General features: G+C 57.7%; 1 protein-coding gene across 1 annotated transcript; it reads left to right on the plus strand.

Moving 5' to 3' along the window:
• Positions 1 to 7,534: 7,534 nt before the first annotated feature.
• TEKT5 (tektin 5) lies at positions 7,535 to 47,456 on the plus strand (the record flags this gene model as incomplete). Its single annotated transcript, XM_081300046.1, has 7 exons — positions 7,535 to 8,104; positions 10,351 to 10,434; positions 11,290 to 11,360; positions 16,701 to 16,844; positions 20,757 to 20,979; positions 39,874 to 40,028; positions 47,195 to 47,456. 7 exons carry the CDS (start codon positions 7,535 to 7,537, stop codon positions 47,454 to 47,456), a joined length of 1,509 nt encoding a protein of 502 aa, XP_081156172.1.
• Positions 47,457 to 70,724: the final 23,268 nt, after the last annotated feature.

A 70,724-nucleotide genomic window follows, 5' to 3' on the forward strand; every position in this document is an offset into this window, starting at 1 on the left:
TGGCCCTAATATTGAGGCAAAATCCATCTAGGTATTTGACTTGATGCAAAATAAACTGAGATTTTCTACTGTGGTAGATCCAAACTACTGTGGGATCAGGCACTACCTGGAACCTGTGTGAGCTCTGGGGATCGCACCAGGAGTCCTTTCAGATGATTCTCTCCCTTGAGTCCTTTCAGGTGAGTGTTTGCTCACTCCTATGCTCTGCTCAGTGCTCAGCCGAAGCCTGAGGGCACCCTGGGCAGAGCTCCAGGTGCATGCTCCGTCCACACTCTGGCCATGTGGAAGCGCTACCTTCCCAGCTCCGTCTCCTGAGCTCAAGAACATCAGTGGGTGCTGCTGGGTCTTCCCGTGCCTCAGCCTGGACGCCTTCTCCAGGCCGTCCACTGGGGCAGTCACAGGACTCACCTCCCAGGTCACTTTCCCTTGTGGCTCGATGTCCAGAACCTCACAAATCATTGTTTTATGTACATGGAACATTTTTGGAGTTGTGTCATACAGGAGGGTAAAGTTTATCCTTGCTCACTCAATCCTGACCAGCGGTGGAAGGCCCTTAGTCACACACACACACACACACACACACTCACACTCACACTCACACACACACTGATGTCTGTGGGTTATACAGGCAGCATTATAACAAAGATTTATACATATTGGCTTTTATGTTGTTTGAGGAATAAAATTTTAAACTTTAAAAATAAATAATACACGGATATTATATGTTCATATTATAAGAGCGTATATGAAATTGTATGGAAGACTTTGATTGAAAAAGAAATCTTTCTTGGTGCCCCACCCACCCTCTCCACTCCTGCTGGGTCCAAAGTCCTGTCCCCCCAGTAGTGTTTGTGCCTACAACCCCACGGCTCTCCCCGGGCACTCATGCTGCACGGGCTCTGGCTCTGCTCGCTTCACTTCTCACATCCCTCAAAGCTTTGCCTATCATCAGATCCAGGCCTGGCCTCCGTCTTTTTATGCTGCACTGTGTCCTTAGATGCCGGCAGCTTCCTTCTCCCCAGGGACAGCTGGTCAGTTCCATTTGTCTTCACTGTTGCGATCAAAGCATCGAGGGGCACAGGTGTGCATGTATGTGTGTGTGAGCAGGCGAGTGTGCGTGTGTGAGCACGCGTGTGCTCATGGATCTGCAGGTAGATTCCTGAGATGGCTGCATCGCTGGACGCCAGCCAAGGCCAGGGCTCGAAGCACCAAAGACACACCTGAGCCTGACTCAGAACCAGAGCTCTGCCGTAGGTGGGGTGCAATGTGGTTTCTGGGTGACACAAAGTGACACGGATGCCGAATTGAAGGCCAGCAGCTTCCTTCTGGATTTCCCGGCTTTCCTGTTTGAGCGAGGTGAGTGTGAGTGTGTGTGTGAGTGTGAGTGTGTGTGTGTGTGTCCCTAGCTCACCGCTTGGATGCCTGCAGGACAGCGCCTCGGGAGGTCCTCGCCAGCTGCAGGGCGGAGGCGGGTGCCCGGGAGACTCTGCTGGGCCCCTCGCTCCCGCCGACAGATGGCAGTGTCCGCGCTGGCCCTGCAGGGGCAGGAGGGCTGTGGCCGGTGCCTGGAGGGGCTGAGCGCACGTCCAGGGAGGCCCGCGGTCGTCTGTGGGGGGCTCCCCGCGCCCCGGAAAGGGCTCCGTCCTGTACCCAGCCCAGCCTGGCCCGTGGTCAGCGCGGTGTCCAGGGCCTCCCGGGAGGCGCTGTCCCCATGCACTGGGCCTCGCCCCTCTCCAGGGGGCGCCCAGCCCGACACACCCGCACGCCACCCCGGCCCTGCGTTCCCACTGGCCACCTTCTCAGTCCACACTCACACTCATACCCCAGCCACACGCGTGGGCACACCCATCTTGACTCGCTCACCCCTGCCCGCTCACACGCCTGGCAACACACCATCGCACCCGCACACACCCGCACACACTGATCTCACCGCGCACACGCGCACCGCTCGCCCCCACTCGCACCCCCACTCGCACCCACCCATTCTCTCCTCCACACGTTCCTTACACGCTCATGCAGTGCACACTCCCGTCTGTCAAACACACCGCTGCTGTGTCCCCTGGCCCCATTCAGGCCACAGTGAATGTGAGGGTGAGAAGAGTCTGACCCTGGCCTGCCCCTGCCCTCTCCCCTCCCCTCCCCTCCCTCCTCCCCACCCCTCTCCCCCCTCCACCCCTCCCCTCTCTCCCCACCCCTCTCCCCCCACCACCCCTCCCCTCTCTCCCCACCCCTCTCCCCCCCCCACCCTTCTCCCCCCCACTCCTCCCCCTCCACCCTCTCCCCCAACCACCCCTCCCCCTCCACCCTCTCCCTCCCCTCTCCCCTCCCCTTACTCTCCCCTCCCCACCCCTCCCCTCTCCCCTCTCCCCTCCCCTCCCTTTTCCCCACCCCTCTCCCCCCTCCACCCCTCCCCTCTCCACCCCTCCCCCTCCACCCTCTCCCACCACCACCCTCCCCTCTCCCCTCTCCCTCCCCTCTCCCCTCTCCTTACTCTCCCCTCCCCACCCCTCCCCTCTCCCCTCTCCCCTCTCCTCCCTCCCCTCTCCCCTCTCCCCACCCTTCTCCCCTCCCCACCCCTCTCCCCTCTCCCTACCCTTCTCCCCCTCCCCCTCCCCACTGCAGCCTTCTACAACTTCTAAGCTGACCAGCGCTGGGGACTCCTAGAACATCATCAGGATTCAAACACAAGTGTACAAGAGCAGGGGCAGGTCCTCCCCCTGCCCGGGGGGGCCAGCAGTGCCCACCCACCCCAGTCCTCCCAGGGCTCCTCAGACCTGCACCATCCTCCAGCACTTCACCCAAGGGACACATAGGAGGACACTGACTCTCCCTGCACGGGTTTGAGCCTGGCCGCCTCACCTGTCCATTGAACTCAAGGTGATTCCACAAAAGCGCCTGTTTTGCTGGCCCTGCAGCGTCCTGTATGACAGTCACTGGTCCCATATGGCCATAAATTCTGCTTCTCTGAGGTCCAGTCATGGTTCAAGTGCTCAGCAGCCACACCTGGCTTGTGTCCACCATACTGGTACCACAAGCCACCCACTTCCATGTCTGCAGCAAGTTCTCCTGGCTACCACCTCTCCGGCCCTCACCTCAACTGTCCCCAAACACTCCTGGGGACAGATGGTTGTGCATCAAGTACACAGACAGGGAGCAATCCCTGTGTGGCCCAGGGAGCTCCAGACACCTGGGCAGGTCCCAGGCAGGGGCTGAAGTGAAATACGGCCCAGGCCACTCTGGCCTGGAGTCTCCCTGGCCAGGGGTGGGGGCCAAGCAGGAGTGGAGGATTGGGAACCCTGCTCCTGGAGACAGAGAGGCCCCTCTCCAATGCCATCACCTCTCCCATCTCCCACCGAGATTTGGGTTCTGCTGCCACCCGGCATTTCAGAAAGAATGAGTTTTCCAGCAACGAGGTTTAAGAGAGATTGGAAATCATCTTGTGTGGTGGACGCGGGGTCTGCACGCAGCAGTGTGCCTGGGGTATTTGACACCCAGGGGCCATATGTTTTTTTTTTAAACCCCTCCTGCTTTACACAATAGTATTTTCAGTAATTATTGTGTTTTCAGTTAGTTTTGATACAATTAACAAGTAAAAAGAAGAATGCATTTCAATTTTAAAGATATCATTCTCAGTACAAAATTCCAAACAAAAATAGCACACCTCACAGGTTTTTCTCGATTCCCTGTTTGACCCCTGACATAGATTCTTGTCTTTCTTTAGAGCAGGAAAGAAAGTGCACACAGGTCAACACACAGCACACAGGTACGCGTATAATAGCTTGTCAAACATACATATTACACATGCAGAGTCAGACCTCAGCCTCGAGCTTCAGTCTGTCCTTCCAGGAACCCCACCTCGCTCAGGAAGATCAAGCCAGGACTTCCGAGGGCCAAGCAGGCAGAGGGGTCAGTTCTCTGGTGACTTAGCTTCCATTCATGGGGGACAGGTTCAGAGGGGACTATTCCCACACAACTCCCCAACTTGTTCGAGTAAGTGACCCAGAGCCCAGGTGAGCAAGACCCTGGATGCTTCTGGCCTGCAGAAAGTTGTCCCCCCTGGAAGGCACAAAGGGACGTTCTCTGTCCCCTGCTCAGGCTGTGCCGACTCTCCTCCCCTCCCCCGGCAGCCTTGACCTGGCACCTGGTGGGGAGGTCTCAGGACGCCCCTCCTGGCCCTGCTGTTCACTGACCTTCTCTCCATGTGACCATGGGCTCAGGCCAAGTCCCACAGGCCCATCAGCCCCACCTGAGCAGGACCCATTGGTATCTGAACCAGGACCCTCTGCCAGGGCTTAGCTGCTCCCCACAGAGACCCTGGGACCTGGGAAAGCCCTGGGGCAGGTAGGAAGGTCCGCGGAGGGCAGCCCTGTGTGACATCCGACCTCCAAGGACGAACAACTTGTGCCTTCCCAGGGTTGGTCTTCGGGCTGCCGAGGTCACGCCTGCCCACAGAGTGCAGGGAAGGGCCTTGGCGGCATGCAACCCTGCACTCGGGGAAAGGGTCTGGGCTCCAGTACGGCACACCCTCTGACTGTGTATATGGCATTCATGGGGCAGGGGCCCCCTGGTGGCGGGGGAAGGGCACAGGGGACGTCCTTGGGTGACAGGAATGTTCTACTCTTGGTTGTGGTTGTGGCAGGAGGAGGGTGGATTTCACAGTGTGTGCTGAGGAGGGTGGATTTCACAGTGTGCAAATTATACCTCCACGAATCTGGCTTAGAGAGATTGCACTTGGAATTTATTAGTGCAATGTTGGTGAGAACAAAAGTCAGGAAACATCTGGGATGCCTAGCTGTGGGGAATGGTCAAATAAATAACAGTACATCTGTACAATGGAGCACTACACGGCCACTAAAAAGGAAGAGGTGGATGTTTATATCCTGAAATTGCATAGTCCATCCCCAGGAGCTACTGTTATATGGGAAAAGCATGTGTGGTAGTGGTGGTGCTATGTGTACACACACTTATACATGTATAGACTATTTCTAAAAAAATCTGTAGTCACATCTGGGGAGACTGCGAGCAGTCAAGGATGATAAGAAAACCTAAATTTCACTTTAGACTCTTAAAATTTTTTTGTTGTTGTTGTCAATGGATCTTTATTTTGTTTATTTATATGAGGTGCTGAAAATTGAATCCGGTGCCTCACACATGCTAGGCAAGCGCTCTACCACTGAGTCACAACCCCAGCCCAACTTTACACTTGATATTGCACACAGAAATTTTTACCGTACAGTTTCACGCTTACAAAATACCCCAAACCTTTTGGCCCACTTCTTGGCTCCCTCTGTGGGATGTCCTGCCTTAAAATATCCTGCAAATAAGTGCTGTAGGCATTGGGGACTCCGGAGTCTGCTGGCTTTCCTTAACCCACCCTATATGTTAGCAGTGTTGTAGGTTCACTGAGGAAAGAAAACGGATTGGCATAGGTAAAGCATCAGTACCCAGCAGGTGCTTAATAGAGGCTTTTTCTCCTTACCCTCTCACCTTCTGTCATACCCACTGCACGCTGAATGTCCCCCAAGCCCACGGGCCAAGAGCTTGGTCCCTAGCAGGCCACTGTTGGGAGGTGGAGAAACCATTAGGAGTTGGGGCCTAGTGGGAGGTACCTAGGCCACTGGGGGTGTGCCCTCCAAGAGGGGCCCGAGTCCTCTCTCTTCCTCTCTATTCCTGGCTCATGATGTCAGTGGTATTGCGCCACCACGTGTTCCTGCCACGGTGCTCTGCCTCCTCAGTGGCCCTCTGGCTCATCAGAGACCCAAAACAATGGGCAGCCAGTCATGGACTGGAATTCCCCAAACCATGAGCCCAAATAAACCTTCTCTCTTAGAAGTTCATGATCTCAGGTATTTTGTTATAGCAAAGGAAAACTGACTAATTCATCTACTAAGAAGGAGCATTTGAGGGTCAGAGTTCCCTCTGCTGCATTTCCAACGGTGGGAAAAGCCCCACAAGTCAGCAGTCCTCCTGTCCCATACCTGCACATTGTGTTGCTGTACCCAGAGTCAAGAGTGGAGAGAGATTCTTGGTTGGGGGGAAATGCTGTTATAGAGCCAGGAATTGAGTACTTTTTCTGGAACATTAAAGCGTCTCATTTTAGTTTCCCATCCATTCATTCAATAGTGTGCTGGATGCCAGGGATTTAGTGATGGGCATAGTTTCTGCCTCATGGTGCTCAAGCCGATGACCCATCCTATAATTCATGAACAACAAAACTTACTAGTGGGAAGCTCTATGGGTTCTGACTTATAGGGTTGTATCATCTCCTCCGTAATCAGGATATAGAACACTTTATCAGTCCTGCCCCCAATTTTCTCATTCCCCTGGTGACCCACCCTCCTGCCACCTTGCCCCCAGCAATGACTGACTGGTCTCCTGTCCATAGAGATCTGTCTTTTGCAGAATATCACCAACGAAACCACACGGGCTGTCGTGTTTGAACTAGCTACTTAGCAGAACAGGTTAGGGTTGATCTTTGTTGTTGTAAGGGTCCGGCGAAGCGTCGGAGGAAGAGACCACACAAGAGACTGGCTTCATGCAATTGGCAAAGGGGATTTATTGATTCAGCATGCTGAGGTTCCAGGCTCACTCAGGAAGATAGAACAGCCCAGAGCCCAGAGCAGAGGTCAAGCAGAGCTTAAGTACACTTTTTGGGGAGGGAGGGAGGCTTTGCATACATCAGAACAAATCATCGTGAGGCTCGGGAAAATTGAACAACAACTCTGAGACATGATTAGTACATTCGTTGGCGGGAACAGTCTGGACAGGGGTGATTGGTCACTTCTAAGCGGGGTACACATTCAAACTCATTGGTTTTAGGGCCTCAAGGACTACGTGACATACTACACAGAGTCCCAGGTTATTAGACAACCAGTGGAAACAGTGGAAATATTTACTGGGCAGTTCCAGTATTGTCCTAACAGCTACAGGGATTACAGGTTCTGGGGGTAGCAGAGGAATTTTAACAATACCTGGTCTTTCACTTTTTAACCCAGGCCTTGCAGTTTAGAAACTTTACCATGCCCGGTCTTTTACACTTTAACTCAGGCTTTGCAGCTTAGAAATTTTTCCTTTACATTGTGAGTACTGTTGCTAAGTGGTATCTTTGTCTGGGTGGACCATTTTGATGTCATCTTGGGGACAAAGAAAGACAAGAACTTTGACCAAACTGACCTTGAGTGGGTCCCTTACTGGAGCGAACGACATTAAATTCTCTCCCTGGGCGCAGTTAGGTCTGGAGAGACAGATGTAGTGGCGACAGAGAGACAGACGTGCCCTGTCTTGCATCCCCCAATCTGTGGATGGTGAGACTCACAGTCGCTTTGGTGACTGATGGATTCGTTTAGATTTGGACAATACAGACCCGCTGCCCTGAAAGCCAGCACAGGCTTGGCTCACAGCCCCTGTCCCCGGGCTTTATGACACCACTGCTGAGTCATAGAGGTCCTGCCGGCCCAGAGAAGCCCTCTCGCGGTTCCTGCTGATGCTGGAGCCCCTGGGGCAGAGTTTGGCCGCCTGGTGCCCATGGGGGAGGATGGAGTTTCTCGGAACCTCTCAGACCGCCAGCTACTGTGGCCCCAAGAAGCCCTGCGTCTCGATGGCGCCGCCCGAGGCCGTGCAGAGCCCGGCCATCCACGAGTGCTACCAGCCCTACCACCTGCCGGGGTACCGCTACCTCAACTCGTGGAGACCCAGCCTCTTCTGCAAGGTCTCCGACGGCCAGGCCTGCCCGGATGAGTGTCGCCGCAGCCCCCTGCGCCCGCCCACCATCCTGCCCGCGCTGCGCTCCGCGCTCTTCTGTCGCTACAGTGCCCAGGACTGGGACCAGGCCACCCAGCTGCAGCTGCGGGGCGCCGAGGCCTCGCGGCTGTGGGCTGGCCGGCTGACCGGCGACACCATGAGGCTCATGCAGGACAAGGACCAGCTGACGCGCCAGATGCAGGAGGGGACGTCCCGGAACCTGGGCCAGAGACTGACGGACATCGGCTTCTGGAAGTCGGAGCTGTGCTACGAGCTGGACAGGCTTCTGACGGAGAACCGCAGCATGGACACCCTCAAGAGGCGGCTGGAGTGCGGCGCCGAGGAGCTCAACTGTCCGCTGCAGGTGAGTGCAAGCGCCAGGGCCCGCCCCGTCGGGCACCGCACCCTCCTCCCCCTGGACCGCGGGTCCAGGTGACAGGCACCGCCAGGGGGTGTGCGCTGCGTCGATGTTGATGACCGCACCTTCAAGGTGAAATCGTCGGTTCAGGATAAGCTGAAGGGAAGACTCCTCAGGCCGAAAGGGGTTCCATCCGGGTGGCGGGGTTCCGTGGAGACCCGTGCGCGCCAGCGCGCCCCTGCGCAGCTGCGTAGGTGGTCCACCTGGCGAAGGGCTTCCGAGGACACGCCTGAAATCGCGCTTGCGCTTCCTCCCTGCCGACGGCTCGTGCCACGCCCTACACTTCTCGTTGGTGGTTTTCTACCTGCGTGGCGCGTAGGCTCCACCAGGCGGGGTGGGTCCCCCGTGCGCACCTACAGGGTCCCCCTGTCCTGGGCGGGTTGCTCTGGGCTGCAGCAGCAGGTGCTCCGGGGCGTGGCCCAGCCCGGCAGGGACTGCAGAGGGAGACAGATCAGCCTGCAGCCCTCCACCTGGTGCGGTGGGACCCGGCTCCTGTCTGAACACTCTGCCGTCAATGGCAAATGGAGTTCTACCACTTCCTATGGCAGGCTCCCGCCCGAGGGGAGCCCTCCGGTCCTCTCCTGGAGGCCGGAAAAGGGGTAGGGAGAAGGCCACCATGCCGCTGTGTCCCTTGACATCAGGAGGAGGTCCCCAGAAGGCCCTCGTGGGTTGGCCTCTTGAGCCCATTTGCGGGGCTCCCTGGCTGCAGAAGAGTCTGGGGAAATGACTGCTTTTCTCTGCTCCTGGAGAAAGGCATGGAAGGGGTTGAGTGGACATTGGGTAGGGAACTGGTAGCTCTGCCTCATGCCGTGGAAACCATCTTGGCTACACTGGACATTCCAGAGACCCAGGGCCTCCTGCCTGGAAGCCTCCTACAGCCGTTTCTGCCCTGTTCTGTGCGGGAACGTGGTAGGAGACGTCCTGCCTTGAGATGCCCGAAGAGACACGGCAGCATGTCTCTGGGACTCCCAACCCCATGAGAGGAAGGCGTCCAACGTTGCCTTCATCTGCTGGCTGGCCCCTCAGGAGAGGGGTGGGCAGGGCCGCTCCTCAGAGCCCCACAGCAGCGTCCATGGCCTACTGCCCCCCTCTCCTGCTCCCACTCCCCAGCATGTCTGCAAAGCCCAGCTCTGCCTGGTCCCATGTGACCCCTTTGATCAGCCATAGGGAGGCCCAGGGATGGGAGGCGTCTCGGTCTCTCCACTTCTCTCCGTCCTCTGGCTGCCTTCAGCCGGGCAGCTTCTCACTGGACATGGACATAACTACTTCCTTCCTGGTCTTCCACCTCCTGCTCCCGTGCAACCTGTCCTTCCCTCCCCCCAGCAGCAGAGGGTGACTTCAGATATTCCTCCACTGGCTTCCTGGATGGAGTCCCAGGATCTAACACCCAATTCCTGAATTCCTCTTCCCCTCCCCCGTGACCTTGCCCTGCTCCTGCTCCAGCCTCACTTTCTCCACTCCAGTTCCCACGGCTTCCTGTCTGTGCATTCTCTGGCCTCTTGCACCTGCAGCTCCTGTTTCTTGCCCCATGTCTCCACTCATCTCTGCACTCTGCTTCTTATGAGCAGCCTCTCTGTCTCCTCCCTAGAGAAGTCCTCCCTGAGCCCTGCCCGTCCACGTCACCGCCCTTATCCCAGGTGGAGATGATCACGTTCCTTCAGCTGTGTCCTTTGAGCTGGGTTGAAATGCACAACCAGCCTGTGAAAGGTGCACCCGTCTCACACTTATCGGCAGATGAGGAGACCGAGGGTCAGAGAGGCTGAGTGACCTGCCCAAGTGCACGTGACAGGAAGGGACTAAGCCTGGATTTAAACTTATGAGAGAGCACACATGGAGGACAGCAGCTGATACCATCTTATCTGAGATCATAGTGACCTCTGCCATATCTATTATTGTAGCTGGGAAGGCTGGGGACAGCTTGTGGAGATTATATCTCAGTCACCACTGGTTCCTGGGACACTGCCTTATCCTGTTTTCTCTACACGGGCCCTGCATCTCCTCACACGCTGGCCTCGGCATCCCACGGTGCCCACCGAGGGAGGCAGAGCCCTCCAGAGGCCTCTCTGAGGCCCTATGAAATACCAGGTCTCTCAGAGGAATGATGGGACTCCAGCAAAGTCCTGTGTGTCACCCGAGCTCAGGGTCAATGTCCAGCCCCGGGAAGAAGACACTCTGTCCTGATCTCCCTACAGGTGGCCCTGGAGTGTCTCTACCATCGAGAGAAAAGGATCGGGATTGATTTGGTCCATGACAGCGTGGAGAAGAACCTTATCCGGGTGAGGTGTCTCCCAGGCTACCACCACCCCCAGGGAGTGGGCAGGGCAGCCGGTCGGTCCACGTCTAGGAGGAAAGACTTTGGTCTCAGAGGCTGCTGTCCACCTGCCTGCTCCCTAGCTGCTAGGCCTGTGGAGAGCAGACATGGCGGAGGGGCCCAGCAGGGCTTTGCCCCCAGCTATGGTGGCCAGCAGGAGGAGGAGGGGGAAGGGGGCGAGGCAGAAAGGTACTGGGGACAAGATGTGGGGGTCCGCCTTCCAGCAACTCGCCCCCACTGACCTCCTTCCCCCAACGAGGCCCCGTCCCCCAGGTTCCCACCATCTTGTTAAGTTATGAGCCCCTCAGTGATCAGTTCATGGAAGAGGTCGGAGCCCTCATGGTCCCGTCACCTCCCGCCTCTGAACACCGCTGCCCTGGGGACCAAGCCCTCTGCACCAGAGCTGTGGGGTGATATTCCGTATCCAAACCACAGCGTGGAGTTCCTTGGCCCCCAGTCTCCTCATTTCCAAGTTGGGTACAATAATAATTCCACCAAGAGCAAAAACCAAAGCTAGTGTTTCTCGAATGCCTGCTGCATGTGCACAGCAGACTTCATCCTTCTTCATCGGCATTATTGAATGATCATATATACGTGAGCTCCCGTCACACAGTATGTGCTGGATCTTATTTTAATCCAGAAGCAAATAGAGAGAAATGAAAGTAGGGCAGGGCAGGTGGTGTTCTGCAGCTGGCCCCTGGCTGTGGGCGCCTCCCCTGGCTCTCACCTGGGGGCGGGGAGGGTGGGGTGCCGGAGGGGCGCTCTGACCGGGGGAGTTTCTGACCCGGGTCCACTCTTTCTGACCTTTTTTTTATTTCAGGAAGTAGATTTGCTAAAATGTTGCCAAGAACGGATGAGACAATTAGCTCAACGGATCGACATCCAGATGCGGTAGGCCCCACTCTGCCCGCCACAGCGTCCCGGGGGGCTCTGTGACTTCCAGGTCACCAATTCCCGTGGTGCACAGGCTGGTTTTAAGATCTGGGCATGATGGTCGTGAGATGCGCAGGCTCAGGCCATCTCGTGAGTGGCCTGTTTGCAGTGAGGCCCTGGTGGAGGGCAGCAGCCTCCCCGAGGCCCGTCCTGTCACCTCCCAAGCCACGCGGGGAGCCAGCAGTGTGGGTGGCATGGGCAGCTAGGTGAGGGACGGGCCCTCTGGAGGCCTTCAAAAGGAGTCAGCTTTTTGTTCTTGGAAGATGACGTAACCAGTGTCGAGAAAGGCCAGGGCCCCTCTCCTGATTAAAGGGAGACTGAGATTTACGGGGCTTGGGGCCCATGGCCAAGGCCTCGGCTCCCCACCTGGCCCTGGGCGGGCGCTCACCTCTGACTCTCCCGGGACTGCTGGTCAGCTGGCTTTCCCTCTTCACTGACTTTGTTTGGGGGCTGGTGGCGGTACTGGGGCCTGAACTCAGGGGCACTGACCACTGAGCCACGTCCCCAGCCTATTTAACTTAGAGACAGGGTCTCCCTGGGTTGCTCAGTGCCTTGCTTTTGCTGAGGCTGGCTTTGCACTCACAGTCCTCCTGCCTCAGCCTCCCGAGCCACTGGGATGACACACTGGCCGTTCTAGTTTCCACTCCCAGCCGCGGTGTGTGAGGGCTCCTTTTCCCCCAGCCTCCCAGCCCCTCTAACAGGGAGGAGGTGAGACCTCGAGAGGGTTCTAATACGCATTTCTCTGATGACTCGTGATGTTGGATATCTTTTAAGACCCTATTGCTTATTTACATGCCCTCTTTGGAGAAATGCTTCCTCAAATCCTTTGCCAATTTTTAAATCAGTGTGTTTTCTTGCTGTTCTGTGGTTGAGTTCCTTATGTATTTTTGGATATTAACCATTTATCAGGTGTGTGGTTTGCAAACACTTTTCTCTTTGCTCAGTTGATCGGTTTCTTTGCTGTGCAGAGACTTTACAGTTGGATACAATCCCATCTGTCTGTGTTGGGTTTTGTTACCTGAGCTGTTGCAGTTATATCCAAAACATCACCTCTCAGACCCGCGTGGCGGGCTTTGCCGGTTTTCTCCCAATAGTTCTATAGCCTCTGATCTTACATCTTGGACTGTTTTGAGTTGATTTTTGTACACGTGTGGGGTAAGGGTCTGACTTCATTCTTTTAAATGTGGATACCCAGTTGTCCCCTAATCAGTTATTGAAGAGACCGTCCCTCCCTATTGTGTGTCTTGGTAGCTTTGTTGAGAATCAACCGACCGCAGACCATTTTTTCCTTCTGGGCCCTCTTCTGTTCTTTTTCTGCACTTATTTCTGTGATCTCCAACTTATGTTAAGAGTCCGATTTCCCACTCATGGCTGGCATAGGGACGTGGCAAAACAGGGCCCAGGGTGGCAGGAGGCTGAGGTTCAGAACAGGGGACAGTTAGAGCTGGCGGAGTGGATGAAAGCCCAGACAGGAATTTGGGGAGCGGAACTCCAAAGAGCACTGCTGTGGTGGGTGGGGAGGGCCAGGCACCACCCCCGACGGTGAAACCAGGAGCGGGGGGCTGGAGACCAGAGAGGCTGAGACAGACACACAGGCGGAAACAGACAAGGAGAGCCAGGAGCGGCACCACTCCAAGAGACAGGGAAGCTGGTGCGGTCAGGCACACCTGTGATCCCAGCAACTCGGGAGCTGAGGCAGGAGGGTCACAAGTTCAAGGCCAGCCGGGGCAACTTAGCCAGACTCTTTCCAAAAATATCAAGGGCTAGGGGTGTAGCTCATTGATAAAGTGCCGCTGGGTTCCATCCCAGTACTGGAAAATGAGAGCGAGGAGGAGAGGGATATAAAGAGAGAGAGAGAGACAGAGGAAGGGAGTAGGGAGGCAGAGGGACAGAGACAGACAGATGTGCCAGACAGAGACCCCAAGAGGTGGACAAAGACAGAGAAAACCCAAGAGCTGGAGAGGGGGCAGACATGGAGGAGGAGAGGGAGAGGGAGGGGACACTGGGAGAGAGAGATGGAAATGACCAGGGAACTCAACACAGGCAGTTTGCTTTGGGCAGCGGCTTCTCGATTGATGGAGGCCTGTCACCTGGGGGGAAGCAGCTTAGCACCTGGAGGGATTGGAATTGTCCTAATTCACTTGGAACCTCAGAGGCTCAGGGCTGGGGCCATGGGGTACATCCTCACTCCCTGGGGGAGGCCCCGCTGCTGACCTGATCGGGTGGCTTCCTGCACCCGCTGTTGACTGGTGGTTTCTGGGCAAGGAAGGCCTGTGGCCCATGGCTGCCCCGGCACCTCGCCCCACCAGGAGCAGAGAAGTCTCTTCCTGACGGGGCAGGGCCAGACTTGGCCTTCCCTGAGCTCTGGCACCAGCCTGGCCCTGGGCTGTGTGCCAGAAGGCTGGACCTCACTGGCAGGGCCAGGCAGCTGGAGCAGCTGGAGCAGCTGGAGTTGGAGGCCCCAGCCTCCCCGGTCACGCTCTGAGGTGCACTTTCACATAGGTTCCTGTTCACTGGGTGGGGTGGCAGGGCCCAGTTTCTCCTGACTCTGCCAATTCGTAAGGCCCAAAGGTCCCGGGATGGTTCCTCCTGCCTGACAAGACCTCTGTATCCTGATAGGTGGGAACTCACCATCGGGATTTAGCTTCCTTGCTCCTGGGTTGCCTGAAACCAGTGTCTGTGACAGAGAGGCAGACAGAGGAGAGGATGGGGAGACAGGGCCCACGGAGGCCCGAGACATTGTAGAGGTGGACAGAGGCGGAGAGAGACAAGACCTGGGGAGGGGCTCACACCAAAGGTGGGAGAGAGGCCCCAGGGAGACCACCCAGTGGTGTCTGACAGCCTCTCTCAGGGAAGGTAGTTTCTATCCATTGTAGAAGTCCTCTAAGTGCTTCAGGACCAAGGCTCCGCTCCATGTTTTGGTGTCTTTAAAGAAGACTGATTCTTTTTCAGTCAACAGAGACACAAAAAGGGTTGAGCCTAGAAGCTTCTGGAGACAAAAGATTCTAGCTGGGATGTAGTTAGTGTTTACTTAGTATTCAGGGCAGAGGGGGCCTTCTGTTAGCAGATTCCATTATTGTTTTTCCTTTAAAGACAGGAACGTAAACTTCCCTTTTAAAATACATTCATTTATATTTTTTAAACGATTTCAAAAGGAGGAGAATACTAAGTAAATAATAGTACAGGTGCTTGCTGTTTGGTAAGATTCATGAATATGGTAGTCAAGGTCTGGAGTTTGGTAAACAGCGGCCTTGTCCAGGCCTAGCTGAGACACCAGCTCTCCGGAATCCAGTCCTGACCCCTGCTCACCTTGGCCAATCCCAGAGCGCACGTTTTTTAAACCCACCCACCCAGTTCCCGACTCCGCCCAGTTCCTGACTCCACCCAGTTCCCGACTCCGCCCAGTTCCCGACTCCACCCAGTTCCCGACTCCACCCAGTTCCTGGCTCCCCCCAGTTCCCCAAACTCCCCCCAGTTCCTGGCTCCACCCAGTTCCCAACTCCGCCCAGTTCTTAACCCCACCCAGTTCCTGACTCCGCCCAGTTTATAACTCCACCCAGTTCTGACTCCACCCAGTTCCCCAGACTCCGCCCAATTCCGACTCCACCCAGTTCCCAACTCCGCCCAGTTCCTAACGCCACTCAGTTCCCAACTCCACCCAGTTCCTAACTCCACCCAGTTCCCAACTCCGCCCAGTTCCTAACTCCACCCAGTTCCCAACTCCACCCAGTTCCTAACTCCACCCAGTTCCCAACTCCGCCCAGTTCCTAACTCCACCCAGTTCCTAACTCCACCCAGTTCCTAACTCCACCCAGTTCCCAACTCCGCCCAGTTCCTAACTCCGCCCAGTTCCCAACTCCGCCCAGTTCCTAACTCCACTCAGTTCCCAACTCCACCCAGTTCCTAACTCCACCCAGTTCCCAACTCCACCCAGTTCCTAACTCCACCCAGTTCCCAACTCCGCCCAGTTCCTAACGCCACTCAGTTCCCAACTCCACCCAGTTCCTAACTCCACCCAGTTCCCAACTCCGCCCAGTTCCCGACTCCACCCAGTTCCCGACTCCGCCCAGTTCCCGACTCCGCCCAGTTCCTAACTCCGCCCAGTTCCTAACTCCGCCCAGTTCCTGACTCCACCCAGTTCCTGACTCCGCCCAGTTCCCAACTCTGCCCAGTTCCCGACTCCACCCAGTTCCTGACTCCACCCAGTTCCTGACTCCACCCAGTTCCTAACTCCGCCCCATTCCTAACTCCACCCAAGCCATTACCTCACCCATTCCCAGACTGCACCTCTGACTCTGCCCAGCACATTGCCTCACCTAGTCCTGACTGTACCCTGACTCCTCCCAGTTCCTGGCTCACCTAGTCCATGACCTCATCCAATCCCTGACAGCTACCAGTCCTTGACCCCACCCAGTTCCCTAACTCCTCCCCCTCCTAACTGGCACTGACTTAATGAGCCTCACTAGTCCCTCAAACCTGGGCATTTCTAGCGACCCTGCCTTCGCCCATGTGGTCTACTCAGCAGCAAGTTCTCGTTCCCCTGTGTCACTTTGTTCATGATGTCTTCCATTTGTTACGGAAACCCTATTCAGACCCTTCTCAGGTAGCCCTTACCTTATCCTAGAATTAATGGTTTCCTCCTTTGGGTTACTTTGTATCCTTTTAAAACTCTCACCGTTGCTCTGACCAATCTGTAGTGTATTTTTTACTCTGTTTATACAAATCTCAGCCACTTGAAGGCAGTGACCAAGTCTTACTTATGTCCTATCCCTTTGTGCTCAGCAGTCATTCACAATAATCTAGAAGTAGTTCGACTTGATACAGGTTTTGTCCAAAGTATGAATTAGTATCTTCTAAATTAGTTCCACAAACTACAGCTGGAGGGACAAATCCAACCCACCATCTGTTCTTATAAAGTTTTATTGAAAGGAATCCATGCCCATTCATTTACATATAACCTGTGACTGTTTTGGGCATGGTTGTAACAGGGACCATATGACACACTAAGCCTAAAATGTTGGCGGTCTAACCTCTTACAGTTCATGCCTTCCGTTTCCATTCTAAAAGACAGCAGCTCTGATTGGATTCAGGGGACTTGCAAGTAGGGGTGGCTTTGGGTACATGGTGGGAACCTCAAAGTGGGAAGAAGGCTTGAGAAACCACTGGGTGTGGACAGACGCTTCCTGGGAGTCCAGGGACTTGGCTTGCAACCTGTTCTCTGTATTCCCCTGCTGTGTGACCTTGGGTGGTGACTCTGGGTAAGTGCCTGGCCCAGGGACACATCCTTCCTCCCTGCAGGGATAACCGAGATGCTCAGCACGCCCTGGAGAGAGACATAGAGGACAAAAACTCTGCCGAGTGTATTGACGAGCAGTGCTTTAACCTGAGAAACACGTCGGACTGCATCTCCTTCTTCCATGGTGTGGAGAAGTGTGACGGCACGTAAGTACTGGACTCTCTGCCACCATTCTGGGCCATCTGTGGGACCAAGGGCCTGGGCTTCTGCCATGGCACCATAAAGGGGTATCGTGTGCCAGCCAAGGAGGGACAGTAAGATTGAATGGGAACCCTCTGTTGCAAGCAGCAGAGTCAACTTAGGATGACATAGAGTTAACTGGAACCTGCAGCGGGGCCACAGAGACAAGGGGAGGTTTCTGGCCGTTTGACAGAAGGCGGGGAGCTATTCGGTTGGATTTGTCAGAGGGTGGCCATCTTTCCACCCCTGGCCCACCTTGTCCAAGATCCAAATTCCAGAAAGAGCATGTGGTTGACTTAGTGAGGGTCACACAGCCTCTGCTGCTCTGCCAGGGCACCCTGGGGTGCCTCTCTTGGCCATCCCACCAGACAAATTCCAAAACAAAAGGGCTGTCACCGGCAGGAGCAGGCATCCCTGCTTGGTGGGGAGAGTCAATGACGCCTGGAGGGTGGATTCTAGGACAAGGCTGCGGCTTTAAGTCCCAGCCTCCAGGCTGACACTTTGGACGGTCACTCAGTGTCTTTGGACTCCATTTCTGCACCTCTGTCACCCAGGGTACCTGCTCCCCAGGGCTGCTGTGTGTACTGAAAGGGGGGCATGGGACGTCGTACGCACAGAGACTGGGGTGGATAATAATGGCCGACCGTTATCAGAGCTTGCTTTGTATCCTCATTTTCTTGTCCTGGCAGCAATGAGGTGGTGCCTTTCGTATGCCTGGCACTATGGGGGGCAGGTCACCGCCTGGTGGAGGGTCATGTAGAATTTCCCCACTCTCAGTCTAAGCTCCGGGGGCCAGGAGGGCTGGCAGAGATGCTCTGGTGGAGGGCAGGCGCTCTCTTGGTCTCGCCCGCACTCCTTCTCTTCACCCCTAGCGCACAGGCTTGCTCTTGGCACGTGCAGGGCACAGGTACGAGGTAAGCATGTGTTGAATGCAAGGAGGAAGGGGAGGGGAGAGCAGGAAAGGGGAGAAGAATTGTAAACCCTCTCTGGCCCAGGTCTGGGCTGGCTTTCTGGATCTTTGCAAACATGGCGGTGTGGAGGTGACTCTGGATTCATAGCAGCGGCAGCTCCCGGGGAAGCCGCCTCCTCTTCCCGACAAGGGGGGGTCCCCCAGGCACTGGAAGGCTGAGCAGGACTTGGGGGCTCGGCCACCCTTGGCCACAGCTGCCCATCTGCACAGGGAGTCCAAAGGGTCCCTCTTTGCAAACAGATGCCTCCCCCCAAACCTGGCGGCAGCTGGCTGGAGGGGCGTCTGGCCTCCAAGCCCAGGAGGGGCCGCTGTTTAAATCCCTCATCCAGCTGGAAAGCGAGGGCTGCTGTTTGGGTGACTAATTGCTTCCCAGATGTGCTGGCTCGGGGCTTTGCATTGGAGTTTTCTTAAGCAGGGCCACATCTGGGCAGACTGAGGAGGTGTGGTGACTGTCTGGATCACAGTGTCCCTGTTCATTGCCGTGGGTTAACTCATGAATATGGTGGTGATGGGGGCAGCAGAGGCCTCTTTCTGATGTCAGCCATGTGTAGATGGTGCACAGAGTTTACATGCAGCTCTTGTGAGTAATGAAGAGTCACTTATTTTGTGTACGGTGCCCTGATAAGTATTTCACATTTAGTCACTCAACAACCCTGGGGGGATAGGTACCGTTATTATCCCCATTTCACAATGAGTAAACAAAGGCTCAGAGAGGTGAAGTGACTGTCATAAGCTTGCACAGCTAGTGGCAGAGCTGTTGACCTCAGCCCAGACTGCACATGGCGTGGGTGTTTGATCAATGGATCTTCCTGCCTCTGCAGCAAAGTTGCTGTCCCTCCAGTCTCCAGAGGGCACGGGCTCTGGGAGAGTGCATCCTCCCCACCGAGGCTCACGACTTGCCAAGGACGCAGGCTGCCTTTGGGAGATGCCCCTGGGGAGCTCAGCCGTCTGCTCCAGGGGAGGGCAGGGCTTAGAGGTTGCTGTTGGTGTCACCGACAGTCCCACTCAGCAGTGGTGGGTCCATTCAGAGTGTACTTGCAGGTCTTATCTGCTGTCCACAGCCTCCTCTCCTTCGGTGGTGTCTTGTGGATGGTGATTACAGATGACCTTGGAGAAGACACTTCTCTCTGAGCCTCTGCTTGTGGCTGGGCTCTGGGCCAGGCAGAGGTACCCCGTGTGGTGGCACTCACCTGTGACCCCAGAGACCTGGGAGGGAGAGGCTGGAGGGTTGCAAGTTCAAGGCCAGCCTCAGCAACTTAAGTGAGGCCTTGTCTCAGAGTTAGAAACAGAATGGGCTGGAGATGTAGCTCAGAGGTGAGAGCGTGCCAGGTGCAGGGCCCTGGTTCAATCCCTGTGACCACACCCCCCACCACCCCGAGAAAAAAGAAAGGGAAGGAGAGCCAGCAGAGCCATCGCACATACGTGGGACTTGTAGAACTTCTGTTCCCCACGCCTCAGCGTGCTTTAGCGTTTCTGAGAAGAAACATATTCCCCATTTCAGAGAAGTAGACTCCTTTTCCCCTGCTCCCTGAGAATAAAAGTCTGCTTCCTGCAAGAACTGGCGTCCTCCCAGGCTAGACAGGACTTGAGAAGTTATCTGGTCTGGTGTAGCCACTGTGAAGCCAGCTCAAAAAGTGCATGTCCCCCCTGGGGGGCCCCCAGAGCAGGGAACCCCAAATGGTCCTGGGGTTGCTTGTTGCAGAAGAACTTTGACTAAACCACGGGAGTCCTCGGGCGGGCGGCACCACCTCCGTGAAGCCTTCCCTGCCTGTGACGGTCCCCACTCGCTCCCTACAGCTGGGGTGCATTTGGGAATCCATGGCCCCTCAACTTCTGGCTGAGTATGGTGGTTGCCTCCATCCTCAGGGGTACATTCTGAGACCCCCGGCGGATGCCTGAAGCCGTGGATAGCACCGGGCCCCATGTGGATTGGTCTCTTCCTAGACACACATCCCTGTGACGAGTTAGTGTATAAATTAGGCCCCAGAAGCTATTGACCACAGGAGCCAATTAGATCACAGGATAATCGTAACAATGTAACCAAAGGTATTTGAAAGTTACAGATCATTCATTTCTGGAGCTTTCCATGTGATACTCTGAGACCTCGGTTGTCAGGTAGCAATCTGTGGCTAGGGGTGGGAGGCTGCTGTGCCCTGCGCCCTTCACCACCGACCCGCGAGGACACGCCATCGCTTCTCCTTCCTGCTCCTGGTTCCCGCCTCCCCGCGACTCTGTGGAAGTACCTCCCCTGAGTGTCGTGTTCTCCTCTGAGGACAGGGATGCTGCTCTTCTTGCTCACAGCTCCATCTCAAGTGCCTAGGCAGTGTTGGGACATGGCGGGCGTTCCAGACCCTCAGCTGGGCGGGGCTGGAGGGTGGTGGAGACGCCTTAGTACGCTGGAGGCCCGAGGTGTGATCCCAGTACTGCAGAACCAGGCCACCCCCCCCCCCAGCAAAACGCCCATGGGGGGGGGGCGAGGAAGCCATGGAGAGTAGCATGGTGGCAGCCGGAGGGACAGAGTCACCACGTGCCCCAGTGCCTGCTTCTCGGCCTGGCTCTGTTTGGGATGGTACTGAGGGGACAAGAAGGCGCTCTGTCAGGGGCCTCTCTTCTCCTACCAGCTGGCTGAGCGCCCTCCTGCTAGCTGCAGTTGCAGCCTTTGTTAAAGGGGGGATGGGATCAGGACACTTGTCCTCAAGAGGGCCATTGTGTCCCCTCCCCCAGGGAGACCTTGTGGTTTTCGTAAGTGGGTGTGTGGAGGGGCTGCTGGCGTCCCGTTGGTGGGGCCAGGGATGCTGCCGGACCTTCTGCCACAAAGACTCTCGACCCCGAGGACAAGGTTGCGAACCCTGGGTCCAGGGTCACCCCTGTCACCCCTGTGCGAAACTTGGCCTGGTGCCTTTTGCAGGATTTCCGTGCCTGATACCTGGGCCAAGTTCAGCAACGACAACATCAGGCACTCTCAGAACATGCGGGCCAACTCCATCCGGCTGCGGGAGGAGGCGGAGCACCTCCTCGAGAGCTTGTCCGACCAGCTGTGGAAGCAGTTCACGGACACCAACCTGGCCTTCAACGCCCGCATCGCTGAGGAGACGGAGGCGAAGAACAAGCTGCAGACACAGCTGGCTAAGGTGGGCTGGTGCGTCCGGGAGCTCTGTCCCCTGCTGAGCCTCCGCCGTCCTCCAGTGGGTCTTGGCTGCCCTGGGAGCTGAGCCCACCCTAGTTTGAAATGGTCCCCCACGGTCTGTAGTCTTGTCCACCCCAAACGGGGGCAGGGGCTGTGAGCCTCCTGGGGAGCGTGAGCACCCCTTGATCACTGATCACGGAGCTTGGCCTGGCTGTCACCACGGCCCCCGAGAGGCTGCTGATGGCTCCCAGTGCCCTTCCCCCTTCACGGGAGGACCACGGAACTCAGCGTGACCAGGGGCCTGGAACTCGTTGTCCTGGCTGGTCCCAGCCCGTCTCTGCCCACCTCAGCATCTTGGAAATGTCGGCTTTGCATTTAAGGGTCCGCGACAGCATGACGATCCTTGCTGGGGACTGCCAAGTTCTGCCCTCCACCTCCTCCTGTCCCCATGTCAACACGCACCCCTCGCCACTCTCTTATGGGTCTGCGTCATGCCCTTTGCACCTCTGGGGTCACCCAGGGAGTCTCACGGCAGGGCCTTCAGCCACCCTACTCAGCCTAAGGGCAGAGAGCCTCCGGCTGACAGAGGCCACCATGGACAGTGGCGATGAAGGAGGACCTCGCCAGCATGGTCCCTGTCCGCCAGCAACCTCCGTCCTGGTTGGAGAGCGGTGGTGGCTGTGGAATTTACACAGGAGGGACTTGGGGACAGCAGTGTGTCTGGAGGGGTGGGAGCCCAGGGGCTGGCCTTGTCCTTTTGATTGATTGTTGGGGGAGGTTCTGTGGGCGCAGGCAGGTTTGGTGGAAATGATGGGGCAGTGTTCGCCCACCCACATCTGCCACTGCTTGGCCGGGTGCAGGAGGCAGACAAAACAGAAGCTGGTGATTAAGGTGCGATCCGTGTGAGGAGGAAGCAGCGAGGGGTGAGTCAGAGAGGCTGGGGGCTGTGCAAGGGAGGGGCGCAGAAGGGCAAGTGATGTTCACATCGAGAACAGATCCAGAGCCCAGGGGTGGAGGGCAGAGAGCTCTGAAGGGAGAGATCCAGGGCCAGGCGTTGGGGACGAAGCCGGGGGAGGGGCTGGTAGGTCCTGCTGGAGGGTGGGGAGTTTATCTGGAGAGACTGGCCATCGTGGTGACCCTTTTCAGCTCCGCAGGCCACCTGGTGGCCGTCACGACCCCTCAGTCTGCTGACGAACCGAAAAGTAGCCACGTACAATATGTACACAGATAAGTGTGTCCGCGTTCTGATAAAACACAGCCAGGCCCACGGTTGTAACGTAGTCAAGCCCTGCTCCGGACCTTAGTTTCAAGTCACTTCCTTTTTGGGAATCCACCACATCCCCTCAGATTTTGTACTCACCGTCTCTGTGTCCTGGGACCATGTCGATCATCGCTGCACCCTGTCCCATGTGGTTAGAAGTGTGCCCTCTGAGCCCGGCCGCTTGGGTGTCAGTCCTCTGTAACCTTGGACGACTTCCTGAGCCTTTCTGTGCCTCAGTCCCTTACCTGTACAGTGGGGATAAGGATGATGCCAACCTCGGGGGGTTTGAGTTCAAGCAGGTAACTGCTTGCCCCACACGTGGTGCACCTGGGGCTGGGCATGGTCATGAGTTCATGTGGTATCATTCAGGCATCCTGCTCCAGCCTTGTCCCTCCCTGCTAGTCTGCCTGGGTCTCCTGAGATCTTTGTGCAATGAATGAAGAGGGACCACAACATTAGGTTTTGTGTGTGTGTGTGTGTGTGTGTGTGTGTGTATGTACTTGAATAGTGCTTGCATGACTGAATGCTTTTAATATCAAGTTTCTTTTGTGCAAAAAAACCCTTTATTTGACAAAATATGTACAGCCTAAAATGTACCCTTCTAACCATTTTTAAGCGTGCTGTTCAGTGGTCATAGGTACATACTTGTTGTACAGCCGTGGCCACCGTCCGTCTCGGGAAATTTTCCTCTTCTCAAACTGAAATTCCGTACCCATTTCACAGTGATTCCTCTTTTCCCTTTGTCGGTGAATCAGTCTACTCTAGGTCCCTCGTTTAGTGGGATCACGGGTATTTATCTTTCTGCGACTGGCTTATTTCACTTAGCTTAATGGTTTCAAGATTCATGCACAAGTGCCAGACTTTCTTCCTTTTTAAGGCAGAGTGACCTTCCCCTCTCTTTGGAGACCACATTTTGTTTATCCATTCGTCCTTCTGTGGACACCTAGATTCTTCTGTCTTGCGGCTCTCAAGCAAGTGCTTTTCTCCTGAGGCATTCTTCAGGGTGGGACAAACCCTGCTCCCTGTCACGGTTCACCTCCTGGACTTGGCAGTCTGAGGATGACTTGGGAAGGGTCCAGAGTAAGGGTCCCTACCTGGTTACAGCCTTCTGTTTCTGGGGTATGGATGAGTGGTTTCTGTGGCCTTCTTAGAACAGCCTTTGGTTCGCCGTGAGTGATCCGTTGGAGGGGACTGTATTACTAGTAGCACTGACGGAGAGGAGAAGAACCTTTGGGTGCGGGGAAGCTTTATTGCTAACAACTCCACCACTGCGGATCAGAGAGATTTTGCAACCTCGTAGATTTTTATTAACAGTCATTATTTAGTCACCAGCCAGCACCATATGGAACATCCCAGACTGCAATATGACACTGTTGACATTTGCCTGAGCAAAGATCTGTCTTCCGGTTGGTGACTAGTTCATAGGGTGGTTTTCTAAGACGATAAAAGAAGAGATTGATGCGATGAAGAGAAATATATAGCAACCATTTCAACTTTCAATAGTCTGCTCAGCTAGAGGATTCGAAATGCTCCTTTGAAGCTTTAACTCTTGGGCAGGGGATATGGCTCAGTTGGTGGAGTGCCTCCCTCCGAGGCACAAGGCCCTGGGCTCAATCCCCAGCACCACCAAAAAAATAAAATAAAATTGACTGTTATTGATTGAGCTCAGCCTGGTTCCCCTGGGTAAGAGGCTCCTATGGAAAATTCCAGCCTCGTGTACGATGCAAAGTAATTATTTTCCCAGGGATCATTGGAATGCACTTTGTTAAGGTCTACATAGCTCCCCATGCAGACAGTGGTCTGGGGCAGTGTAGACAGGCTCATTTGTTCACTGGGATCCTGGAATTCCATCCCTGAGGTCACACCCCAAACTCTGCCACTTGCCCTGGGGTCTCACCCTTGCGGGAGCACAGCAAGGCTCTGGGGCAGCTCCTGGTCATCTGGCTCCCGCTCGAAGAGAGGCTGGAGATGGCTGCTGGCCAGAGGGGGAGCAGGCTGCTGCCTTGGGGGACTGAGTCCTCGGCCAGCCAGGGCCATTGGAACACTGAGATAAGCCAGCCCCGCTTACGTCCAATTACCAGTTGAGTGTGTTTGGGGGGAACTCGTAATGTGGGGGAAAGTGCCTCTTGCAGGGAGGCTGTTTGGGGGACAATGTGTAGAAAGTGCCCACAGATGTGGGGACCAGCTGGGCACAGTGGTGCACACCTGTCATGGTGCATATGCTTGTCACCCCAGTGACTCGGGAGGCTGAGGAAAGAGGATTGCAAATTGGAGGCCAGACTTGGCAGCTTAGGGAGACCCTCAGCAACTTAGCAAAAAATAAAAAATAAAATATATATGAATGGGCTGTAAAGTTCCATGGTAAAGCTGCCTTGGGTTCAATCCCTAGTGCGTGCGGACACCTCGTCCTGGCAGGTAAAATGACATGGAGTGCATCACACACGTGGAGATTAATGGCACCGAGTCATACAGTGACAAAGTCCTCCTCCTCCTCCTTTGAGGCCCCCCAGGTCTAGGATGGCTTCTCACCTCTGGAACATCCCGTCCCCCTTGGACATCTGGGCAGCCTTGAGCTGAGAACTTGGGGCGGAGTCAGTATCCAGCCAGGGCTGAAGTAACATGCTTTTACTTATGTCTTATTTCATGCATTTTTTTAATGAGTTTTTTCCACTTATAGCAGATGATGCTTGATTTTTTTCCATGGATCATAGTGATATAAAGTTTCATTTCAAAATACACATGGTTAAGATTTGTTTTTCTTTTCTTTTAAAATGAATTGGTTTGAGCCGCTGTGGCATGGGGTATGGCAGAGAGGGTGGGAACCGTAGGCAAAGCAGGACTCGGGCCAGAGAGTGAGAGGCCCCTGTGCTTCCACTGTCACTGCCTGTGCGGCGGTCCTCAGGTCACCTGGGGACTTTGTTAAAAGGCAGTCTGGTTGAGTGGGTCACAGCCGGCCTGAGAATCTGCATTCTGAGCACGTTCCCTGGGGACACCAAAGCTCCTGTAGGCAGCATCAAGAGTGTAGATGGTGAGAAGTGTTGGCTTTGACAGCATCTGGGTCAGCAGCTGTTCCCTCCCCCTCCCTCCTTCTCCCTCCCCCTCCCTCCCCCTTTCCCCCTCCCCTCCCTCCCTCCACCTTTCACCCCTCCCCCTTTCCCCCTCCCTCCCTCCCTCCCCCTTTCCCCCCTCCTCCTCCCTCCTCCCCTCCCTCCCCTTTTCCCCCTCCCTCCCTGCCTCCCCCTCCCTCCCCAGTCCCCCTCCCTCCCTCCCTCTCTCCTCCTCTTTCCCAGACTCAGAATCTTGGAGGAACCAAGTCTTCCCCAAAGGCTGGCCTCGGCTGTTTTAATCCTAATCAGATTTTCTTTGATTGCACTTTGTTCCAGGCTCACAAACCCGGCGTAGTCCCTCCTCCCTGGAGGGGTCAGGTCAGGTCATCCCGTCCCGTCGTCATCCCAATTTGTGCACTGTCACCCCTGGGTGGACAGCACAAGCCCTTAAGTCAAAACCTCATTTTCCTGTTACACGGGTCACAGCCATGACCTGAGGAGCTGGGGGACCATGCTGAGCCAGACACACAGGAACCCGTCTTGACGAGGTCCTAGAATCAGACGTCCATTTCCCTGATGCCTCTTGAGGGCTGCACCCGGCACAAGCTGTTTCCTGTAGTCAGAGGCAGCAGAATGGAGCTGGGAGGCAGATGGGGTGGTGACAGCCACTGAGGAGAAGCGTGTGGCAGCCCGGGAGGGACCGGATGGTTATAGTCTATGCAGGCACTTCCGGTCACAGCGGTCAGCAGGTATTTACTAGCCCCTGATGGGCCTCCCGTGGGCTCTCAGGAGGCATCTGAACCCACAGGCTGGAGCCCAGGCCCAGGACTCCACCGTCCCAGCTGCTCCGCGTGGACTCCTCCTCCCTGTCCCACTTGGCAGCTCCAAGTTCCAGATGCTGCCAGGGGCTTCCAGGGGCTCCTCGGGGCTCATCCCGGAACTTCAGGGTCCCCTGGATGCCCCTCTCTGTCCCAGCCACCCCCACTCCATCAGCCAACCTGGTGAGCCTCTTGCTTCTACCCACCTCAGCCTCCGCCCAGAGCCTCCCTGGTCTCTTACTGGATTATCGCAGTGGTCTCTGCTTCTGAGACGGCCCATCTCTGAGCTTTTCCAATCTGGGGGTCGACTGATGAACTGGCTGCTACTTTAGAACATTCCATCCTTGAGAAGGTTGATAGATAGTTCAGTTGCTTCTGATTCTTCGGGATCAGGAAAGCAGAGGACAGGCTCTTTGGGTAATACCTGCCAGTACTGCAGGCCATCGCTGGACCTTGGCCACACCAGGCACTTGCCAGGCTCTCAGGAGAGTCCCTCCATGGCCCTCACCTGTGCGACCCCAGCACCCGGCATGCTGCCTGGGGCGTGTTCTGGTGGATTCTAAGTGAATGCTGACTGAGTGGTTTTGATCAGGGGATGCTGAACTGGACCTGCAGATTACTTGGCTTTCACATTTTTCTTTTAACCACTTTATTTATATTTAATGTACAATTACCTGCACATATTTCAAATGTACAATTTGAGAAACTTTGATATTGTAGGTCATACAGCCAACACCTCCATCCAGGTGGTAGCCATAGGTATCACCCAGAGTTCCTTGTGCCCCTCTGTCATGGCTCTCTCCTGCCCCTCCCCGACTTCCCCACCACACGGATCTGTTTTCTGTCACCACGGGTTAGTTTGCATTTTCTAGAATTTATATAAATGGAGACATACTATATGGACTTTTTTTTTTTTTAATTTGGCATTTTTCCCCTCCAGAAAAATGTTTGAGAGTCACAGTTGATTTTTCTGGTGAGCGGTGTGTGTTTATGGCTATGAACACTGCGGGTGTTACACACAGACCCCGTTTTCTTATGCACTTACCTACTGATGAACATTCACAAGTTTGGGGCTGTTGTAAATAGAGCTGCTATGAGGAGCTGGGTCCACACATTTGTATGTAGACTCATAGATTTAAAAAGTATATATATTTTGATTAAAAAATGGAGATTTCACATTTTTAAAAAAATTCCAAAATGTTGGTGGCTCTAGCCATTCAGAGCTCCCAGGGAAACAGTGGCCTGGAGCTGGGTGGCCCTAGCTTCTCTTGGGACTGGGCTTGGCCTCCACTTTTCCCCAGTCCCCACCACACCCTCACGGCCCCCTTCCCACATTTGCGGTGCCCCCTGGCTCTGGTGTTTCACATTCTGTTTTGTGTCTCGGGAAATTCAGGGAGGCAGATGCGGAAAGCAAGGCCTGGGGAAGGTTGGACCAGGCCCCAGAGGGCGAGGAACGTGGCCTTGAGGGCTGCCTTTTATGCTGAAATTTCTTGGGGGTTTTGACCTTCAAGTGGCCATCAGCATCGGGAAGGCCTGGGCAGGAAGGCTCTGTGTCTGAGTGGCAAGAGCCAGGCTGGGGATCTGAGGTCCCACGTGTGGCTGCGCAGCCCTGTGTGTCCCAGGAGGTCTGGAACCCATCGTGGAGTGGGAAAGGCTTCTGTGCTTTGCAGGCAGCAGGATCACATCCAGCGTCGGGGCCTGTGGCCAAGCTACTGACGGCTGGTTTCTAAGACTAGCTGAGCCCTGGGAAGTAGAGCCGGCTGGCTGCCCGGAGCTGCCCTGTGCTCACTACATGTCCTTAAGCACCACGGAGGGCGGCGAGAAAGTTCCCCTCTCCTCAAGTCCTACCATCCATCCTAGCAGTGCCAAAGAGCAAGATCCCTGTGTCCCCGTCTGCTCTGACACCTCCCTCCCTGGCCCACCTCCCTTTCCAACAGCAAGGCCTCCAGCCTCAGGCTGAGGACCTTGGAAGGGTCTCTCTTCCTGTTAGAATTAATAACCTTTTTTTTTTCATTTTCTTTATTGTTCTGGTGCCTTCTATTAGTGGAAAAGGGGACTAGTTTCCACTTATGGCAATAATATAAAGACTCCTTTTCAAGGTGTAGCTCAAGGGTAAAGTGTTTGCCTAGCATGCACGAGACCCAGGTTCAACCCCAGTACTTAAAAAAAGATTCCATTTTAACTACATTCAGTAAAGCCTGAAATTGGAGTTTATTTGAAGAAAAATATTAAATAATTGTACAGGTGACATGTGGGGCTGGGAAATATTATGAGGATGATACTAAAATCACTGGCAGAATGATTCCTCCTGTCTCAGCGTGAAGGCTCGCTGTGGCCATGAGGACAGTTGCCATCTTTTAAGAAAACACCCCCGTAATGCCATAGTATTCAGCTGAAGAAGCAGCCACGTGTCCTGAGGCGTGGTGACCAGATCCCGAGGATCATTTTAACCAGCCCCTATTTTCCTCTGGGTACTGACTTCAGAACAGCACCCACTCCCCACCTCCCAGGCTGACCTTTCCCACGTGGGCACGCTCACCGGATGGCCACTGCTCATCTGGTTTGGGCTTTCCCCCTCTCAGCAGTATGCTTTTCATAGAGGTGGACATCCTTTTAGAGGTTCTCAGCTGGGGGTGACCGCCCCCCAGGGGACATGTGTCTGAGAGGGGGTGCTCCTGGCAGCTCATGTACAGCAGCCAGGGGTGCCCTTCAGTGTCCTACACTGCCCAGGACACCCTCACGCTAGAGAAGGACGTGAGCCCAAATGTCAGCAGGTGCTGGGCTGAGAAACTCTGCTCTAAAGGAATTTCAGGCAAGAAACCGAGGAGGGTGGGTGTTTTAGGGAGGAAAAACTCCAGAATTCTCAGATCTGCTTTCTGTGGTGTGGTGTTCTGTGTCTGGGGGTTGAACCTAGGCCCTGTGAGTGCTAGGCAAGTGCTCTAGCACTGGATCTTCAGACCTGGTTGAGCCCTGGATTTAAGGCCATTGCCTGAGGGGGCCGGTTACCTTTTTATAAACTGCAAATTTCTAGAAGACAGAAATGTGGGGGCATAAAAGCTGGACTATGCATTCCGTGGCTTGGATCCTCAGAGCATCTCCATCCTAAAAGCCATCCCCCACTTGTTCAAGACGACTGTCCTGTAGGTCCTGGGCTGGTGTTCATGTGGCTTCCCGATGGACCACTGTGGCGTTCCCAGCTATTTCACGCTGGGCCCTTAGGAGAAGGCTCAGGGCCACCTAAGGCCATGGGTCTCTCTTCCTGTTGTTCACCTTCGTGCCCAGAGGACTCAGAGGCCCTCCAGAGTCATGCAGGCCCCGTGTCATCCTGGTGCCTGGGTGGTGTGTACCGAGCTACACCAGCAAGACGGGTCTGCCAGAGCTCCGGCCTGGGGGGTGGGGGAGTGGGAGGATGGGGCACTGCGTCACCGGTGGTGGGTCCAGGGACACTGTGCCAAATGAAAGAGGCACCACTGGCATCAGAAAAACAGGGCCAAGGCCCAAAGCTGGGAAGAGAGCCCCAGACACAGGAGGTTGGAGGAAACCAGCTGGAGACTGGGCGAGAAGGAACTCAGCGGGCACGTGACGGGCAGCTCTGCGAGGCCTGCGCCAGCTCCTTCTGAGAATACACCCCGTGGCAGGGGCACAGGTGTCTTCTCCCTGGCCCACTTCCGCTGGCCTCAGCCAATCCGGGGCGTCCGTGGGCGGGGCGTCCGTGGGCGGGGCGTCCGTGGGCGGGGCGTCCGTGGGCGGGGCGTCCGTGGGCGGGGCGTCCGTGGGCGGGGCGTCCGTGGGCGGGGCGTCCGTGGGCGGGGCGTCCGTGGGCGGGGCGTCCGTGGGCGGGGCGTCCGTGGGCGGGGCGTCCGTGGGCGGGGCGTCCGTGGGCGGGGCGTCCGTGGGCGGGGCGTCCGTGGGCGGGGCGTCCCGGAGGGAGGCTGCCCAGGGTTGGGGTTAGCTGGCTTCAACTCTGGCTCTGGCCTTTTCTCGCGATGTCACCGTGGCCAGGTTGCGCGACCTGTCTTGGCTTCAGTTTCCTCCTCTGTCAGGTGGGAGCAGTGGACAAGTCGTTGCGAGTAAGAGCAGAGTCAGGTGATGGATGAACCTCCGCTCTAAAGCCTTGGTCTGATTTCTGGCCTGCCGAAGCGGGGACCGGCACCCAGCACCCAGCACCCGGGTGAACTTTGATGTGGGTACGGGATCTTGGGAAAGAACCATCCCCTCTGACTGTTTCCTATCCGTAAGAAAGGGATGATCCTTCCGGCTGTGAGGAGCACGAAATGGTACCGCCCTTAGCTGAGCAGGGGAATCCGAGTGTCTGGGGCTCCTCCGGGGATTCTCGTTTTATTGGTCAGGGTGTGGCCTTGGAGTAGACCCTTTAAAGTCCCCTGATGATGCTCATTCCCGGGATCGAAACCCATGACTGAGAACAGGGTTGGCGTTCAGAACAGTGGTTCTCTAGGTGTGGTCCTTGGGCCAGCAGCATGAACACCCCCCGGGGACCTGTTAAAAATGTAGATGATCAGGGTCCATCTTGGACCCACTGAATCAGAAACTCTGCAGGTGGGACCCGGGAGTCTGAGGCCTAACAAGCCCCGGGTGCACACTCTAGGTGTTGGTGAACAAACGTGATCCCTCCCTCTTCCCTCTCCCTGAAGCAGATGTGTTCCCAGCAGATCCTATTTGCTGGAGTGCGTCAGAGCTTGGGGGCACAACAGTGAACATGAAAGACAAGACCCTCCCCTTCAGGGACCTTATTCTAGTGGGGGAGACAATTTTTTTTTTTTTTGAAAAGGCAAACAATTAAAAATTGTGACAGGTATTGATACCGCTGTTGACCGGTGACGAGTCCTTGCTTCCCCGATGTTGAAGAATAACACCAAAGAAGCACGCCGAGGCCAGGTCAGAGTGGAAAGTAGAAGTTTATTAAAGGACAGCAGAAAAGACTTCTCCCGGAGGAAGAAGGGGACCCAAGAGGTGGAATCCATGGAAGTGCGGTTGTTTCCCCTTTTTATAGTTTTTGGTGATGGAATGTAGGTTGGAAGGCCCAAGGGGTGGGACACAGGTGGGCCAAAGAAGTAATCTGGTCAGGAAGGACTTCATTATCACTTCTTTGGGATGGACTTTGGCCTAGGGCCTTTTCGGACTTCATTACATTCCATGAGTTGTCCTGTGTTTCCCTGAGTCATTCTCAGCATGGTCTCCATTTTAGATTTCACTTGATATTAGACCCGATTTACCTAACTACACTGACTACCTAACTTTAAATCTGGCTTCAGTATCAAGATCCTCTAAGTCCCGAGACAGGATTGTGGATCACCATGAATTTTCACAGGACCATCAAGGCCTCCTCTCTAGCAGGGACCACCCCCCTCTCCTGCTTCCAGACTCCTCCAGGACTTTCAGGACACTGGCCCCAGACTGCCACTCTGTAGCTGAGACCTGTGTTGGTCTGGTGTTGTCTGAAGGTGCTGAATCACTGCCTGCAGAAGCAGCCGGGAGCTGGGCTTGCTCACATCTCCCCTGGAGAAGTGGTTCTCAACCAAGGCGAATTCACTCCCCTGTGGCATTTGCGAGTGTCTGGAAACATTTTTTGTTTTCACAACTGTTGGGGAATGCTACTAGCACACGGTGCTCAGAGGCCAGGAGCTTCTGCACACTCCAATGTCAAGGTGCTGAGCCAAAGAACCCCTCTTGGGAGTGTTCTTGTCCTGAATTCCTGGCCACGGCTCTCTGGAACCTTCTTCTCTTTTCTCTCTTCTTAGCTGAACTTGAAAATCTTCCATCATCTGACCAGAAAAATTATTCCAGACTCTCTACCCCCTTCCCAAACTGGGAAATCCGCACAGAGCCAGACATCTCCTTGGAAACCCCTTGGCTTCATGCAGTCAGGAAAACAATGAATTTGCCAGGTAGCACAAAGCATGCCGAAGCCTAACGTCGGCTGGAACGGCTAGATCCATTTTTTCCCTCCACATAAAAATAATTTCTGGCCTCAGAGGCTTTTTGTGCTGTCACAAGATGTTGGCAGAGAGTTTTCCATGGCAAGTGGTCTGGCCAAAGGTAGTATCTTCCCTCTCAAAGCTGTGGATTTCTATTCCAGCCAGGAACATGCGCACTTTTCCGCTGAGCCAGGGTTGGTTTCGTTGGAGGCAGACCGGATGATCGCCTTTCACACGCCGTGCCGTGCGTGGCCGGAGACTGTTCCCAGGGGGACCTCACCCTTTCCACACCCTGGGTGCTGGGTCAGGGTGGAAGTTTGCTTCCAACCAGATGAGGGAGGATGATCAGAGCTGAATTTTCCCCCCGCTGCAAGTGGAAGGAGGAAGAAAAGACCCAGGAACCTGACTCAGCGTAGCCAGGGTCTTAAGAGCTTGGCTCAGCTTCACTCCTCTCTCCCTCCCCTGACCCTATGAGAAGGGGTTATTATGAGCCCCATTTTACAGATGAGAAGACTGAGGACAAGTGATTTGCTGAAAGCCCTCCTGCCTACCCATCCTCCAGCTGTGCTATGGCAGAGCCGGGGAGTCCTGATCTAGTTGGGGGTAATGGGGACATTTCCCCTAGCCTCATGATAACCACAATAATAGGGTTGATAATTTGAGACTCAAGCCAGTTTCATTTTCCTCTTGCCCTGCCCCAGGACATTAGCAAGATCTGGAAACATTTTAGTTGCGGCAAGTGGGGGCAGGAAGTGTGCTACCGGGGTACACAGCAGGGCTGCTGGTGAACACAGGGAGGTCCCCCACCTCCCACTGCCAAGTGACTTGGAAGGAAGGTTTAGATTTAAAGAGCGAGGATGGGAAAAGGATAAATAGGTAGGTGGCTCGGCAGGTGGGTGGATAGATAGGACACACTATGTGGGTTACCGAAATTGCTCCTCGGAGTCAGCCTCTGGCCAAATGCCATTATTATCTCCACTTTACAGACGGGGAAACCAAGGCCCAGAGAGGGTTGGCGATTTGCCAAGGCCACAGCCTCGGCAGTGGAAGTACTCATTTGGGCACAGGCTGGTGGCTCCCAAGCCTCCCCTTTGGAGGTTGTTCCTGATTTTAGGGGTGGGCAGGCTGAAGTCCGTGACCCATGACCCATCCCGGCCTCTCACTCTCCACGTTCCCTAAGTTAGCAAGTCCTTCTCGTTTTCCCTTTTGAATATTCTCCTGACTGCGTTCCTTTGTGTCTCTCCACACCAACATGGTGTGAGTCCTCCTGTCCCTCAGCACCCCCAGCCTGGTCCCCGTCTGCCACAAATCTGACCACAGGTTTCACCACCTAGAAACGTCAGACAGGCAGCTCAGAGGGGTGGCTTCTCTGTGACGGGCCACAGCAGAGGTTGCAAGCTAACAGAGGAGGGCCCAATACCCACCCACAAGTGTCTCTGTAAATCAAGTTTTATTGGCAGCTACACCGTGCCCTTACCTGTTGTCAAGGCTGCTTTTCTGCTACGAGGACCAAGTTGAGGGATTTCAACAGAGACCATAAGGGCCTCCCTTCAGTCTAGCGGGGGCTGGCTCGGGAGACTTAAAACACACTGGAAAGATGGGGGCTGATTGAATCTAAATCTCCAGGGCCTAAATCGGGGGCCTGTGGGGTGCAGCCCGCCTGAGAACCCGGAGCTCTCAGTTCCCAGAGCAGGAATCCACCTCCCTGTGCCTTTTTGTCCCTCGGGGGCTTCGGTGGTGGGATGAGGCCCAGCCACACTGGACATGGCTTTTCAGTCCTTCAGTTGAAACGCTTGTCTCTTCCAGGAACACCCTCCAGGACACACTCAGGGATGATGTTTGCCAGTGTATGGGCACCCTTAGTCCACACCAGGCGACACCGAGTTAAGCATCACACTGCTCCTGTTTAGTCCTCACATAGCCCTGCGGGTGGGTTATTATATATCAATTTTACAGTCAAACCAACGTGCTCCACACTGCGTCTGCAGCTAGACAGGCCTCGATGGATGTCGATCCCAGTTTGCGTGAGGCACAGAGAAGTTGTGATCTCTGCAAGGTCACACAGCAAGTAAGAGCAGGAGCTGGAATGTGTGAACGCAGAGAGATGGCAGAGGACTGTCCCTGGAGGCAGGGCATGTGACAGGCTTAGGCTCTCCTTGATGGTGGCACCCCACAGCACGAGGGTGTAGAACTCAGGGCTGGGAGAGGGAATGAGGTGGACATCCTCTCCCACACCCTCTCTCCTGCTCCTGGCCAGGGCGGGAAAGACGGGGCTGGCTGCCAGACCCGGGTGCCAAGACTCCTCCCATGGGGTGACCCCCTGGGCCAATCCCCAGGGGCCCCGCCCAGCCTCCAGGATGAGCCAGACTGCCCAGGAGCCTGGTTCCCTTACGGCCCAGCGTTATGGGAACAGGAAGATCAAAGTCTCTGAGGAGGGGTCTGGGTCCCAGAGCAGCCCTCTGAGCTTGGGGACAAGGCAGCGAGGCAGCCCTGTTTATGAGTGTCCCTGGGTGTGAGAGATTGCTGTGTCTGGCGGGGGCAGGTGGGGAGCCAGGTGCCACGGCTTCCTTGTGGCCCTTTACAGGGTGTGTTTCTGGAGGAAGCTGGCCCTTGGGAAGAGCCGGAGTCTCACCAGCCCTGTGGGGGGCAGCCCAGAGGTTCACGCACCTGCCACATTTTCAGGCCCAACCCTGCATGCTGGGTCACGGCAGGAAGAGGGCCCGGCTCTGGCCTGAGGGCTGAGTCCCGGGTTTCCAAGGCTCATCCAGGTACATTCCCCCACCCCCTGGCCACTTGGGTTCCACTGGGACAGCCTTGGCTTCTATGCCCAGTTCTGCCTGCGCCCATTAGCCCAGCTCCTCACGGAGGGAGGCTCCTCGTCTTTGCATGTCACTGTGTCACCTGCGCCCCTGGTTCTTGACCCTGGCTGCATCACCCCGGAGGGTCTGAGAAGTCCTGGTGCCCAGGCCGCAGCCCAGGCCCTGGACACCAGAAGCGGCGCGGGCGGGGCGGGGCTGCAGGAGTGCTAACTCCTGTGGCCCCTGGGCCGCCAACCTTGGGAATGGCCTTTACCATTAGATGGTATTTTTTCAAAATTCTCCCTTGAAAAATAAGGACATTAGATTTGAAGGACACTTTGAATCTCTTAGGGCGGCAGGGAGTTGCCCTCCCGAGCCCCGTGAAGACGGATGAGTGTGCAGTCTGTCTGGGTTCTCCCTCACCTGTCCCTGTCTCACTGGGTGGCCTGGTCACTCTTTCTCCCAGGATGCCCAGTGTAATTGTCCCGCGGCTCTCTTGGTGCAGTTGTGTTCTCATCCGCGTGTGTGGTGTTTTGCAGATATTTAATGCTTTCAGGAGGGATCATGTGGTCTTGTGCCTGGGCCGCCTGCGCTCCTCACCCGGCTCCTTCCAGAGGCCCAGTGCCGAGGCCGGGCCGGCTGAGCCTCCTCATGGAGCGCTGGAGGCGTACAGTCATGGCACCTGGTGGCTGTCAGCTGGCTGCCCACCAGAGGCGACACTGCGAGGAACGTGTGTGACCTGGGGGTCACGGGTGACAATTTCCTACAGTATATACCCAGGACTGACTCACTGGGACGCGCAGGTCCCCAAGGTGGGTCTGGTCCCATTGACTCGCTCTCCAAAAAGGCCACTCGGGGTGAGGGTCCTGCTGGCTTCCTCCTCAGCAGAAGGTCCAGGCTGCTCTGTCCCTGGTCACCTCACACAGTGGTCTGCTCCTGGCCTGGAGGTGGGGGCCGCTCTCCTCAGGTTCTGGAGCTCTGGAGCCCCCGGCTTTCAGGACTGGGGGTGGCTGCGGGAGCTCCCCTCTGATGAGGATGGCCCTGGCTCTGAGTGATGGGGCTGGACAGAGGTGACGGGAACGTTTCTGGCAGTGTTCACACTTGCTGCGGCCTGGGCTGGGGGTGTGCGTCACCAGATGGTTCTAGAGCAGCCAGTTGTGGAAGGTTCTGGAAAACCCTCAGACGGGCTCACTCAAGAGGTGCTGCCGAGGGCTATGGGGAGGCAAACTGCAGGCGGTCCCCCCTGGGCCCAGCACCCGCCTTCCCTGGGCACCACCAGGGCCCTCCCCAGCTCGGACGTGCTCCCTCTCCTGCACGTTGGATCTTCCTGTGGACACCCAGCAGGACTTGGAGTTTCCCAAATGCGGTCTCTCTGGAGTGTCTCCTCGACCCTGTGCTCCAGGACTTACTGGGCACCTTGGGTTAAATGTCACTTCAAGTTTTTTAAAAAATACATTTATTTAGAAGAGACACTGTCAAGGCACGGCAGACCGTGAGCACTCAGTCAGAGCCTGTCACCTAGGAGCCTGGCGGTCCCACGGCTGCTCCTGCCCCTCTAGGGAGCCGACCTGGGTGTGGCCAGCAGGTTTGAAGAGGAAGTGGCCAGAGATAATGGTCTCACTTTCCTCATCTAGAATCAGGGAATGTTGCTGGAACCTTCCTCAGAGGATTGATTTGCACCTCTAATGAGATGTCCACGTGAGGGTCCCGGTGCCGGCCTGGCCTGGAGCACCTTGATGAGCAGTCCAGTGTGGCTGCACCCGCGAGGGGATTCAGGATTGAAGTGTCCCCCCACCCGTGTGCGGCACACCAGAGGGACCTTCCAACAGCAGGCAGAAGGGACTTGAGCTGCTGAGGTGGAGGAGGGCGTCATCCCGCCACGTGGGAGGTCGCAGGTGTCCACTGCATTAAAGGGGCAAAGGAAAGTGAAACGTGTACAACGTAAAGGCCACCAGGAGGGGACTGTGTGCCTGTCCCAGCGGATCCTCCACCCAGATCCTTGCTTGCTGCTAAGGAGGGCCCACACCGGGAGCCCTGGGCTTGGTGACAGAGCACAGGCGGGAACGCCCTTCCCTGGCCCAGGACCAGGCCTTGTTAGAGCGCCAGGCCCTGGTGAGGCTGGCCCAGCCCTGAGCAGGGGCACCAAGGGCGAGGACCGTGAAGGAGGCCAAGGGAGGGCAGCCTCAGCGATGTCCCCCTTTCCACCCCAGCCACGGGACGTACAGATGGCGGGGTGCAGGCTGGTCCCCCAACAAGACCAGCACTGGGCCGTGGGGCACCACGGAGCACTTGTCAGCTATGTGAGGCTGCATTTTCCCCCATACCAGGCCCAGGGGGACCTCTGACGTCCCCCAGAGCCCTCCCCCAAAGGGCAAGATTCCCAGGAAAGTCCCCAGGACTTCCAGGAGGGGTGAAGTGCTTACGTGGCACCCACACCCTGGGCCACATGGGCCCACTCTAGGGCCATGTTCCACCATCGAGGACTCACTCTGTTCTGGGGGCTCCCTGGGAGCTGGGTGCGGCCAGCCTCCCTCCCAGGTGTGCTGTGGAGGAGGCTGGGCCGCCTCCGCCCACTCCTAACTCAGCCGCCCTTCTCCACGCACTCCCAAGAAACAGGCCTCTCCGTGCTCTCTAAGTGTCAGAACCGTCTTTCCAGGCTCTCCTAAGCCGACAGGGAAGCCAGGGCTTTCACACTTGGACAAACTGTCTTTTAAGCCATTTCTTGGTGCCTGTAGCACGTGCCTCTGACTCACTGAAATAGCCATCCTCAGGTGTCTGTGAATGTTTGACAGCTTCGATAAGGGGGAAGGAACATGATTGGAGAATCCTTACAGGCAGGGCCTGGGGGTTGTCCGCACTGTCCCGACCCCACTCAGGAGCACCGGCATGTTAATGTGGAGTCACTTTTCTTCTATCTCAAAACCTTAGGAATATAGGTCCATATTATTTGGGGGGCAGACTGTTCCCAAATTTTCATGTGCATAAGAACCGTTGGGGAGTGGTTGACAATGCAGCCTTCCAGATCCCACAGCCAATCATGCAGTCAGGGTTTATCTAGCTACTACTGTGGCTTACCAGATTTAGCAAATAAAAATGCAGGACACCCCGTTAACCCTCAGCATCAGATCGACAATCAATCATTCTGATGTCAGTCTACCTCACGCGGTGGGCAATGTCTTAGTCTGTGGGGGAGTTATAACAAGGTACCACGGAGGAGGAAGCTTATAAACAATGAGATTTACTTCTCACAGTTCCACAGGCCCAAGTCCACCACAGGGTGTCAGCTCGGCCGGTTCCCCTGGGGGCTGACTTCTCATGGTGGAAGAGATGGAGGTAGCTCTCTGGCCTCTTACAAGGGCACTAGCCCTGTTCACGAGGGTGCCATTCTCATGACCCAGTCACTGTCTTCCAGTGCCAACACATTGGAATTAGGGTTCCATTACGTGAATTTTGGGATAATACATCCAATTGGCTCACCGTGGGACACACACTAAAAAGTGATCAGGTGTCTATCTGAAATTCAAATTTAACTGGGTGTCCTGTAGTCTCACTGGCCCCTTTGATGTCATCGATCTTTTCTCATTCTCCGGCCTTTCTGTCTCTCTCTCCAGACCTCCACGACTTTGATGACGGGAATTTCCTAATAGGGTCTCCATCATGGTTTCTTTGCATTCATACTCCTCATTTATTGTACCAACAGTCAAAATAGAAAAGGCATTTACTGGTTGTGGTCTGGTGTCAAAATGGTGGGCACACAGCAAACATCGCTTGGTTTCAAAATGGCGGGCACAGAAAGTGAATGCCCCCCACAGAATGGCAGGCTAGTCTCAAGCAGTAATCCCAGTAACTTCTTGTTACTGGGGGAGCCGGTGAGTGGGCTTCTTAAATGCTATTGTTCTCTGGGCCAAGTGAAATTGATAATGGATAATATCTGCATCTCTTCCTGGGCTCTGGGGCCATCATGGCTGGGTGCCACCTCTAGGCATGTCAGGACCTGGGTCCTCACCATGGGGTCCTACCAGCACAGCCCTCCCACAAAGAGCCTCCTTGCAGAAAATATAGCTGCTCAGAGAGCTGGGCCACTGGGTGACAGCAGTGTGTATGACGTCTGTTTGGTGTGTGGGCTCCATCCCTGGTGTGTCTATGGGGGCCAGGTGCAAGGTTGGGTCCTTCTGGTACCAGGCTGGCCTGGCGTGCCCATTCTTTAGCAGTGCTCTCATTCTTTATTGTGGAAATTTTCCTACACACAGAAGCAGAGAGAATCACTCAGAAGACTCCCATGTCCCAACACAAGTGACAACCCTTTTCCAATCTTTCCTTGTGACGACCTTGTTCTGATTTTCCTTGCCTCTTCCGTGGAGATCCAGCAGGCTTCTTATCAGGAGCACATCCTGACGCACTGTGCTGATGAGTTCCTTCTTCCCGGGTTTCTACCTGCAGAACCTCCACGCAGAACTAGACTCAGAGCGGCCCACCCCAGCAGGCTCCTCCGCCCCTGCTTGGGATGTGAACTTCCCCAACTGTAGGGCACAAGGGTGGCATGTTAGTGGGTGAAATGTTTCTATGGAGAAGCTGAAAAGTTTCTCTCTTTCTTCTCCACTTACTGACCTAGTTACTGGGAATGATAATAAGATTGTGAAATAGACACGGAGCAGCCCACACTAATTCCGATGAAAACAGCCTTGGAGATGAGCGGCTGTTCTGATTCCTCCATGTCAATGCTCAACCCCCCCTTCCTGTCTTCCCACTGAACACTGACTGGCTGCATCCATGGACACTGGAGACTCAAGGCAAGACCTTGAATCTCGGCACTGCCCATCCCCAGCATTCACAGTGTGGGCTGTGGTGGCCAGAGGTGCCCAAACTGCTCCCCAAGAACCTCTTAGGGTGAGGACCCTCACCACAAGGGTCCAGGGGTGGGGCAGGAGTAATTAAGCACTTCCTAGGGCTCCCTGAGTTGGCCTTAGCTCCCTGCAGGCCCAAAGTGGGAGGAGGCCAGCGAGTCCCATGGGTGGTGATGGCCTCGTGGTCCCCACAGACGCTGCAGGAGATCTTCCAAGCGGAGAACACCATCATGTTGCTGGAGAGGGCCATCATAGCCAAGGAGTGCCCGCTGAAGGTGGCGCAGACCAGGCTGGCCTGCCGGAACCGGCGCCCCAATGTGGAGCTGTGCAGGGACATCCCACAGTTCAAGTGAGTGGTGCTGGTGGGTTTGGGGAGACACTTGGGGACGTAGGGAGGGGAGGGGTGGATCGCAGGACGCCCAGGAATCTTGGAGCTAACAGGACCTCCAGCCCACACTGGGCACTGTGCGTATGTGGTGGAGGGAGACCAGATGTGAGTCCAGCCCGTTGTCCTGCTCCACAGCACTCCCCTCCCTGCCCGGGCACGAATCACTTATCACCAGGGGTTTGTGCTCTGTGCTCAGGAAACCTTGTGTCCTCGAAAGCTGAGGAGATCTTAGCCTTCCAGGTAGACCTGGTGCCCTGGTGGCCTCCCTTCTCAATCCAGGCTCCCCCCTCCCTGAGCTCCCCCCTCCCTGAGCTCCCCCCTCCCTGAGCTCCCCCTCCCCCCTCCCTGGGCTCCCACCTCCCTCCTCCCTGACCTCCCACCTCCCCCCTCCCTGGCTCCCCCCTCCCCCCTCCCTGGCTCCCCCCTCCCCCCTCCCTGGGCTCCCCCCTCCCCCCTCCCTGAGCTCCCACCTCCCTCCTGTACAATTCTCACCTGTGAGGCCTTGGGGTAGCTGGAGTCCTTCCTCACTGGGTGGAGTACCCCGTCCTGCCTAGCTGAGGAGGCCTGCTTCTGTGGACATGGGAGGGGGTGGAAAGTTCATGGTGGCCCAGAAGGGGAGCCCATGAGTGTGGGGCAGGGTGCAGTGCCTCTCTGGGATTCTGGGAGATGCCACAACCCCAGTCTCTGCCTCCATCTTCACACACCTTCTTTCCTGGGCACCTCAATCCCCGGAAGGCCCTTCCTTTCTCTTACAAGGAGATCTGTCCTTGGATGTAGGGCCCATCCGAAATCCAGGATGAGCTTATCTTAAGATCCATAACTGAACGATGTCTGCAAAGGCGCTATTTCCACATAGCAAGAATCCTATTTAAGATGCCATAACAAAGCTTCCTTTTAATTATGGCTGAATGCCATTTCATAGGACAGCCATGCCACGTCTCTTCATCATTCAACTGTCAACGGACACTGGAGTAACAGTTGCCACCCCTGGTGCAGTGAACAACGGGTCTAATTTATACCTTTTGGTTCAAACACTGTATTCAGTTTTTTGATTACAGGCCAATGGTGGAATTGCCGGCCGCATAGAAAGTCCATGTTTAAATTACCAGGAGCCTGCATATTCCTTTCCCAGCCTCTGCTTACCTTCCGGTTTCTCATGCCCATGGCCCCTGGCAACCCTCCTCCCTGTGCTGCCCTCCAGGGCTCAGCCTCAAAGTCTGATCACTGCAGACTCCCACACCAGCCCTCCCGCCTTCACTGCAGAATCTCACACCAGCCCTCCCCCCATCACTGCAGACTCCACACCAGCCCTCCTCGCCACCACTGCAGACTCCACACCAGCCCTCCCCCCATCACTGCAGACTCCACACCAGCCCTCCTCCCCATCACTGCAGACTCCACACCAGCCCTCCCCCGATCACTGCAGACTCCACACCAGCCCTCCTCCCCATCACTGCAGACTCCACACCAGCCCTCCTCCCCATCACTGCAGACTCCACACCAGCCCTCCTCGCCACCACTGCAGACTCCACACCAGCCCTCCTCCCCCATCACTGCAGACTCCACACCAGCCCTCCCCCCATCACTGCAGACTCCACACCAGCCCTCCTCCCCATCACTGCAGACTCCACACCAGCCCTCCTCGCCACCACTGCAGACTCCACACCAGCCCTCCCCCCATCACTGCAGACTCCACACCAGCCCTCCTCCCCATCACTGCAGACTCCACACCAGCCCTCCTCCCCATCACTGCAGACTCCACACCAGCCCTCCCCCCATCACTGCAGACTCCACACCAGCCCTCCTCCCCATCACTGCAGACTCCACACCAGCCCTCCTCCCCATCACTGCAGACTCCACACCGGCGCTCCTCCCCATCAATGCAGACTACACACCATCCCTCCTCCCCATCACTGCAGACTCCCACACCAGCCCTCCACCCTTGACAGCAGACTCCCACACCAGCCCTCCCCACTTCACTGCAGACTCCAAACCAGCCCTCCTCCCCCATCACTGCAGACTCCCACACCAGCCCTCCTCCCCATCACTGCAGACTCCACACCGGCCCTCCTCCCCCATCACTGCAGACTCCCACACCAGCCCTCCCCCCATCACTGCAGACTCCACACCGGCCCTCCCCCCATCACTGCAGACTACACACCGTCCCTCCTCCCCATCACTGCAGACTCCCACACCAGCCCTCCACCCTTGACAGCAGACTCCCACACCAGCCCTCCCCACTTCACTGCAGACTCCAAACCAGCCCTCCTCCCCCATCACTGCAGACTCCCACACCAGCCCTCCTCCCCATCACTGCAGACTCCACACCGGCCCTCATCCCCATCACTGCAGACTACACACCGTCCCTCCTCCCCATCACTGCAGACTCCCACACCAGCCCTCCCTCCATGACTGCAGACTCCCACACCAGCCCTCCCCCTTCACTGCAGACTCCACACCAGGCCTCCCCCCATTACTCCAGATTCCCACACCAGCCCTCCTCCCCGATCACTGCAGACTCCCACACCGGCCCTCCTCATGACTGAAGACTCCCACACTAGCCCTCCTCCATCACTGCAGACTCCCACACCAGCCCTCCTCCCCCATCACTGCAGACTCCCTCACCAGCCCTCTTCCCCCCATCACTGCAGACTCCACACCAGTCCTCCTCCCCATCACTGCAGACTCCACACCAGTCCTCCTCCTCCATCACTGCAGACTCCCACACCAGCCCTCCTCCCCATCACTGCAGACTTCCACACCAGCCCTCCTCCCCATCACTGCAGACTCCACACCAGCCCTCCTCCCCATCACTGCAGACTCCCACACCAGCCCTCATCCCCCATCACTGCAGACTCCCACACCAGCCCTCCCCCTTCACTGCAGACTCCACACCAGCCCTCCCCCCATTACTCCAGATTCCCACACCAGCCCTCCTCCCCGATCACTGCAGACTCCCACACCGGCCCTCCTCATGACTGAAGACTCCCACACTAGCCCTCCTCCAACACTGCAGACTCCCACACCAGCCCTCCTCCCCCATCACTGCAGACTCCCTCACCAGCCCTCTTCCCCCCATCACTGCAGACTCCACACCAGTCCTCCTCCCCATCACTGCAGACTCCACACCAGCCCTCCTCCTCCATCACTGCAGACTCCCACACCAGCCCTCCTCCCCATCACTGCAGACTCCACACCGGCCCTCCTCCCCATCACTGCAGACTCCACACCAGCCCTCCCCCCATCACTGCAGACTCCACACCGGCCCTCCTCCTCCATCACTGCAGACTCCCACACCAGCCCTCCTCCCCATCACTGCAGACTCCCACACCAGCCCTCCTCCTCCATCACTGCAGACTCCCACACCAGCCCTCCTCCCCATCACTGCAGACTCCACACCAGCCCTCCCCCCATCACTGCAGACTCCACACCGGCCCTCCTCCTCCATCACTGCAGACTCCCACACCAGCCCTCCTCCCCATCACTGCAGACTCCACACCAGCCCTCCTCCTCCATCACTGCAGACTCCCACACCAGCCCTCCTCCCCATCACTGCAGACTCCACACCGGCCCTCCTCCCCATCACTGCAGACTCCACACCAGCCCTCCTCCCCATCACTGCAGACTCCACACCGGCCCTCCTCCTCCATCACTGCAGACTCCCACACCAGCCCTCCTCCATCACTGCAGACTCCACACCAGCCCTCCTCCCCATCACTGCAGACTCTCACACCAGCCCTCCTCCCCCATCACTGCAGACTCCCACACCAGCCCTCCTCCATCACTGCAGACTCCCACACCAGCCCTCCTACCCCATCACTGCAGACTCCACACCAGTCATCCTCCCCCATCACTGCGGACTCCCACACCAGCCCTCCTCCTCCATCACTGCAGACTCCCACACCAGGCCTCCTCCCCCCTCACTGAAGACTCCCACACCAGCCCTCCTCCCCATCACTGCAGACTCCCACACCAGCCCTCCCCCATCACTGGAGACTCCCACACCAGCCCTCCTCCCCATCACTGCAGACTCCACACCAGCCCTCCTCCTCCATCACTGGAGACTCCCACACCAGCCCTCCTCCCCATCACTGCAGACTCCACACCAGCCCTCCTCCCCTTCACTGCAGACTCCCACAACAGCCCTCCCCCCATCACTGCAGACTCCCACACCAGGCCTTCCCCCATCACTGCAGACTCCACACAAGCCCTCACCCCTATCACTCCAGACTCCCACACCAGCCCTCCTCCCCCATCACTGCAGACTCCCACACCAGCCCTCCTCCCCATCACTGCAGACTCCACACCAGCCCTCCTCCCCTTCACTGCAGACTCCCACAACAGCCCTCCCCCCATCACTGCAGACTCCCACACCAGGCCTTCCCCCATCACTGCAGACTCCACACCGGCCCTCCTCCCCCATCACTGCAGACTCCCACATCAGCCCTCCTCCGCCATCTCTCCAGACTCCACACCAGCCCTCCTCCATCACTGCAGACTCCCACACCAGCATTCCTCCCCATCACTGCAGACTCCAAAACCAGCCCTCCTCCATCACTGCAGACTCCCACACCAGCCCTCCTCCCCCCTCACTGCAGACTCCCACACCAGCCCTCCTCCCCCCATCACTGCAGACTCCCACACCAGCCCTCCTCCATCACTGCAGACTACACACCAGCCCTCCTCCCCATCACTGCAGACTCCCACACCAGCCCTCCTCCCCATCACTGCAGACTCCCACACCAGCCCTCCTCCCCCATCACTGCAGACTCCCACACCAGCCCTCCTCCCCATCACTGCAGACTCCCACACCAGCCCTCCTCCCCCATCACTGCAGACTCCCACACCAGCCCTCCTCCCCATCACTGCAGACTCCACACCAGCCCTCCGCACATCACTGCAGTCTTCACAGAAGCCCTCCTCCTCCATCACTGCAGACTCCCACACCAGCCCTCCTCTCCCATCACTGTAGACTCCCACACCAGCCCTCCTCCCCATCACTGCAGACTCCCACACCAGCCCTCCTCCCCATCACTGCAGACTCCCACACCAGCCCTCCTCCCCATCACTGCAGACTCCCACACCAGCCCTCCTCCCCATCACTGCAGACTCCCACACCAGCCCTCCTCCCCATCACTGCAGACTCCCACACCAGCCCTCCTCCCCATCACTGCAGACTCCACACCAGCCCTCCGCACATCACTGCAGACTCCACACCAGCCCTCCTCCCCATCACTGCAGACTCCCACACCAGCCCTCCTCCCCATCACTGCAGACTCCCACACCAGCCCTCCTCTCCCATCACTGTAGACTCCCACACCAGCCCTCCTCCCCATCACTGCAGACTCCCACACCAGCCCTCCTCCCCATCACTGCAGACTCCCACACCAGTCCTCCTCCCCCATCGCTGCAGACTGCCACACTAGTCCTCCTCCCCATCACTGCAGACTCCACACCAGCCCTCCTCTCCCATCACTGCAGACTCCCACACCAGCCCTCCCCCATCACTGCAGACTCCACACCAGCCCTCCTCCCCATCACTGCAGACTCCCACACCAGCCCTCCCCCATCACTGCAGACTCCACACCAACCCTCCCCCATCACTGCAGACTCCCACATCAGCCCTCCCCCATCACTCCAGACTCCACACCACCCCTCCCCCCATCACTGCAGACTCCCACACCAGTCCTCCTCCCATGACTGCAGACTCCCACACCGGCCCTCCTCCTCCATCACTGCAGACTCCACACTGGCCCTCCTCCCCCATCACTGCAGACTCCACACCGGCCCTCCTCTCCAGCACTGCAGACTCCACACCAGCCCTTCCCCATCACTGCAGACTCCACACCAGCCCTCTCCCATCACTGCAGACTCCCACTCCAGCCCTCCCCCATCACTGCAGACTCCCACACCAGCCCTCCCCCATCACTGCAGACTCCACACCAGCCCTCCCCCTATCACTCCAGACTCCCACACCAGCCCTCCTCCCCCATCACTGCAGACTCCCACTCCAGCCCTCCCCCCATCACTGCAGACTCCCACACCAGCCCTCCTCCCCATCACTGCAGACTCCCACACCGGCCCTCTTCCCCATCACTGCAGACTCCCACACCGGCCCTCCTCCCCATCACTGCAGACTCCACACCGGCCCTCCTCCATCACTGCAGACTCCACACCAGCCCTCCTCCCCATCACTGCAGACTCCACACCACCCCTCCTCTCCAGCACTGCAGACTCCCACACCAGCCCTCCCCCATCACTGCAGACTCCACACCAGCCCTCCCCCATCACTGCAGACTCCCACTCCATCCCTCCCCCATCACTGCAGACTCCCACACCAGCCCTCCCCCATCACTGCAGACTCCCACACCAGCCCTCCTCCCCATCACTGCATACTCCCACACCTGCCCTCCTCCCCCATCACTGCAGACTCCCACTCCAGCCCTCCCCCCATCACTGCAGACTCCCACACCAGCCCTCCTCCCCATCACTGCAGACTCCCACACCGGCCCTCCTCCCCATCACTGCAGACTCCACACCGGCCCTCCTCCCCATCACTTCAGACTCCACACCATCCCTCCTCCCCCATCACTGCAGAGTCCCACACCACCCCTCCTCCCCCATCACTGCAGACTCCCACACATCCCTCCTCCCCTATCACTGCAGACTCCCACACCACCCCTCCTCCCCCATCACTGCAGACTCCCACACCAGTCCTCCCCCCATCACTGCAGACTCCACACCAGCCCTATCCCCTATCACTCCAGACTCCCACACCAGCCCTCCTCCCCATCACTGCAGACTCCACTCCAGCCCTCCCCCCATCACTCCAGACTCCCACACCTGCCCTCCCCCATCACTGCAGACTCCACACCAGCCCTCCCCCTATCACTCCAGACTCCCACACCAGCCCTCCTCCCCCATCACTGCAGACTCCCACACCAGACCTCCTCCCCCATCTCTGCAGACTGCCACACCAGTCCTCCTCCCCATCACTGCAGACTCCCACACCAGCCCTCCTCCTCCATCACTGCAGACTCCCACACCAGTCCTCCTCCTCCCCATCGTGGGTACGTCTGTGTTGAAGGACCCAACCGACCTGGCCCTTCCCCCTGCCCTCTCCCCAGGCTCGTGAATGAGGTGTTCACCATTGACGACACCCTGCAGACCCTCAAGCTGAGGCTGCGAGAGACCCAGGATACGATACAGCTGCTGGTGATGACCAAGTCCCGGCTGGAGCACGAGCTGGCCATCAAGGCCAACACCCTGTGCATCGACAAGGAGAGGTGCATGTCCATGCGCAAGGCCTTCCCCAGCACGCCCCGCCTGATGGGCCACACCTGCTCCGCCCCCGTCAGCCCTTGCGCCTGCTCTGCTCGGGTTTGTTAAGGGCATACAGTTTGAAAAGACCCCGAAATAAAGTGTCATTTACTCCCTTTCCTCCTATCATGAAAAAAAAGTATATGTACATGTATATATAAAGAGCCCAAATAAATATGCCCAAATCAAAGATCCTGGGACTCGTTTCTTGCTTCAGATGCTTCACGATGTTCCCTCCGGTGGGAGCCTGGGGACTTGCAAGGCTGCAAGAATCCCCAGAAATGAAAGGCCCCTCCCTCTCCTCCTGGCCCGTCCCTCTTCCCTGTCTGTCTCCTTAGAAATACAAAGTAGGTCGGAACTCAGAATCCAAAGCCCAGCTCTATCACCTGGTGCCGATAGCCTTGAACAAGCGCCTAACCTGGGCACCTCATTTATGAAAAGAGGGCAGTGGTAGAGGTGACTGGTAGCACGTGGGGCAGTGCAAATAATAATAAAAATCATTATTACTTGGAGTCAGAAGTCCTAGGCTTGAATCCGAGGTTTGATAGGGTGTTTTATAAATTGTAGGAGGGAAAACAGGCAAAAAAAAATTTTAAAAAAATTTGTTGGTTCCAGGAATGAACTCAGGGCCACTTAACCACTGAGGCTCATCCCGAATCTTTTTCGGTACTTAGAGACAGGGTCTCGCTGAGTTGCTTAGGGCCTCGCTAAGTTACTGAGGCTGGCTTTGAACTTGGGATCCTCCTGCCTCAGCCTCCTGAGCCAGTGTGGGCACAGGCTTGCGCCACGGCGCCTGGCAAAATCAATTCTTTGGGCAGGTAGAGCCGAGGGAAGCTTTGAGGAAAAGTGCCGCCGTCTCAAAAAGTTAAACATGAACTACCCAGGAGCCAGCAGTTCCGCCCCAGGTGTACACCCAGGGCATTAAAGCCGGGACTCTAGCAAATGCGTGCGCAGGGCACTGGACTGCGGTCACAAGTCAATGGGAGGAGCAGCCCAGAGCCCCTCAGGGGTGCACAAGAAGCAAAGGTGGGCGTCCACAGGAGGAACGCTAGCCGGGAAGGGAGGGACGTCTCGGGGTCAGCCAGCAGAGGAGCAGGAAAAGACAGTGTGGCTGCGCGCACTTTGGGGTTTCATTCCGCCACAAAGAAGGGTGAAAGTAGGTCACTTGCAGGGACATGGATGGAACTTGAGGCCATTATGTCGAGTGAAACCAGGTTACCTGTTGCTCTCATGTGGAAGCTAGAGGGGGGGAAAGGAAGCGAAAGATGGGGGGGTCTCATGAAGATCAAAGGGAGCTCGGCGGGGTTCAAGAGAGGGACGGGGGGAGGGGAGGTCCATAGAGGGAGGGGGAGGGGCGGGGGAGGTCCTGGGAGGGACCTCGGGGGGAGGGGCGGGGAGGTCCCGGGAGCCGCCTTGGCCACATCAGGCTGTAGTGTGTGGCCAGGTGGCGATGGGACCCACCACTCTGCCCAACTACTGCGCACCCATAAAAACGCGGAAAGAGGAAGAAGAGCCGGGCGGCCGCGTCGGGGTAGAGGACAGCGAAGCTTCCAGAACCGCGAGCTGGTTCAGGGGGTCTTAGAGGGCGGGAGGTCAGCCGACGGTGGGATCTGGGCCGGCGCAGGGCCGGGGAGGAGGAAGGGGCAGAGGCGGAGCAGAGCCCCAAGGAGCGGAGCCAAGGGCACCGTGGGCGGGGGCTGCAGAGCCTGGTCCTGCAGGGCCTTGGTGAGAAGCCGCCGGCCCCTAGGAAGCAGGTGTCCCAGCCACCGCGCGAGTGGACACCGGGCGCACGCTTTTGGAGCGGAGGTTCACCATCACCATCCAGAACCTTAGTCCTGTCCACAGCCTTGGACTTGTGAATGTCTTCCTTAAGGTTCTACTTAAAAAGAAAAAAGCCAGGTGCAGAGCCAGAGTAGTGTTCTGTTTAGATCATGGGAGACCCTGAGGTCAGGTCCAAGGGCAGAGAGAGCGCGAGCCGCTAAGTGAGGGGGAGCGCGGGCAAGTCCAGAGCCTGAAGTGAGGAAGGGCGACAGGGCTGAAGGCTTGGGGTGCAAGACGGCGACAGGCCAGGCCCGGTGGCGCGCACCTGTCATCCCAGCGGCTCAGGAGGCTGAGGCAGGAGGATGGCGAGTTCAAACCCGGCCTCAGCAAAAGCGAGGCGCTAAGCAACTCAGTGAGACCCTGTCTCTAAACAAAATACAAAAACGGGCTGGGGATGTGGCTCTGTGGTTAACTGGGTTCAAGCCCCAGTACCAAAAAGTAAAAAAGATTGCACTTAACCTACCAGAATGTCTAGGGAGTGCACGGTGAGCAACAGCTGGGTTTTATTTGTGAATTTTTACAAACCTTCTATGGTGAACGTCATTCCTTTTAATCAAGAGGAAATGCTTTTCTTAAGCTCCTTATTTTGCAATAGATTTAGAATTTTAAGAAGACAAAGTGACAGAGATGGTTCAGGGTCCCTGTTCCCTTGACTCGGCTCCCCTCAGGTTAACATCTGACAAAGTCATTTGTGATGGGCACCTGTCAGAACCAAGAAATCAACAGGACACGTTGCTACCAACTCAACCCCAGGTTTAGTTGGATTTCACCAGTTTACCCTCTCCTGCCTTCTTCTTGTTCCAAGATCCAATTCTCCATCTGCTCCGTCTTCCTGAGTCTGACGGTGGCCCAATCTTTCCTTGGTTTTTGAGACTGTGATAATTTTACAAATAACAGACCAGTACTCTGGGATTTTGGTCTGTCCGGTGTTTTCTCAGGATCAGCCGGAGATGGTGGATTCTGGGAAGAAAGCTCTCTGAGGCGAGGTGCCCTTTCTGCTCCCTCACAGTGGAGCACAGGAGGTCCTGTGCCTGTGTGTCTGCGGCTTCTCCACCGTCAGTTACTCTTTCTCCTTCTCTGTGATCTACTTTAGAAGAGCGACCCAGGTCCAGCTGGAGCCCAGGGGTGGGGGTCAGCTCTGCCTGCTTTACAATCAGGAGCATCCGCACATGTTATTTCAAGTCTTAAGGAAGACAGCCATCTCCTTTGCCCCCTTTTAAGTATTCATCCTGCCATGCTGAGTGATGGTCCAATACCACACTATGTATGTGGCTGCTCACATTTGCTCAAGGGGAACCCTGGTTCTTTTTATTGGGGGTTGGTACCTAGAAACCATGGTATGTGCTGGCTGTGCCTGTGGATGAAAAACTTTTTGTAAGCCGGGGCTGTGGTGCACGCCTTTCACCCCAGCAGCTTAGGAGGCTGAGGCAGGAGGATCACGGGTTCAAAACCAGCCTCAGCAAAAGCGAGGCACGAAGCAACTCGGTGAGACCCTGTCTCTGAAACACAAAATAGGGCTGGGGCTGGGGCTCCGTGGTCGAGTGCCCCTGAGTTCAATCCCTGGTATACCCCCCGCCCCCCCTCCCAAAATAAGCTTTTTTAAAAACAGGTGCTTAGGAGGCTTTGGATGAGCTTGGGAGAAGACCAAGGGGGGCACTTGTGACGCCCTGAGATTTCAGTCCCCTCTGTCCCCTCCCTGCACACGGGAGTTCCACAGATGCTTTACTGAGTGAACAGGAAATGCCAAGGCAGTCTGTACCAACGCGCGGGAGCCCTCCTGGATTGGCGAGTCGTTTCTGAGTTTTAGAAGTCTTTGGCTCCTCTGGGCACAGGAAACGACCCCCAGCCCCATTTGCTCTTTCCAGCAGAGGACCTGGATGATGTGGGACCCCCCGGTGACTCTCAGAAGCTGCAGGCTGGCCACCCCTTTGCAGGAGGACTTCTTTCTGCAGAAGCGTCAGAGGCAGGAAATCTCAGCGACAACCCAGGGTGGCTTCCTGCCGGGCCCAGGAACACCCTGGGAGACAGGGTTTCCCAGCTCGCGCTGTTCCTGGTGGCTGGGGAGCACACCGCGCCCAGGAGAGAGGCAAGAGTGTGTGTTTCCCGCCTTCGGCTCCCCTGCTGACCCAGCCTGTGGCATTTTTCTGAAGACCAGGCCTGGTGCTAGAAATGAGGAGGCTTTGGAGGGACAGAAAAGTGAGAAACCACAGGAAGGAGTCTAAGACTTAGGGACTGGTAAGACGGACAGGCCTGGACCCGGCTCAGTTTGTAGAACCCTTTTTTCAGAACATAGCAGACTCTTGACAACATTCACATAATAAATTCTGCATGTGTGTGTGTGTGTGTGTGTGTGTGTGTGTGTTTGACGTTTCTTAAAAACAGGAATAAAAATAAATGGCTGCCTGTGCCCACCATCTCTTCTGCTGCCGACCTAGGAACCCACGGCCTTCCTGGGCCACAGTCCCCACCACTCCCTGTCGCCCCACACCATCCTGCCTCACTCACAGATGTTGCCTGTAGGCTCTCCAGGAAGCTGCCATTGTCACCCCCCTTGTCCTGCTCCCCCTTGTCATTGTCACCCCCCTTGTCCTGCTCCCCCTTGTCATTGTCATCCCCCTTGTCCTGCCTGGTCCCTTTGGAAAATCGAGGCTCAGAGGGTTGAGAGGAGAAGGAACTTCAGTGAGTCACAAAGTCCAGGGCAGGCAGAGCCGGGGTGGGGATCAGGACTCCTGTCCATGGGCTTCGCTGGACACCAGTGCCCGGGCTGGGATGCCCGCATTCAGAAGTCACTGCTGAGTTGGACACCAGGGGTGGCTGCCTCCCGAGCTCCAGGGGAGTCAGTTCCGGGCGTCTGGGGCGCCTGTGGGGTTCCCCGGGCGGCTCTTGGGGGCCACTGTCTCCTGGATTCTGGGGTCAGAAGAGGCATCGCGTGAAACCCTCGAGCGGTGCTGTCTCCCGCCTCTGCTCGAACCTGTTCCTGGAACCCATGTCCCCACGGAAGTCCCCTTTCCACCCTGAGGCGGCTTCACTGAACTCTAATGCAGACGGTAGTGGTGAGCGGTCCGCTTCGGTCCATGCTGACACAGGTGTGGCCTTTGGTGTCGGAGCCACAGTGGAGCTAGTGGACATGTCCGTCACCCCCCACCAGACACCCCTGATTGGCGTTGTCCGCATAGATTAATTTGCAGTTTCTGGAATTTTGAACAAATGAAACCATATACAAGTGCCCTTGTTTCTGACCTGCTTCCTGACTCAGCCTGTTTGTTCTGAAATTCCCACGCCCCACGGGCCTCAAGGTGTAAGCCCAGGCCCCGACTGCCCCGAGCCCCCCACGATCTGCTCTGTTCTCCCTCCGTGGCCCAGCTCCTGCCCTCTCCCACTCTCTGTGCTCCAGCCCTACCTTCTCTGTCCCTCCACACACCCAGCTTATGTCTGCCCCAGGGCCTTTGTACCCGCCGTCTCCCTTTCTGGAAGGCTCGGGCTTGGCATTTAGTTCTCAGCTCAAATATCACCTCCTGAGGGCAGCCTGGGCACTCTGCCTAGTGCACCTCACCTCCCACCCTCATGGCAATCCCATGGCCTTATTTTACACTCTTCCCACAACTTCTCACCATCTGAAATCACGGTTATGCGTTTGTTCACATCTAGAGCAGCCTCTGCACCTTGCTGATGCTCAAAGAGTCCGTTGAGTGGGTGAGTGAATAAATGGTACCGGGCAATACCATGGTGACCCCTGGCCCCGATGTCAAGGTGGAGATTGAAGACTAGCTGGGCACGGTGATGCAGGCCTGTGATCCCAGCTACCCGGGAGGCTGAGGCCAGAGGATCACAAGTTCAAAGTCAGCCTCAGCAACTTGGTGAGGCCCTAAGCAACTTAGTGAGACTCAGTCTCAAACTTTTAAAAAGTTCTGGGTGTGTGGCTCAGTGGTTGAGGGCCACTGGGTTCAGTCCCCAGTACCAAAAAAAAAAAAAAAAAAAAAAAAAAAAAAAAAAAAAAAACTCCAGTACAAACTTGGTCAGATAAAGAAGGCATTTCCCTCCGACCACAGAGCTTTAAAGGAGTCCAGGTCTCTAGTAGCCTCCTGGTTCAGCCAGGCAGAGCCTCTCAGCTCCACTGGAAAGGCAGTATGACAGGGCCCTCGGGGACAGAGTCCAGCCAGGGCAGTGTCCCTCCCGCTGTCTGCAGCTTTGCTCTCAGAAGGCTCCGGTCAGCCAGATGCACCCAGAAATGAGCCCCGCGGCCTCCGGCTGCTCCTCCCTGGACACCTGCCCCCTCCCCCTGCTCTCTCCGTCCTGGCTGTCAGCTGTAACACCCCCTCAGGCCCACAGAGGGTCCCCCAGACTGACTCCACCACGGTGGCCGCTGGGACCCCCAACTCAGGGTTTGGTGCTTCTGGCCTTGGCTGCCCCTGAGGCTGCATGCAGCCCCCCCTCTCCACTTTGTAAAAAAATTTTTTAAAAATTTTGGTCCTGGAGACTGAACCCAGGGGCACTGAGCTACGTCCCCAGTCCTTTTTATTTTCTTAAGACCTCTATTTTATTTATTTATATGTGGTGCTGAGAATCAAACCCAGTGCCCAACCCGAGGCAGGTAAGTGCGCTACCGCTGAGTCCAGCCCTAGCCCCGCCCCAGTCCTTTCTGAGATAAGGTCTCACTAAGTTGCTGAGGCTGGCCTCAAACCTGTGGTCCTCCTGCCTCGGCCTCCTGAGCACTTCGCCCCGCTGCCCCCTCTCTTCATCCTCCTGTTCTTGGTCTCCCCCGCTGTCCTCCTTTAATCCCATCCACCCCTCCTGACTCCCAGAGTTCTCTTACATCTCAGATTCCTGCCCATGTCGTCAGCATCTCCAGCTCGCCCGCCCCTCCCCCAGGAGACACTCGCGGGTCACTTTATCCGACCTTGGAGCCCTCTACATCCCATGTGCCTCTGTGGGCATGTCCGGGTGGCAGTGACCGGTGCTCACCACCATTTCCACAGGAGACCACGCTCCTTATCTCTCACCTGGGCGGCAGGTATGGTGGGGCAAAGAGGAGCCAGCCCCACCCGTGGCCCCTGGGGACAAGGGTCTACACATCCCATGAACTGACCTGGGTTAGGTGGGTGGCAGTCTGTGACCTTCAGGGAAGAGGATCCTCTGTGAAGTCAGAGGCTGAGTCAGGAAAGTGGCTGAACTGGAGCCTCGGCATGATCAGGAGAGGGTCCTCGGGCCCAGAAGCACCAAGATCTCAAACAGTGTCACACTATCCCTCGAATGTCTGTGGCCACCGTTGGGCTCCACGACACACTACTGAGTTGGTACTGATTGGCACCGATGTTTCCTGATGGCTCCTAAATCCCTGTGGAGAAGGGGGTCTCCGGATGCCAGTGTCTTAGAGGGGTGGTGGGTGAATGCTCTCATGAAGAGCCAACTTTCACCTGGACCTGGGTTCATACCTAGCCAGCTAGCTGGGTGGCCTTGGAGGGCTGCTAAGCCATTCTGAACCCCAGTTTCCTCACCCAACAGTGGGAGTCTACAATACAGCTCCCAGGGACACTATCTAGAGGGGCTTTCAGTAGCACTTGTAAAATAACGGCTCACTTTATTGAGCATGTATGCTAGGCAACTTAAAACTACCATCTCATTTTAATCACTGGTCGGCCCTGAACATGAAAACAGAAATTAAGGCACAGACAGGTGAAGGAACCTGCCCATCATCACACAGTAAATAAATGAGACAGGATTTCAATCAGTTGAGTGATCTCAAGTGTTGACTGCAGCTTCCCGAATAAAAGGAAAGCATGGTTGAGGGGGAACCACGGGGCAAAAGGGGACTGGGAAAGCCACTGGCCAAGGCTGTCTAAAGGAACAGAGGACACCACAGTGCTGCTGAGCTGGGGGTGGACATGGCTCCACGCCTGCCCGGGGAGACAGCAGGATAAGAGCTGGAGATACCGTGGAGATAACAGCTGGGATGCAGGAAGATGCTTCACTCAGCGCAGGTCATCCCTCCCCCACCAGAGAGGAACCTGAGGCCCAGAAAGGCTGGTCACTTGCCCCTGTTGACACAGTAGGGGGAGCTGGCACTGGCCCGAGCGCTCATGCACTCACCACCCGGGTAGCCCCCACTGGCATCCCCACCGCCCCACCCGCTGCCCGCCACTCACCACCCGGGTAGCCCCCACTGGCATCCCCACCGCCCCACCCGCTGCCCGCCACTCACCACCCGGGTAGCCCCCACTGGCATCCCCACCACCCCACCCACTGCCCGCCACTCACCACCCGGGTAGCCCCACTGGCATCCCCACCGCCCCACCCGCTGCCCGCCACTCACCACCCGGGTAGCCCCCACTGGCATCCCCACCGCCCCACCCGCTGCCCGCCACTCACCACCCGGGTAGCCCCCACTGGCATCCCCACCGCCCCACCCGCTGCCCGCCACTCACCACCCGGGTAGCCCCCACTGGCATCCCCACCACCCCACCCACTGCCCGCCACTCACCACCCGGGTAGCCCCCACTGGCATCCCCACCGCCCCACCCGCTGCCCGCCACTCACCACCCGGGTAGCCCCACTGGCATCCCCACCGCCCCACCCGCTGCCCGCCACTCACCACCCGGGTAGCCCCCACTGGCATCCCCACCGCCCCACCCGCTGCCCGCCACTCACCACCCGGGTAGCCCCACTGGCATCCCCACCGCCCCACCCGCTGCCCGCCACTCACCACCCGGGTAGCCCCACTGGCATCCCCACCGCCCCACCCGCTGCCCGCCACTCACCACCCGGGTACCCCACTGGCATCCCCACCGCCCCACCCGCTGCCCGCCACTCACCACCCGGGTAGCCCCACTGGCATCCCCACCGCCCCACCCGCTGCCCGCCACTCACCACCCGGGTAGCCCCCACTGGCATCCCCACCGCCCCACCCGCTGCCCGCCACTCACCACCCGGGTAGCCCCCACTGGCATCCCCACCGCCCCACCCGCTGCCCGCCACTCACCACCCGGGTAGCCCCACTGGCATCCCCACCGCCCCACCCGCTGCCCGCCACTCACCACCCGGGTAGCCCCCACTGGCATCCCCACCGCCCCACCCGCTGCCCGCCACTCACCACCCGGGTAGCCCCCACTGGCATCCCCACCGCCCCACCCGCTGCCCGCCACTCACCACCCGGGTAGCCCCCACTGGCATCCCCACCGCCCCACCCGCTGCCCGCCACTCACCACCCGGGTAGCCCCCACTGGCATCCCCACCGCCCCACCCGCTGCCCGCCACTCACCACCCGGGTAGCCCCCACTGGCATCCCCACCGCCCCACCCGCTGCCCGCCACTCACCACCCGGGTAGCCCCCACTGGCATCCCCACCACCCCACCCACTGCCCGCCACTCACCACCCGGGTAGCCCCACTGGCATCCCCACCGCCCCACCCGCTGCCCGCCACTCACCACCCGGGTAGCCCCCACTGGCATCCCCACCGCCCCACCCGCTGCCCGCCACTCACCACCCGGGTAGCCCCCACTGGCATCCCCACCGCCCCACCCGCTGCCCGCCACTCAGGCCACTGGGCACTGTGAGGGAGGCGGGGGCATCGTTCCATGTTGCCCAGAAATGCCAGCGCGTCACCGTCACACAAAGTCCTGGCTGTTTGCTCCTGGGCTCCCTCTCGACAAGTGTCCCCTCTCGCAGGCTGGGGGGTGGGGGGAGGGCAGGTTCAAAGCACACAATTAAAATTCCTGCGGGACCTGGGAGTCCTGCGGGGCCCCTGGAAAGCATACAGAACATTCCTGGTCTGATAGGGACCGGGCTGGGCGGGAAGCCTCTTGTGCCTTCCCTGGTGCCTTCCCCGGTGCCACGTGACCCCAGACAGACGTGCTCAGGGCTGGAGTCCTCTGTGTCCCCTAGACAGCCGGCCACCCTCCTCCCCACCCAGCCACGCTGCTTGGGATTCCTGGCGCTCCTCTGGGGCCAGGCTCGGGGGTGGTACCAGGGGAGCAGAGCCTGGATGGCTGGGTGGAGGAGGAGAGGGGCTGCTGGCCTGGACCCATGAGGCCACAAGGTTTGGGTGATTCTGGGCTGGCAGCGTGTGTGTGTGTGTGTGTGTGTGTGTGTGTGTGTGTGTGTCCTGGGAGAGGGTGTCCTGCTGCCCACAGCTTGGCCCAGGCTGTTGGCATCAGAAGATGAGAGTCCCCGGCCAGCTGGGTTGGGAGTGACAGAGAGCTGGCCTCTCAGGGCTGATCTTTATCTACAAACCTAGGGGTGGACTTTGACAGGTTGAGCGTGTGGCCTGTGAGAGGCACAGGGCACCAAATGTACAGTGCTGGCTCCCAGTTCACGGTCCTGAGGGTCTGGGAGAGCGAGGGACAGCAACAGCTTAATGGGCTCAGGGTCCCCTTTGGGTGATGAAAATGGATTGGAGCCAGGTAGCGGCTGTGGTCACAGGACGTTGTGGATGCCACTGAATGGCACCCTTTCAAAGGGTTAATTTTATGTTAAATGAACTTGACCTTCATTAGAGAAAAGAGGGAAGGTCAGCAGGTGCTGCCCACCCCTAGCCCGTGCTGACTGCTCTGAGTACTGTGTGTGTGACCGCTGAGGCAGGCCCACTAGACACTGAATGTGTCCACATTGATTGAATATTTGGAAAATGCCTTGCAGATTTGTATAATAAACCAGTACCCACACACACAGGCGGAAGACCCTTGTCCTAAGGGGCTGAGAGGACAGGGCCCACTGCACACCCAAGGGCCTCCCAGCGATTTGGGCCTGGATTGCCCTGGTCCTGGCTCTGCCGGGGCACCTCCCGAGGGTGCCTGGGCTTTTGTGTCCTGTGCACGGGACCCAGCGAGGGTTACAGGGGTAAGGTACAGGGTACATAGGGGCCTGGGGACAGCACAGGGCTGGGGCTCCAGGGGCCCTGGTGCCCAGTGGCTGTCAGAGACCCAACACACAGAGCGGCATCGGGGAGACCCAGTCGGCGCCTGCCAACCGAGGGCGGGCAGCAGCCACGTGGCCCAGCCTGCCTCGGCGGACTCCTCACCCGGCCTCCTCACCCGGCCATGGGGCGGGGATGGGGGAGAGTTTAGGGGGCACAGAGGGGACCAAAGGGGCGAGTGGCCCTGGAATGGAGGCCGGTGGGACACTCTTGCTGTCTCATAAATTCCTAGGAATTCCTGGAACCCTCGGTGTCCCCTGGACAGCCGGCCACCTCCTCCCACGGAAGGCTCTGACTTTCCCAGGAACGGCCCCGGGAGCATTTCCTTAGCTCGCAGGGCGCAGGTGGCTCCCCCGCCCGCCCCCTCTGTCGTCCCTGGCGCCACCGTTCTGCGCAGAAGCTTCCAGTCGGATCCGCCGGGCGCACGGGCGGCCGCGGTCACAGACCGAGAACTAGGACCCGGCCTGGCCCCGCCCACCCGGCCCTGTATGCAGATGAGGCAGCCCTGGCCCCGCCCCTCCCCGCGCCACGCCCCGAGCACCAGTCGGGCTCCTGGGCAGCGCGCACCGCCGCGGTCCCCACGCCTCCACCCCGCGGCCTCTGCGGGCGTGGGGCTCCTCGGGCTGCCCTGCTCCCCACGTGCACCCAGGCTGGGCGGGGGGTGTGCAGGCTCCAGAGGGGCCGCAGGCACGCCTCCCCCAGCTCACCCCCCCCCCCCCCCGTTGGCATCTCGGCAGGTGACCCCCGCTGCAGGAGGAGGTGGGCGGAAGACATGTGGGGTCCTCACTCCGCCTTCGGAGGGGCCGGAGCCCAGCGGGTCTTGGCAGTGGACCCGGAAACATTTCCCGGTCTGAAGCGGTGCTGAGGTGAACACAGTAGGTGGGAACCTACCTGAGCTGCCCCGGGCTCTCCTCCCACCTCCGCAGGAGCCCACGGGCCCCACAGGAGGGAGTGGGGAGAGAAGCTTTATCTGCCAGAACCTGGCACGGGCCTAGGGCTCCGTAAGTGCTTGTACAGTCATGGTAACCTTCTTGGGCAGCCCCTACCCCCACGCCTCCCAGTGCTCTCTGGGAAGCACTGGGATAATGCATATGCAGTAGGGGCCAGAGAGACTGTCACATGGCTGGGGTTTTACCTCTGAGCCACTTCTCCAGCCTCCCTTCCTGAGCTCCACTTTCCTACCACAGTGCCTTTGCCTACACATCCCTCCCTTGTTCTCCCAGTTCACAGCCTGCACTTGGTTCCCAACATTGTCAGTTTCCCAGGGAGAACTTGCCCTGTCCTGCTGATGGGTCCCTCAGCTTCCTCTCCTTCCTTTCCTGTGTAGCTCAGTTCTGTCCTCAGTTCCCCAAACTGCCTTGACGACACAGGAGGGGGCTGAGCCCCGTTCACCCCACCAGCCATGAGGTGGGCACCCTCTTTCCTTTTCTCGCACCCCCACCTCCAGCACAGCCTCCCCCACATAGTAGGGCCCAACAGTTTTTACCAAATGAATGGAAGACTCTAGAATGAATGGTGCTGAGTTCACCTGGAGCACAAGTAGACCCACCCCAGTGGACACAAGACCAGCACTGGAGAGGAATCCCAGGATGGACAGACAGGGTCCCTGGGACTGGCGCTGAGAGAGGGGTACTGGGGTTTTACAGAGAGGCAGGTTTGGGAAGAGAGACTGTGTTGTGGACGCTGGGTAGAGGACAGAAGTGACACCTACTTCTTTCTCCGGGAAAGACAACTCTCCCCCAATTCAGGAGGAGGTGGAAAAACTGTGACGGTGACAGGGACTGCACTGGCCCATGATATCGTGACAGGCCATTGGGGCGCCTCTGGGATGCAGCCCTGCCCTGCGCCCTTTACCTCTGCTCACCCAACTCAGGGACTGGACCCTTCCCCTCCGGCCCAGGTCCCTGCCCTCACCCCTTCCCATCTCCCCTCAGTTCCTTCCTGGGGAGGCTGGGGTTCGGCTCTCAGAGCAGCGCCCCTCTGCGAGGCCCTGAAGACCTTCCTCCGCACTTGCTCTTGCATTTCTGGATTTGAGTTCTGAAATGCGTGGCCACTACCCTGGAGGGCGGGCCTTGTGTGGCAACAGGGGACTCCTCTGATGCAAGAGGGACTGGCCAGGGAAGGAGGTCTGGGGGTGTGCAGAAGGAGACCCCGAACCCTCCTCCCTCCTGGCTTCCCACGTGGCACCCAGGAGTCCCCCGCATTTCAGGATCTTGGACTTGGCGGGAGGATGCCCGTGCGGATCACGCCGAGGGGGCAGGGCATGGACAGAGCCGGCGGGGTGGGCAGGCTTTCCCAGCGCCCTGCCAGGCTGAGATGGACAGTATCGTTGAGATCAAAACCAGCCGCCCACACCCAGGCCTGCAAGCCGCCCGTCCCTCTCTGGAGGGCGGGGGTGGGGGGTGTTGCAGAAGGGGAGGGAGGCGGGCCCCACTCCCAGGGGTTCCTGCCCGGCCCCACCCCGGGGGGGGGGGACAGCGCCATATCTCAGGGCTGGTGGCTGCCCCCGACACTGAGGGCTTGTTTGCCCGCCGCCCACGCTGGCTTCCCGGGAATCACCCGCGCTGGGCGCCCTGGGGCTGCCGCTCAGCAGGGCCCGTGCCAATGCTGCTCCTTCCCCCGGCAGCTGGGAGAGCGCCCAGGAGGGCGAGTGCCTCTGGGTGGTGACCTCTGGGACAGGGCGGTGGGGAGGGGGAGCCAGGGTGAGTCGGAACCCCTGGGCTGGCCAGAGCAAGGAGGGCTGAGTGTGCCCGTCCCCCCGGGACAGCAGCGCCCGCCAAGTGGGCGACTTAGGGGGAGGTGGGGGAGGGCGGGCAGGTCCCGACGCGTCCCTGCGTGGGTTCCCTGGGACCGGCCTCCTGAGGAATCCTCAGTCCACTGCTGAGCGTGGTTCCCAGAGGCTTCTGTCCCCTCCAAACCTGGCTCCAGGCTCAGGTGGGCCTGCCGCAGAGACCCCGGAAGTCCTGGCCCCAGATTTCAAAAGAAAGCGGGCAACGGGCAGCGGGCAGCGGGCCTGCTCAGTGGTTTGCAGGAGCCCTTCTTTGGCAGGGGACACGTGTCCAGAGTCTCCAGTCCTTGCCCCATCCCCGGAGATGTCGCTGTGGCCTGCCTCACCCACCCGTGGGGACTTCCCAGGGACATTGCTGCTATTATTGTTTCTGGAATGGACAGGGAGCCTGTGGATGCACCGGGTGACAGCCCGCAGGGCGGAGCCAGCGGAGGAGCTGAGCTCGGCTGAGCTTCCTTTCCCAACAGAGCGCAGCTCCCCAGAGAGACCTATTCCCACTTCTTACAGCGTTTTCATTCACTCTTCCGAGGGCCTTCGTGGTGGCTGATGGGGACGAGGGGCCCACGATAGGACTGAGGCTGTGACCTCATCTGGGACTCCTCCCTACATCGTCCCAAGGCCCAGAGTGACAGGGAGGGGCTGGCATTGCCCGACTGGTGGCGTGAGGTGACAGAGGCGGGGGCACAGCCATCCACTGTCCAAGCGCTGCCCTCTGAGGACCGCCCGGCCTGCACTGCAGAATCTCTGGATTCCCAGGCTGTTCCCTGGTGGTCGGGGTCCTTGGCAGGAGGCCAGAGTGGCCTTCTAGGGACCTTCCCTGCAGAAACCCCACAAGGAGGGAACACTCCTCTCATGGAGGGGAAGAAGCAGCCACATTATGTTTGCAATGGCATCTGTGCCCTGCCGGCCTCCTCCTTCTTCCTGCCCTCCTGGGTTTCTTCCCACTTTGGCAAGAAAAAGCAGCCTGGGCAAGGGGCCTGGGGCAGGAGTGAACGGGACTGGACTCCTCGGCTTTCTTGGCTGAGTTTTCAGGAAGACACGATGCCAGCTGATCTTGGAGGGGGGACAGGCTAGAGCAGAGGGGGCCTGGGACTCCCAGTGGTTGGCAGAGATGGGCTGAGAGCACCCGTTGGGAGAGTCATCTTTTTGTCTGACGGGAATTCTCCCTTCTATGGACAGCATCCCAATCTCCCTTTGAGGATTTGCCTTCCTCCTCTCCCCAGGGACGGCTCCCCTCATCCATAGAGAGACCAGAGGGGCAGCAGACTCCATTCCCTGGCTGGCCACTGTTGGTTGAAGGTGTCACATGACGGCGGCCCTGGGACTTGGCTGAAAGATTAGGGAAGAAGACACCTCTTTTTGCTGAGCTCCTTGAGGGAATCGATACAAACGGGAGCTGCTGGTGGCCAACTTCCCTGGCGACGGAAAGCAGCGCTTAAACCCGATTTTCAAAATGGCATTTGAAGTTAGTGAAGGGGAATGAATCATGCAAGCACCGAGACCATCGGCTACGCATCTGGAGGAATATTAAGTCAGGTCCCTTCTCATATCACAAAGAAATTCTTGTTAAAGGAAAGAAAGAAGTGTTCAAAGCTAACTGTAGGGAGTTAAAACACAAGACAATATTTTTTTCACAAATCTGAGCATGGCCCCAACTTTCCTTAGCAGCCACAGAATTCAGAAGCCACCAAAGGAACATATCTGAAGACTGACTATATTGTAGCCAATGACACCACAGGAATTAGGAAGGCCGACCGTGACGGGGAGAAAATATCTGCAGTTTTCGTAAGGGACAGATGTAAATACTTTTGATTATAAAGGGGTCTTTTACCATCAGTCAGATAAAAGGAAAAGCCACTCAAGTCCTCACTGGGCCAAAGACAGGTACCAGTGAATCACAGAGATCATTGTTCACCCCAAGAGAGAGACTGATCAAAAGAAGCACCTGAGGAAAGAGGTGAGATAAAGTCTGCTGAGGCAGGTGCTCTGCCCTTAACCTCCGGAACTGTGAGCTACCTTTTCTTTACCACGTTACCCAGCCTTGAGTATTCCAGGATAGCAGCAGGAAGTTGTCTAATACAGGGGGAACTGCAGAGGGAGGATGGGAGCCGGCCTGCCTCCCTTCTGGGTCCTTGTGGCTAGACCAGCTCCAGGGTCAGCCCCCAGGGGACCTCAGTCTCTCCTGCCCCCAGACAGTGTCCAGGGTCCCCTTTGTTCTCTACTCCACCCCAGACCCAGGGCATCGCAAGGGAAGCTCTTGGTTGCCTGAGCATGGGGGGCCCTTAGAGGAAGAATCTCTGCAAATACAGGCGTGAAGTCACAGCAGCTGTTTTTCTCACCCCCGTGGCCAGACGCCCTTCCTCCTCAAGACTGTGGTTCCTCCAGGCCAGATCCCCAGCACCTGGTGAGCACCAAAGGAGTGGTTAATCATGGAACCTGACAACTGCAGGATGGCGGGCCGGGCGGGATGGGGCGGGGCTGGGAGCGTTCCTCCTTTAGGATCAGACCTGGGCAGGTCCTTCCTCCTCTCTGGGCCCGTTTCCTCATTCTTCCAACTAGGGGAGGCCACAAGGGGCCCTCCCAGCTCGGAACTCAAGGCCCTTTCAGCTCAGCCACACCAGCTCCTCCTAGCCCCTGACCATGGCGCCCTCCGTGGTCCTTCCTTCCTGTCTCTCCTAGGGGCGGGCGGAGGTGACAGTACCCTTGACCAGGGCGGCTAGGTCCAACATGCCTTGGGTTTCTTCCATCTTGGAATTCCAAGTTCCTTGTATCATTCGCTAGGGATGAAGGACCCCAGACTGAGCGGCTTGGGCATCAGAAATTCAGCTCCATAGTTGTGGAGGTTGGAAGTCCAAGGTCAAGGTCAAGGTATCCCAGGGCCGGTTCCTTCTGTGGTCTCCGTCCTCGGCTGGTAGACGCCATCTTCTCCCTGTGTCTTCACATGTTGTCCCTCTGTGTGTGCTGGCCCTAGTGTCCTCTGCTCCTAAGGACGTCGCACTGGATAGAGCTCACACGGATGGCCCTGTTTTAACCCTCTTACCCTCTCAGACCCCAGCTCCTAGTACACTCATGTTGTGAGGTTCTGGGGGTGGAGCTCCAACATATGGACATGAGGGGGACACAGCTCAGCTCATAACACTCCTTAGAGAGGAGAGCTTCCCGTCCCCTGCACCCCTCATGGGGCTGGACAGCCTCAACAGAGAACTTCAGATGATTGTTGTTGGAAATAAAAGTCGGGAGGGCACCAGAGGTGGGGGAGCCCGAAGGTTAGGGCCCAGGCTCACCCAAAAGCACGCAGCAGGGACCCAGCCTCCCCTGTGGCCCACGGCGGTGTCCACAGCAACTCAGTGAGACCCTGTCTCTAAATACAATGCAAAATAGGGCTGGGGATGTGGCTCAGTGGTCAAGTGCCCCTGAGTTCACCCCCCCACCCCCCCCCAAAAAAAAAACCACAAAACAAATGCAGCTTCCTAGGCTCATTTCACAGAGGTTCCCATTCGGGGTCTTCCCTGAGGCCCAACAACCTGGGTTCCACCGAGTTTCTCTCACCCCCAGGGTTTCTCTCCTGGTGATCCTGGGACCACACTTTGGGAAACATCGCCTCATCCCTGGTCACTGAGAGTTGGTCTGAGTGGCTCTCGTAGGTAACACTGGACCACGTCCAAGGAGGCTGAGTCTGGTCCTTGGTCCCGTGGTCTGTCCTGACTCCCTGGATTCAGACATCTCCAGTGCTGAGCTGGGGCATCTGTCTCCAGTGTCGTCCTGGCTCCCACATCTGGGTTTCTGGGCCTGGGAGTTCCGAGGACTGCCTAGCCCCTCCCTAGGGCGGCGGAAGGGGCCTGTCTGAGTAGAACTTGTTTCCCTGCTGGTCGCACAGGTTTGGACGACACAGACCTCAGGGTGGGACAGGCTTTAGAGGGAATTAGCCTGGGGTCACCCAGGGACCCAGCTGGGCCGCCCACCTCAGCCCTCCACCACCCACCCCAAAGGGCGGGTGTGTGATGGAGAACAGAGCCTTGCAGACAAGCACTGGACTTCCCAGCCGGCGACCAGGCAGCTACACGGACAGCAAGCGAGGAGACGCGCCCTTCACGGTCAGAGCAACACGGCCTCTGTAAGGAGGAATCCTACTGGGCCTGGAAAGAGGGGCCATCCTGGATCCAAGCTCACCGAGGACCAGAGCTACCGGAACCTGCTCCAATACTCAGAGTCCTGACCAATGCTGGGCCTCAGAGGAAGGCCCTGGGCGACTTCCTGAGATACGAGCACCCCAGGGAGGTGCTCAACCGCCCATCACAGGAGCAAGAGCGGGCTGTCCAAAGTGGGAGAAGGACCTCCCCTCACCAGGCCACGTGGCCACCCAGCACCAGGCACGTGGCTGATTGTAACTTAGAGGTGCTCTAAACACATAGGTTCTGGAAAAGAAGGATGTGAAGTAGTTCATGGGCATGTTTTGTGCTGATTGCATGTACCATGGTGATATTTTGGGATATGGTGGGTTAAAGAAAACAGTATTAAACTCAGTTTCACCTGTTTATCTTTTTAATGTTCCCACTAGGAACTATCAAGTATGTGGCTGGCTTTTTCTTTCTGGGAGACACCGTCCCCTTCTCCCTTTTCAGACTGCCCTTGAGATCCAAGTGCCATATGTCCCAGCCGTGACCCTCCACCCCTGCAACTGCAAACTGGGGAGGGGACTCGCTGCATTTGCTTCCTGAGCCCAAGTCAGAAAAAAAAGAAAGAAAAGAAAAAGAAAGGTATCCCCAGCCGCGCCCCCTCGCCCCGGCCCCCTTGGCTGCTCATAACCATGGCAACATCTCTAGGGCTGCTGTAACAAGTCACCACAATCCAAGTGGCACTTGGTGACACTGTTCCATCCAGTATGGGGACCTACCTGAGTACAGCAAAGAAGGTCCTCTTCCATGTGACCTTTGACTAACAAGCAAATGAAAAAGGCACCTCAAGGGCACGGCCACTGGACGCAGTTTGTGCCAATGCTCCCGGTGCCCAGCAGGTCCCTCCCAGGAGGCCTGGAGGCCAGCGCTGCCCCTGCCCGTGAACAGGAAGCCAGGAGGCTAAAGGGACAGTGCCTTAGCTCTGGGGCTGCCAGGCAGTGGGGTCTAAGACCTGTCCCCACAAGGCCCCCCCCCATGGCTCAGCTTGCTGCCCGAGGACATGGGAGCCACATGAAAGGGCTGGCTAGTCACCAGCTGTCAGGGACCTCCTGGATCACAACCCCCCACAGGGACAGGGGCTGCTCCCAGCAGGAGCCCGGCCACCAAGGCACCTCCTGCAGCACGTCCTCCATCAGACCCCGGGCGCAGGCCGAGGGAGCCTTGGCCCAGTGGGTCAGACGTGCGGGTTTCATCTGGGAGGTGAGCATGACCCAGACTGACCGGGACCCGCGTGCCCTGGGGCATTGGGCTTCTTAGGGAGAGGAAGGGGAGAGGCCATGTGCTCTGGGACCACAGTCTGCACACCAGGGCTGGACACCCCAGGTTCCAGAAAGGTACTCAGAGAGCTGGCTTCGACCTGAGCCCCAGCGAGCCTGAGGGAGACGTGGTCTCGCAAGGACCCTAGTCGACAGTTTGTCTTCATGAATTCACCAAGGGTCTCAGTTGCAAATAACAGAATCCACTCTGGCTGGTTTAAACAGAAAAGGAATTTTCTTGAAAAAAAATGTTAGGTAGCTCTCTGAATTCAGGGCAAGGAGACAGAAAATGGTGTTTGCTTGATAAAAACTAGAGGTCTCCACCAAGCACCCCGTGGGGGGATGTTTAGCCAACGTGCAACACTGGTGTCCCCAAAGATCCACTTGTCTCTACCACCAGGTTCATCAAAAGACAAGAGGGTGCGCGAGGGAATGGCCTCCCTCTTGTGGGTCTCACAGGCGACATCCGATCCGTGATCAGCGGGGGCTGGGAAACAGAGCTGACCTCTACATTCATAGGTCACCCCATGGCCAAGAGGGGAAATCTCCAGAAATGGAAAGATGTTCCAAGTTGGCGGGTGACCACAAATAGGAGAAATGCCCCCAGCACTCCACTCATGAGAAAACAGAAACGCAGAGAGGCTGAGTGACTTTCCCAAAGGCCGCTCAGCAGAAATGGTGGGGCTTAGATTCAAGGCAAGTCACCGAGATATGGAGCTGAGGTCCCTGTGGAAAGCAGGGTGTGTCCAGGTGGAGACTGAGGGAGGTGGGAGGTCCTGTCAGGTGGAGAGCGTGTGACCAGAATGAGAGGCAGGTCCTTGGAGGATGGGGGGGGGGGCGTGAGGCCAGCAGGGAGGAGCCAGCCCCTGCAGCTGCAGTAGATGCTGGCTGGTACCCACTGGTCAGGCCGGTCCACTGTCCAGGACGTGCCTGGTTGGGGTCCCCAGTGCAGTAGGCACTGAAGGGGGCTGGCGGCTCTGTGTGTGGCCTGCTCCCAGCTCCCAGCCCCGTGCCCCCACGGGACCCAGCAGACCTCTGGGAAGGGGTCGTCCTGGAGTCGGCTGACACTGATGGTAAACAGGGACATTCCAAACCTGGAGGAATCAGGGCGATGCAGACCAGGCTTCAGGCTCCCGAGGCCGCGCTGGCGAAGGCGGGAGCAGGCTGGGGTCCTGCCCAGCCCAGCTGTGGACACAGGAGTTCTTAGAAGATCTCTGAGTGCCTGCTGTGTGCACGTGGGGGCCGGGCATTCCTGACCCCCACCCCCACAAACCGAGTGGCCCCGCCCATGGGAAGCAGCGCACTTTCATCCCCTCTCCTCTCCTCAAGGACTGGGAGGGGCGGGGTGGGGCAATCTGAGCTGCCATCTCCCTGAGTGCTGGGCAGGGACAGTATCGCCACCCCACCCCTGGATGCCTGGGGGACCCAAGCCAGCTGTCCCTAGGCTGGGCCAGAGACTTGAGGCCCTCAACAGCACTCTTGGGTCCCGAGTGGCATTCCTCGGAGGCTGGAATCCACACGGGGAAGGTACAAGACAAATATCTCAAGAAAGGTCTAGTGACTCTAGGCCCAGGTGGCATTGTGGTGACAGGGGTGGAGTTGGCAAAGCTGCTCCTGACCCAGAGAAGCTTCTCCAGAACTGGGAGGCCCAGGGCACAGGTACAGGGCGGGAAGGACACACCCCGGCCAAGTTGCCTCGGTGACCTTGGGCCCAGGCCCCTGTCAGGGGACACAGATGACCTCCGGCTATTGTACTGGTGGCCCCCAGTGCTCCATCGTGTGGCCTCTGGGCAGGGTCTGGGCCCTTAAGGCAGCCAGCATCCAGGTGCTGGTATCCAGAGGGTGCCCCCGCGTCCCTCCAGCTGTGCGTACAAGACTCTGGGTCACCAAGCTGAGCACGGCCTCCAGAGGAAGGGCTAGAACCCGCGTGGCCATTAGCCTCTGCCGGGACCTGCAGACCCAGGTGTTTACTGCCTGCTGGGAAGTGCTGGTCATGGGAGCAGTGATCAAAACAGCCAGACACTCCCCCCCCCAGATGGCTGCGGGAGCCTGGAGCTGGGAGGCTGCAGCCGGTGGGGGACGCCCTGGGACCTGTCCCGCTACTGGCCTGGCCTCCTTCCCTTTAGCTCTATCTTTGGTTTTTGCTTTTATTTTGGTCCTGGGGATTGAGCCCTGGGCACTTTACCACCAGCCACACCCCCAAGCCTTTCTGATTTGGGGCAGAGTCTCACTAGGGGTATTGCTCAATTGCTGGGGCTGCCTGAGTCTGCAATCTTTCTGCCTCTGCTTCTCATCGCTGGGGTTCCCGCGGGCATGTGCCACCTTGCCCGGCTATCTTTGTCTCTCTGAGCTCAGACCTCCTGAGGCACAAGGTAACCTGCCAGAGCTGGGGGACGGGGAGTGGGTGTGGTCCTGCTGAAGTCTGGTGGTCCCCGGCGTCCCTCGGTGGATCTGGGGAGCCTGGGGGTGCGGAGGGGCTGCCCCAGGAGGCAGCTCGCTCTGGGGCTGGAGGCCGGCAGCGTCTGTTCTCCCTGGGGCCTCACGGCAGTGACTCCCTTCCAGACCTGCAGGTCGGCCCAGGTGCTGTCCTGGGCTCCAGACTGACAGGGCAGCGGAGGGGAGGAAGCAGGCAACTTGGGAGTGACCCAGGCAGATGGAGGAGGTCGGAGCACTGTGGGAAATACAGCAGGTTGCGGCCGTGCGGAGCCCATGGGGCAGCGGAGCCACTGCAGGCAGGGCACGGAGCATCTCTGGGGGCTTTGAACCAGGAGGGGTGGGTGGGCACAGTGCCCCTTGGAGAAGCCTCTCTGGTCACTAACCTGGCCCCGCTAGCCTGCACTCCTCTCCTTGGCCAGGTGCTCTCTGGTCTTGGGGTCCGAGGTCAGGACTCTGCAGCTCTCCTGTCTGGAGCAGGTAGAGGGGTACCGTGTCCCCACAAACTCAGCACAAAACACCTGGCTCATCAGCTCCCAGCCCCGCAGGCCAGAAGTCCAGGCAGGGGTGAGCTCAGGTCTCTGCCTGGTGTCACAAGGCTCATCACGAGGTCACGGGGCTGGCCTCTTCCCCGGGGCTCTGGGGAGAAGCTGTTCCCAAATTCAGATTGTCGGCAGAGCCCTGTTACCTGTCCCCGTTGGTCTGAGGACCCCATTTCCTGGCTGGCTGTCAGGGGCGCCTCTGTCCCTGGAATGCTCCTGATTCTTCTCCAGGGACTCCTTCCGCCTCCAGAGTCACCAGGGAGGGTCCTGCTCAGGGTGCTCTCTCTGCCGCTCTCTTTGGCATCGGGGTCCTACCATGTGGCCCAGGCTGGCCTTGAACCCCTGGCTCCTGCCTGTCTCTCAAATCGCAGGGACTCCAGTGTGAGTGGTCCCCGACTTCTCCTCCTGCCACCAGCCAGAGAAGACCCCCTGCTCTGAAAACAAGTCTTTATTTTTAGAAATCGCCATATAAACTGTGTGTATGCATCCCGGTCCCTGAGGGGCAGGCGGTGGAGTCCAGCTGATGACCTCGGGTGGTTTGTTTCTGTGGCCAGGAGGCTCCCCGCGGCCCTCTGCGCGGTCAGGGCTGCGCCGGGCGGTCATCAACCTCCTGCACAACTCCTGACTGCCCAGCTATGTCCTGTGACCCTCGGCTCCCAACTGGCCTCCCCTCTGAGCACCCTGGGCTCTGGCCCGTTCTATCCCTTACTTCTAAACTGGGGCACGGGTAGGTCCACCCCCTTTTAGTGAACTCACCGTCCACCCGTCCACTGTCCAATCGTTTTTGCCGAGGGAGGCGCCAATCGCTGGAGTGACAGGCCTCAGGTCCCACCCTGCTCTGGGGATGGCACAGGTGAGTCTCGGGGTCCTTGTTACCATCCTGCCTGCCGCCGTAGGCCACTGTCCCCCAGACGTCCATGGTGACTTCATTTGACGCCTCCTTTCCAGAGCTGAGCCTGCTTGGGCTTCTGGGGTCTTGGCTTGGGGCTCTGCCTTGCCCACTAGCTGGCCACAGGACCCTGGGCAAGTCACACCTTTCCCTGGGCCTCGGTTTCCCTACTTGTACACCTGGGAGATGGGACTTTGAGAGCTGCTCGCCCAGGGTGCCCAGGCTTCACGGTCCAGGGCAGGGCCCAGACAGGGGCTTATCACCGTCTCCCCAAGTGACAGGGCCACCGCGGGAGCAAAACCCAGGGCTGGAGCCTCCGTGAGGCAGCAGGGCTCAGCCCTGGCTGCACCTGAGGGTCCCTGGGAAGTTTTCCCCTAAGGACTTGGACCAGGGCCCCTCTCCAGGGCCCCACTAAATTGCCAGAGGTGGGGTCCTGGTCACTGCAGCTCCCACAAGACCCCAGGTGGATGACGATTCCCTGCCGGGTGGGCCGGGATAAGAAAATTCCAGGTGAAGGAGAAGGG

Source organism: Spermophilus citellus (assembly GCF_964194105.1).
Source record: "Spermophilus citellus genome assembly, chromosome: 6".
Lineage (NCBI taxonomy): Eukaryota > Metazoa > Chordata > Mammalia > Rodentia > Sciuridae > Spermophilus > Spermophilus citellus.